The 72,089-nt window shown below is 48.1% G+C and overlaps 2 protein-coding genes across 4 annotated transcripts; one reads left to right on the plus strand and one right to left on the minus strand.

Annotated features, from left to right (window-relative positions):
* Positions 1-18,085: 18,085 nt before the first annotated feature.
* On the minus strand, positions 18,086-46,221 carry LOC135822404 (uncharacterized). The gene is made up of 12 exons (XM_065335162.1): positions 45,827-46,221; positions 38,083-38,136; positions 37,506-37,630; positions 36,850-36,997; positions 36,178-36,260; positions 35,611-35,740; positions 31,117-31,305; positions 30,355-30,462; positions 28,653-28,829; positions 22,948-24,759; positions 19,819-19,941; positions 18,086-18,792 (listed from the first exon to the last, which is right to left on the minus strand). Exons 1-12 carry the CDS (start codon positions 45,857-45,859, stop codon positions 18,643-18,645), a joined length of 3,132 nt encoding a protein of 1,043 aa, XP_065191234.1. The 5' UTR covers positions 45,860-46,221; the 3' UTR covers positions 18,086-18,642.
* Positions 46,222-52,030: 5,809 nt separating this feature from the next.
* LOC135822405 (uncharacterized) lies at positions 52,031-63,014 on the plus strand. Of its 3 annotated transcripts, none has more exons than XM_065335164.1 (10): positions 52,031-52,375; positions 53,075-53,199; positions 54,864-55,010; positions 56,573-56,617; positions 57,403-57,548; positions 58,160-58,690; positions 59,222-59,483; positions 60,054-60,174; positions 60,443-60,511; positions 61,487-63,014. In XM_065335164.1, exons 2-6 carry the CDS (start codon positions 53,183-53,185, stop codon positions 58,228-58,230), a joined length of 426 nt encoding a protein of 141 aa, XP_065191236.1. In that variant the 5' UTR covers positions 52,031-52,375; positions 53,075-53,182; the 3' UTR covers positions 58,231-58,690; positions 59,222-59,483; positions 60,054-60,174; positions 60,443-60,511; positions 61,487-63,014. The 3 variants fall into 3 exon arrangements, with proteins under 3 accessions (XP_065191236.1, XP_065191237.1, XP_065191235.1); XM_065335165.1 differs by lacking the exon at positions 52,031-52,375 and adding an exon at positions 52,388-52,640; XM_065335163.1 differs by lacking the exon at positions 52,031-52,375 and having other exon boundaries at positions 52,654-53,199.
* Positions 63,015-72,089: the final 9,075 nt, after the last annotated feature.

Consider the following 72,089-nt stretch of genomic DNA (forward strand, 5'->3'; position numbering starts at 1 on the left):
TTGATACACGTCCCACAGAGGGTCGATAACGAATGGGGGGGACCAGAGTGCTCCGATATTTGATGGAAATGAAAACTCTTGAACCAGTGTACCTTTTGGAGAAGCTTCTGCTAGGAAGGCAAACGATGTAGACATTGGACTGCATAAATCTAAACAAGGCAAGGAAAGCAAAGACAACTACACATGGTCATGGTCATTTTTGTTCTAGGTGAAGTGTATTGCTGTTAGTATTAGCACTTTGTCTTAGTTGATTTGCAGCATAATTGCTAGTACATGCATGTTGTGCGTTCCCACTTTCATTGTTGCAATTCACAGTTTTATATTTCAGTGCTCAATTCCACCTTCACCACATCCGCTCTCTGGCCAACTTCATCACACCAGCAACATGACTCCAAGGTGTAAGTGCTAACACACGGAAAGGAGGTGCAACGAACATTGTAGAATGTAGATACATTTACAGTGTAGATATTGTAGGTTGTACTCTGTAGATACATTTACATTTACATTAGCACATAGCACGTCTGTCACCGCGCTTCTTTGCGTTCCCAGTTTTTCTCTGTAAATAGTCCTGCTAAATAAGTCCAGCCATTCATTCAGTATTCTCAACCTTCACTGACGACATCCTAGTGGTCGAAACAGCGCTGTATGGAGGAGGTGTGATTTGTCAGTGTCTACAACTTGGAGGTGTGATGAGGTCGGCCAGAGAGCGGATGTGGTGAAGGTGGAATTGCTTTATTGAGTCGTGAAACACAGACCTGGCAGATCTAGTGTCTACATTGAACATACTTTCGTCAGCTAAAAATGCTTCCTAGCAAGAGTTTGCAGAATACAACTTTGAATTATTTGTGTTCAAAATGACATGAAAACCGTTCAACATTTCATGTTACTTCTTACCTGCCTGAGCATGGACTTTGCAAGTTGATGTTAGCAGAAGAAGCAAGGCGCACAGTTGAATAGATGTTGCCATGTTCTCACCTCTTCCCTTTGCCAGATAGATCTGGAGAAGAAACTCAGAGAAAAGAATGGATTTGAAAGATCAACAGTGTTGAAAGCAGATCATAAACTGTCATGTACGTCTTTCTATGAAACAGTTGCATGTATTGTGAGTATGCCTGTCTCTGGCTGTCTAAGCATCATGCTTTGATTTGGACAGAACTAGTACAAAGCAGTTGTGTCTATCATTTTTTAGATTGGAGACATTTTTGTGGAAATGCCTAGTTATCTAAAAAATTGAGGATTATGCACCCTTGCCTCGTCTTGGTTGAGCACGCTTTCTGGGTAGCGTCAAAAGTATTCTGCCCGTGTGCAATGCTTCTTGTAGTTAGAGCAATCTGACTTTGATAATTTGAGCCAATTTAAATGCTTTCTTGTTCACTAGACCTCAATACGATCGGTTTGGCCAGTCACTCTGACCAGTGTCGATGAGACCAAACAAGGTTGAGACAGTTAGCTGTCTGGCTATTTGAGTATGGAAGACATTTCGTATACATAAGGATTTGATGGGTGCCCCCCCCCCCCCCCCCCCTATGAAAAAAACCGATCATCACTAAATTTTAATGATGATCAGTTTTGATACTTTTTATGGAGAACAAGGAAAGATGCAAGTGAGTGTATATGTATGTGTCATGACCCGGACTCGACTCGTCGTGAAAGCGACCACGCAATGAGATTCAGCAGCCAAAAGCTGGGCTCCGAAATATTCTAGAGTTCTGTAAGAACCATGATTAGTCCTACGAAGGATTTGGCACTTTCGTTAGTTGAGCAATCATGGCTTACAACTCGTGGCCTCGAGTCACAAGTGTTGTCGTACGGCGGCTACACCTTCAGTACAAGTCATCAGCATTGTACTCACTACACTGTTGAGCTTGAGGGGACCCTGCTTAGTCCTGCAAGGGAGCTGATACCTTTGTTAGTCGAGCAAGCAAGGCCCCTCTTCTCGCGTCGTACGACGTAAAGGGTCCTGCAAGTGCTTCGCGCACTGCGGACTCCGTTATCCCTTTTTGGGAGAGGTCACGGCTTGACCGTGAAGCACCCTACGGGGTAATGAGAGGGAAGAGCCTACGGGCAGGAGATGAAGGGTGACCAACGACCAAGGCAGCGTATACGCGTACGGAGGCGGCGTGCTCTAGCTGCAGCAACTTCCGACAGCATGTACTCCAGGCCTCGTCGCACGTAGAGCCTCGGAGTCCTTTCATGTAATGTGGGTGAGCGAGCTCCCCGTATTGATTGATCATTCTTTGTACTATATTCTAGTTTGGCTGATTGCACATATTGCACCACTGTTTGTAATATAGAAATAATCCTTACGCATTCTTGCCACTGTATACTTTTGATCACATAATGTAGCATATATAAGGAGCTGTTTTGCTAACATTCATCCTCGATTCTCGGGGAGCTCACTACTCCTCTCGATTCTCGGGGAGCTCACTACTCCTCTCGATTCTGAGAGAGTCACTCCGACTCTCTCCTGCTTTGGTCTTTTGACTCTACACACTTGATCTTTCGATCTAGTACTGCAATGGTTCAAATAAACACTGTTCAAGTGGAATTAGAAACCTGTCGTTCTATGTGAGCTAGCAACTTGGATGGCGACTATATTGGTCGTCTACCTGGGTAGCCACTAGACTGATCTAAGCCAAGTCACAAACCCGCCGAAGCGCGGCCATGACATTTGGTGCTGTGACCAGGATCCAAGTTGCGTCTTGCTGTTGCTCCGGCAGAGTAGTCGTAACTCGGTGTGCACTGGTCCATGCTGAACTCTGAGCTCTTGTTTACTCGAGCACGCAGAGGTGTGAATTTGATGTCGATTTCACGAGGCTGCATGCAGTTCTCAAGTGGATTCGGAAGCGAACTGTTTTGTTCTGTTCTGGCCTTGGTCCGTTCAGTTGAACACTCTGTCTGAGTGCGTGCACATGGAACGTGAACTCGTTCTGTTTTGTAGCTGTTGCTACCTTTACCAGTTGGCGTGCCAACTTGTTCCGGAAGACCTGGCGAAAGTCGGTCATGCCGCTGACGAGAGTTTCGACTCCCGCACCACTTGTTGGTCTGAGATATGTGTCAGCTGCACTCGATTTGCGGTGTAGACGGCGCATTGTTCGAACCCACAGAGGTTCTTGCAAGGACGTGCAATGAGGAAACTCTGCTGTTTTGTCAGCGCTTGCACAGAAACTGCTCGAGAAGCGAAATGCTTTTAGACTTTTTGAGTCGTCTTGCAGTGGCAGGATCGATGACTGCATGAAGCTTAGCTTCTACGTTGCCCTCAGCTGCAGTTGAGGAGTGTTGCTGTTCTTTTGAACTTTGACGGTTCAAAAACAGTCAAGAGGACAATGTCCTTGTCGTGTGACGGAGTCACGAAGCCAGATTTCGAAACTGGGCGCACCAGTTGAGATGCTGGCTGAAACGATGATACAGTAACAAGTTCTGCAGAGAGCTTGAACAACTGCTGATTTGAGTTCGTTGATGCGGATCTCAAATGTTTTGATTGGAGTGTAATCACTAGTGAGCTGATGCCCACCTGAAACCAGCATTTCTGTGTTGGACGATGCCTGTTGGTGTCGGATTTGTCGCGACGTCCGCACCCTGTGGTGTTTCGTCACGTACTGAGTATGATGTTGGTTACTGGTTCTGACATTGGACGCGATGTGCTGTCCCAATTCCTTGCGAGATCATTTCGGGTGATGGAGCATTGCATTTTAAAGCTTCTAAAGCTGATGTCGTTCCGCCAAGCCATGGTGGTGATGGCAAACGAGAGCACGTTCTTCGCTTGCGGAGGCGTGAAGTGATACTCCCTTTTTCGGAGGTGACGGTTAACGCCGTGCTAGACAAGTCGGAAGGGTTGCCGACCTGTGCCTTGACCATACCTGATGGGTGTTTTCAAGGAATGAATGATGTCATGATGGCGCATGCGCTAGTGAGCCCTACGGTGGATGGTGTTCCCGTACGGGTGTTAAATTACTCTGACGAGGCAGTGGCTCTAGAGAGGGCAATGCAGATGGGTCGGATGGAACCAATATCTGAAGTCATGAGTATCATGACCGAAGACACTGGCCGATGGCCAGAGAGAGGAATCAGCTCAAATAGCTGAGACAGAGGACTCCCTCGGGGTCTGGAAGCAGTTGCGCATTGGCGCAGATTGTCCCGCTCTAACTCCCCGCTGTGGAAGGGACGAGCTGGTCTCAGTCCAGGTACCCACTGGTAGTGGAAGGGATGAGCTGGGCTTAGTCCAAGTGCCCACTGTTGGTGGAAGGGATGAGCTGGGCTTAGTCCAAGTACCCACTGTTGGTGGAAGGGATGAGCTGGGCTTAGTCCAAGTACCCACTGCTGGTGGAAGGGATGAGCTGGGCTTAGTCCAAGTACCCACTGCTGGTGGAAGGGATGAGCTGGGCTTAGTCCAAGTACCCACTGCTGGTGGAAGGGATGAGCTGGGCTTAGTCCAAGTGCCCATCACTGTTGGTGGAAGGGATGAGCCGGACTCAATCCAGCCCACAGCGGCGGGTGGAGGAAGAGATGGACAATCTGGTATCTCCTGCGAGGAGATCCACTGCTTGCAAGCCTTAGTGCTTCGGTATCGAGATGCGTTCGCTTTGAACCCATCTGAGCTTGGTCGCACTTCGGTGCTACACCACACCATTGAGACACGTGATCGTGGTCCTGTTGCACAGGCTACTAGGCGTATGCCATTGTGTCTGTCCTTGCTGGCAGCAATGAACCTACCGTGGAAGTCTTGGCGAGGTCGCCAAGGTCTTTTGTAATGGGTGGAGTGTGGGTGGAACCGATTCGTTGGATACCACCAAATCTATGAAATGGCTCCTGGAGCTCTGCAGCAGTTTTTGTACTGAACCGGATACCTACGTGGTAGAAGGGTGTGTCGACCACACGTTATGGCCTATGGTCTACATTCATCTGAGATGACACGAAATGGCGAACTGTCATACGTATACGCTTTGCGTGAGGATTTGCAACGTGCATTTAGTTGTACATGACAAGCTGCGTGTTGTTCATCAGCACCAGGCTCATCTCTACGATGGTGGAGCAGTACCAGTTTCATTTTGAAGTTGGAATTTTTTTTGATGGAAATGTCCCGCCTGTGGAGCCACATTTCGTACTCTATGCCCGTACCTGTTACGGTGCAGAACCAGTTGGCTTGGCCAACGAGAGCTAGGCGGTTACCGTCACGACTCGCCGACTTCCAAGTTGGGTAACATCACGGGGACGTGATTCTTGAGAGGCCGGGGAATTGTCATGACCCGGACTCGACTCGTCGTGAAAGCGACCACGCAATGAGATTCAGCAGCCAAAAGCTGGGCTCCGAAATATTCTAGAGTTCTGTAAGAACCATGATTAGTCCTACGAAGGATTTGGCACTTTCGTTAGTTGAGCAATCATGGCTTACAACTCGTGGCCTCGAGTCACAAGTGTTGTCGTACGGCGGCTACACCTTCAGTACAAGTCATCAGCATTGTACTCACTACACTGTTGAGCTTGAGGGGACCCTGCTTAGTCCTGCAAGGGAGCTGATACCTTTGTTAGTCGAGCAAGCAAGGCCCCTCTTCTCGCGTCGTACGACGTAAAGGGTCCTGCAAGTGCTTCGCGCACTGCGGACTCCGTTATCCCTTTTTGGGAGAGGTCACGGCTTGACCGTGAAGCACCCTACGGGGTAATGAGAGGGAAGAGCCTACGGGCAGGAGATGAAGGGTGACCAACGACCAAGGCAGCGTATACGCGTACGGAGGCGGCGTGCTCTAGCTGCAGCAACTTCCGACAGCATGTACTCCAGGCCTCGTCGCACGTAGAGCCTCGGAGTCCTTTCATGTAATGTGGGTGAGCGAGCTCCCCGTATTGATTGATCATTCTTTGTACTATATTCTAGTTTGGCTGATTGCACATATTGCACCACTGTTTGTAATATAGAAATAATCCTTACGCATTCTTGCCACTGTATACTTTTGATCACATAATGTAGCATATATAAGGAGCTGTTTTGCTAACATTCATCCTCGATTCTCGGGGAGCTCACTACTCCTCTCGATTCTCGGGGAGCTCACTACTCCTCTCGATTCTGAGAGAGTCACTCCGACTCTCTCCTGCTTTGGTCTTTTGACTCTACACACTTGATCTTTCGATCTAGTACTGCAATGGTTCAAATAAACACTGTTCAAGTGGAATTAGAAACCTGTCGTTCTATGTGAGCTAGCAACTTGGATGGCGACTATATTGGTCGTCTACCTGGGTAGCCACTAGACTGATCTAAGCCAAGTCACAAACCCGCCGAAGCGCGGCCATGACATATGCTGATTGTTCACCTCAGTGATTTTCTGCTGTTCCAAAGTTACTACACAGGACAAAACATGAATGAGAGAAGCCCACACGCATTCGGCTTTGTGGCATCCACGGAGTTGAGCGTGGCCTTATTCTCTTGGCAGCGGAAAAAGCGTTTCAAAGAGCCCTAGATTGTCAAAATCAAGCAAACAGAACGTAAGTTATGGTGGAAATGGTGGAGTGAACTGCAATTGCGTATTTTCACGCGTTCAGTGGCACCCCAAAGGGTTAAACTCAATCAACCTAGCTGGGGATCCATGGAACTGATTGTACATGTGGTATTCCAGTTTACCTCCCTCCCTCCCTCCCCTATACTAGGCTATAGTACACACATAATATACCAGGCACACATTGACATACACCCACACACCCACATACCCACACATACACACCTGCTGATTCACACCAATCTGGACATCTCTTAGACCACACGTACAGCATCACATGTACAGCACCACATGTACAGCATCACATGTACAGCATCCAACACACGCTACCAGGGCCGTAGTACCCTGTCCTGTCGGTCAGGCCACGGTCTCACCTTACTTCGAAAAAGGGTTTTCCTTCATCACATTGTGCTTATTTTGCCCGTAAAAAGAGGCTTGTACTCAGACGTACACTTCCTTCGTACAGGCATCGTTAGTGCACTGCATGGCTGAAGTAGTAGTAGTAGTTTTTATTTCTTACTAGGGGAGTCCCAACAGGCTACTGCCTTTTTTACTGGGAACCCTAGGCTGTATTGCCCCGAACTGAAGTATGTCCGGATAAGAACGGGCATTCGGGATACTAAGACTTCAAAAGATCATGGCATTTTTCTGTTCCCCAACGGGGTACGTCTTATCCAAGTTCCACTCCCGAAGCAGATACTACACTGTCTGTAGTGCATGCATAGTGAAAGGCAAGATATGAACTTCAATACCGTCAATTATTCGAGTGGCACCAGGTTGATCACGAACTACCTCCTGTTTTAGTTTGCATCATCTTCTGTACTGGACACTGCCAACCCGGTATGGGCTGAACAGTATCACTATAAAATTGGCTAGCAAAACAATGAGCAGGCAGAGACATGCAGCCACTAAGGCAATTATTTTCTAAAGAAATACCTGCTGGGTTCGCGAAGAACAGTAATACCAGTGCGGTCCGAATCAATGAGCGACTCCTCTCCTTTTCTTAGCGTTTACCGACAATAGCCTTTAGGGCCACTCCTGTTACTGTTCAACTGATTGTGGACAAGAAAAACACGTCCGGGTATACGGGTATCCGGGTATACAGGTAGCTCCGAGCTTGTACTGCTACTTTACTAGTACTAGATCTACGTTCCTTCTTCTTGGGGCCCATTCGCTTGTTTCCATGCGATTCATTTTGGAAACAACTGTTCAGGCGAATACTAGGCGGAAGGTCAACGCAGGGGCCGACATGGTGTATCATTATCTGTTTGACCAGACTCACGAGACCGTCTGGGGAATGCCAAGCAACATGATCTCCGCGATAGCGTCGCTGTGAATTATTTTTAGCACAGCCAACATGTCGTGTGCACGTGTTCCATGGTCAAGGCATGCACGCACTAGCACTTGTCTTTAGAGTTTAGTTGGCCTTCATAATTCACGGCTTGGCATTGCGGTTTTGTGTGAGTGACCCTTCTCGCGCTGCAATGGCCCTAAACAAACATAGTAAACATTGGCGAATGGTGCCATAACCGACACTAACACTAGTATAGTAGTAACAGGTAGATCTACGTCTACAAGCTAGTGCTTCAACCAAATAATTTAAAATTAACCCTTTGGAGTCCATGGTTCGATTTCGAACCATGGGCATTTTGTATGCATGTGGGCGCAGTCAAACTTTCGGTTCTCGGCCAAATCTTGACCAAATTCAACAAACGAAGGGTCTAGATGGTAGAGAAAACTCTCAGCTATCGCCTCGAACAACAGGTCCGAGTGAGCGGCGAGCGATCGAACATTTCGATTTTTCGGCGGTGCGTGCTGCGAGTCAGCAGTGCGTGAAAAAAAAGGGATTTTCCCAGCTTCATGACAAGCGGCACGTGCCAGGACCGGCGCGGCGCGAAGTCACGGCAAAGTAAGCTTCTAACTAAGTCAAAGAGTTGGTGGACAAGCCGTTGATTATTCACTCTCATTGTAATATCAAAAAAGTATTCTTTTTAGACCAAAGAGTGGTATATTTGATAACATTTAATAATAAGAAAGGTTCGCTCCCCACACCGGAGCTCGCGCTATTCATCGCCGAAGTCGCAACCACTACTTCGTAACATTTAATAATGATAGAAATATTACGATACTTCTCCAGACTTCTCCAGGAGAAGTATCGTAATATTTCTATCATTATCAAATGTTATCAAATATACCACTCTTTGGTCTAAAAAGAATACTTTTTTTTGATAAAGTAAGCTTCTACTGGAAAAAATTTGAACAGTTCCGAGCTAGATCCAGTGAAATGGCTACAGGAGACCGATTTCGTCTCAGATCTGGAGCTGGACTCGTGTTTGGGGCGCGTTGTGGCGGACAATGAATAGTGCTCTTGGCAAGTTTTGGCTCATTGTATTTCTCTCATCAAGAGCTTTCCAACGAGCCCAAGATCTTCAAAATCGGTGAGGTAGAACCAAAGTTATGTTGGAAATGGAGTGCGCATTTTCGTGACTGCCACAAATTCTGCGGAAGCAAAAAAGTTACGGACTCCAAAGCAAAGGGTTAATTATCGGTATTCTTGCCAGTTTGAGCGGAATCAGCAGAGAGGTTGCGCACAACGAAAATTCGTAAGATCTTGACCGTCCGGGTTCGGGTAACGAAAGCTTATACGATCCGAAGATTCGTCCAAACCAAGGGCAAGGAGTCGTATCTCTTAATTTGCTGGGCAAAAGTCCTATATATAGGATTTGAAAATGCGTGACCTTTATGCCGTTGTTAGTGGTCATCATGAGTCATTCGTGACCCATAATAAGAGCATAATGGTTTTATTAGAAGCTGTAAATATGTTTGAGGCATGGATGTTTACTTTTTAGGTTCATAGGACATCATGAATACCCATTTTGAGCAAGGATTGGAATTTTGAGCAGCATTGTTCAGCTGGTGTCATGGGAAGGACTGAAGCAGTGAATGTGCAAAAGAACATTACAGGTGTGGCACGGGGTGGTTTCATGACGACATATCGCACATGCCGTCGTGAAACTACCAATTTTAAGGATAAAACAAGGTCCAGTAAAATCTCAAATCCTATATATAGGATTCAAAAATAGGGCACAGGCCTTAGAAATATTGCGCAAGGAGATGAGCCTTAGATGTTAGTATTTGAAAAAAAGATCTTATTCAACTCTCCATATCGACTTAGACCTAACGCGGGAGAATTGGTCACATACGTTTCCCTATGCTCATGCCACACCCATTTTGAGTTGAAAAATATGACCAAAATCCTATATATAGGATTTAGCAAATTAAGAGATAAAACCCTGGTCCAAACCAGGTAAGGGAGCTCCCCCTCCCTGGTTTAGGGAGTCGTACATGTTTAAACGAGTCGTTTATACGATTCCCCGATAAACCGTAAACGCGACCGAAACAGAGTAGATCTACGATGATATTTTTTCGTCACTTGGAGCATGCACCGGTACTAAAAGAATCAACAACTCCCGATCCCTGTCTTGGCTTTTTGGCCATGGTAAAAAATAAAGTTGATTCTCAGGTCATGAGCCTGTGAAAATCGGTGCGAGCGAGCGATTTTTTATTTTAATTCCCACAACTTTTTTATTTCCAAAGATAGGGTCACATATATGTACATGTGTACATCACAGGTTCATAATTAATTTATAATTATTTTATTATTCAGGCCAGGGAGTAGAAAAATACCGGTATTTTACTACTCCCGGATTCATGCCTTTCGCATTGACCGTTTTCATGCACGCATATGCATGCATAGAAATAAAAAAAATCGTCGGTGCGCCACCAAAAATTGATGCGCGCGTACGTACTTAACACGTACTTGAGAATCAAAGATATTTTTTACCATGGCCTTTTTTCGTTCTTTTTTTTCGTTACGGCGCTCCGAATTTTCGTCGGGCGCTCTCTAACGAGTCGATTTTCGCAACAAGCATGCTGCTTTTCGTCACTTGCCTCGAGCGCTGTCTCATCGATCATACAATTATTTTTACTACAATCATGTAGCTGCACGCCGGCGTGCTGCATCCAGGCTACAGTAGGCGTGGGCAACATTCACAGTATCAGTATTCTCAAAGTAATTTCATGCAGTTTTCATGGCAGTTTGACGCTCAACTCTAAGTCACAGTAAGTGAATGTATTAAACCCGGTAGTACTGTTTCACGCCAGCAGACATGGTGTACTAGTACTCAGTAGTTCATTCAGATGTACACTGTAAACTCCAGTATCCCGGTATAGCCCAAAGTCGCAACAGCCTTTTCTTCACACTGCCAATGATGTAAATGAATGAGCAATCAATACCTTTGGGGCTTTCTTGCACTTTGTGTCGCCTCTCCAACATAGGCATTACCCAGGCCAGGGGCCTTTCTCACTCAGTTGGTCATCCCCATCAGCCTGAGTAGGTGTGCCGTGGCATAAAATACTAGTAAAGTCTCCGTAGTTCAGGTCTAATAAATAGAGGCAAGGTTGCTGAGTGTAATCATGCCGGTTGTGCCAGTGATGAAGTCGATGACAATGTCACCTGTTGCTGTATTACTGCTTGCTCTACTGACTAACGCCGGTGATCTCTTGCCTGGTGCAGCACGTAGCACATGTACAGGTGATGATACCGGCGGCAGGGCGGCACTATCATGTGAGCAGCGTGGCTACACGTTGTGCGCGGACGCGTGCTGCGGGGTCAACACCACCAGCGGCGAGGCTCTGTGCTGTCTGGAGACGCTCGGCGCAACATGCTGCAACCGGCCGTCTTTGGGTGGGCAAGGCAATCGGTTCTTCTGCTGTCCTGCCAGCATGCCGGTATGCGACTTCGATGCTGCAACATGTCGCATCAGTCAGGAAGCACGCCAGAGTCAGGCTCGTGTTGCTGCTGCTAATGGTGGAGACGAGTTAGAGGATCTGTTCCGGGCGTACAGAGCCAAGCCCAGGCGCCAGTACCAGGGACATTCATTCAGCAGCAGCAGCAATGTGCTCAACAAACACCTGTATCAGAACATTGCAAGCCATGGGCTTTCGGCCGACAGGATACTGAAGCCGTGCTCAGAGTTCAGTGCAGAGGATCTGTACACACTGCAAACAAAGATCCTGGCCTTGCGGGCATTTCATCTTGAGACCCACTACCAGCAGAAGGAAGACAGGAGGCGATTACGATGCTCATCCCTTGATGACTTCCATCAACACTGGAAAACCATCGGGGACATGGTCACAAAGTTCCCCAACTCCAGTAAGGTTGTGCTCAGTGGATTCTGTCACGAGGCAGTGATGTGGTATATCCATCATCTTCACAGGCAGCAACAGAAGAAGATACTTGAGATGTCTGTGTCCATTCCTTTCTTGCCAGAAACTCGCTTCTTCCAGCCAGACAACACAGATGCTGCACCACCGGATCTCTCTGACCTGCCTGAGCAATCCCTGGAGCATGTTCGGCGGGTGTACGTGCACCAGATCGGCTGTGGTGCGTGTCACATAGCTAATGTCTCTGTCCTTCCACCCAATGCTACCCGCTGTCCAATGCCCATGGGTGAGCCTTGCATGAACCTTGGCCAGCTACACTGCAACAGCAGTGCTGCACAGAGTGCGTACCAGTGCTGCCCAGGGCTGATATGCGAGCCGGTCTACATCCCCGCATCAGAGGTATCGTTTTCGCTCAACACCACCCGGTGCGTTGTATCCACGGACATCCGCAGTGCATTTAGCAGCAGTGCCGAGGGAAAAGCTACTCCCACCGCGGACACACATGTGCGCAGGGATGTGAATACAATCCCGGATACAACTGCACTACCCCCTGCACCCGTGCTGCCGGCATCGTGGATTGCAAACGGCACGTACTATAACGTGACTGCTGATGATCCTAGCCAGCCAGCGGGTACGGTGAACTTCATGTACCAGGAGCATGGCTTCAACAACCAGTCCACCATCCGTTTGGATTTCGGCCCGGTGTGCCCGTTCAAGCAGCTCTGGAAGCGCGGACTGGAGTCGAACTACGTGCCGTGCACTGTGCTGTTTCGCGATAGCACCGTACTGTATGCATACCAGGGGCAACATGCCTGCGTCTACTGCTCTGAAGACTCGGTTACCGCATGGCACAGAGACTTCCTGTGTTCGGCGGGCAGCACCGTGAGATCGAACATATCCATTTCCTTGCACAATGCCGAAAGTGTCACCGTGGATGAATGGCGCTTTGAATGGTGGACGAGCGTATTCCTGGTGCTGCGCAACTACCGCAACTGGTTCTTTTTGCCCGGGACAAACATCCCGGTTCGAGTGTCAGAAGACCTGGATACGGGATACACCGACTTTGATCAGTTCACCGAAGTGCCCGCACCGGGACTCAGTGATGAGGAGCTCACACAGGGTCTCACGGACCTGAACGTGTCCTACATTGCCGGCTTGCACGGCACACGACCATGTCCAGGGCCAGACGAAAGGCAATCTGTCAAGCCGGGCGATCTGCCAGAGTGTACCTTTGTGCAGGCAACACCTCCCAGGAGAGCGTGGCCAATGAAATATTGGCCGGATTGATCCACTCAAGAAGGGTAGATCTACTCAAGTGGACCACTGAAAGGAGAAGCCGTTGTATATCTCGCGCAACATTTTCGGTGGCAAATATGGCACCAGGCGTGTTCTTTATCGTCGTTTCTTCTTCAATCAGTTTTGATTCTCTCACGTGACTACTTGCCGTGCTGTGTTGGAGTGCTAAGTCTGAACTGCCAGGGGCGTCGCACACGGTACGGTCACTACGGTATTGACCGTATCACTATTTGCCCCAAATATCCCGTGATTCGATAAAATGCACTGATCTGGGCTCTAAATTTCCAAAATATTCGGCTCAGCCACCACTCCCCCACGAGTAAATTGTACTTCAGATGGCTGACCGTACCACACTAAATTACCTTCCGACGCCCCTGACTGCCAACCCTATTTATCAGAATGCTACATGATTTATATTATATTCTATATATTTGAGGATTTCCCAAAGACGTAGTCTAAATTGAAGGGAGTTCCATTATATAATGGGAGGCTTGTATTTCTCAGTGCTAGAATCTGTTGCGCAGGTATCAATGATGTCCGCAGTACACTTATGGCGTATAGCAGTGTCATTTTGCACCTTTTCTCCGTACTTCAAGTAGCTCTTAGCACGTACGTTACTTCAGTGCGGGATTCGCGCTTCTTGATTTCATTCCACGTACTCAATCTGCGGAAAGAACTTCATTCTATGTATAAAACCGTGCTTTCAAATATACTCTAGCCATTCATTATTCTCAACCTTCACTGATGAGACCTTAGGACTAGAGGAACTCCGAGTCTCATTGTATTTGTTTTTATTTTACATCGCAAGTCAAACGGGCAATCATGCCCAATGTTATGATGCCGATGGAAAGGGAGAAAAGACATGTGGTGAAGATTTCAGAGTCGCCCAAGACCTTCCTCTCCTCGTTGTATGTTTCAACAACTGCGCGAGGTTCCTCTCTGTGAGGTTTCGGCTGGACAAAGGTGGTCGGCTGGGTACTAATAATGCAGCTAGTACCGAGGACAGGTTGATCTGTCAGTGCCTATTCCCTTTAAGTACTACATCACAGTCCGCACTGGTTCTGATTGCTGCGGTTACTCGTTATCACCTGTGGTTGAACCGAAGGGTCTTAGAAACAAAACCCTCCGCTTTGCTTCCTTCTGTTGAGTCAATGGCTTTGGCTTCCACAGTGATGCTTCTCAATGTTTTCGGCAGACAGTCTCTCCACCCATGGATGGGGGGGGGGGGGGGGAGTCTGTGGTTCTGAGACCGTGAGAGCCACAGCACACTAGCACTTCCAATTTATGGGTCTCAGCCATGCGTGGTGCTCCTGTAGAACATAGACTATTACCTGTTCACTGAAATCCTGGAGCTGGTTTCTCACTCGTTCGATTGCCACATGCACACCTGAATGAAAGGTGTTTGAATTCCTCCCCCCCCCCCCCTTCCTGTTGCCCGGCACTGCACCAGCACGACTGCAGCCCTGTGCCTGTGGCTTGAGACCACGGCTTGTAGATCTACACTGTATCAGTGCCATCCTTGAAGATTCCAGAGGCTTGCAGCTCTCCCTATGGTCTCTCAAAACGACAAACAAACTTCGACGAATACAGTACATGTACCTGCTCTTGCCTGGCCTTGTACACGTACAGGTACGCGTCCACGTACACGTATATCCACTTGGCCGGAAAGGCTTCGTTGACAAGCTGGTGGGGGACGGCTTAGGAATTCAGTGCGACATCGTTTCTCCCGCTTCCTTTTGGCATATCCCTCAAAATGTTACAATATTGTGCAATCCAAGTCTTTATGTAGCAATGACCCTTCAAGTACCCTTTAAAATCACCTACAGTCTACACGTTGTCCCCAAGTCACACAGCCTCTTTTACGGGCGAAATAAAATAGACACAACACAAAATAAAATACTCCCAGAGAGCTTATGAAGTGTTGTACTCTTGACACTGTTTTCGAAGAACAAGTACGGAACTCTTTCAGAACTGTTACATGTACAGTGGTGGCCAAAAGTCTTGTCCGCAGGTGGATTTCTGGGTTATATTCAACAAAATGGCACAACAAGCTGTACACCTGTCATTTTCTAGAGCAGATACAAAGTTTAGAGGAGAATATTCAAAAATATTTTACAAAAGTATATTTTCTGTGTCCCTATCCCTAAGTATGGCAATGTGCGGCCGGACATCACTTTTGGCCAATATTGCACAATCTACAATACGCGGCGTAGAGTCAACTATTTCTCATCTAAACTGTTCTAATCCCTACAGAAACTAAGGCCAGACTCTCTGGAGTCAGCCTGTACCAATTTACTGGGCCTCCTTTGTTCTTGATCATAACCGCCATGCGGCGCGGCATCGATTCGACGAGGCGGCGGCAGATATCCAATGAAATCGAATATCATGCCTGCTTGCACTCAGTGAAGAGCTCACCATCGTTTTTTTTGCCCTCCTGTTGCCCTGGCAGTGCTGGCTGAGCATTTCCCATAGATTCTCGATGGGATTCAAATCTGGTGACTGTGGTGGCCACTCCATCACCGTCAAGTCTTGCGTCGCGCGCCATGCTTTGGTTGCCTTGGCTGTATGTTTGGGGTCATTGCCCTGCTGAAAAATAGCCTGTTCATCAGCAAAAAGGTCAGTCATGGACGGCAGCATGACATTTTGCAGAATGCCCATGTATTGGTTGGCTGTCATGATGCCCTCGACCTTGAAAAGCCGTCCAACGCGCGTCGCCGACAAGCATCCCCATACATGATATCTCCATCTCCATGCTTCACAGTACCACGCAAACAATTCAGGCTGTGTCGTTCTCCAGGCTTCCTGCGAACAAACCTCACTCCATCAGAGGCATGGAAGTTGAATTTTGACTCATCAGTCCACAGCACACGACTCCAATCTGCCACTGTCCAGTTCCTGTGGGCCTGGTCAAACTTTAGTCGTTTTTCAAATTTTTAGCCTACATGAAAGGCTTTTTCACTGCGATGCAGCCCTTTTGGCCTGCGTTCTGCAGCCTCCTGCGCACCGTTCGTCCAGACACCCGTGAATCCGTCTGCTAGGTCGTCTCAGCTCTCAGTTTCGGGCTGGTTTTGAATCTATCTGCCATATGGAGTATCGTTAGACGATGGTCGTATCTGGCCCTGGTCACCCTGGGCCGGCCAGAACACTTCTAGTTTTCAACACGTCCATCGACATTATGTTTGGCAATGACTCTACGGCACGTACGCTCGTTCAGGTCCAAAATCCTGGCAATCTGACTAGATTTTTCACCATTCTGACTCAGCTTTACAATGGCCAGCTTCGTGCTAGCATAGAGCTCTTTCCTGCCAGCCATTGGGGTCAAAACGAAATCTCTCGGTCACAAATTCACGCCAGGACAACTCCTGAAGCTCTGTGTTTGCAAGATTTCAAATTCCCGGCATGCATTGCCAGTCAAAAACTACGGTAGTACGGTACAATGTGCGTACGCATTTTTGGCCAAAAGTCATGTCCGCACGTGGCAGCCATTTGTGTGACGCAATAGGTCACGTGACATATATGACGTCATGCTTTCCCCCGAAAATCCATTGTTGACCGCATTGCAAGTCATTGAAAGAATCACCAGGCCAGAATAACCAATCTCACTCAACATTCACCCATTTTTGGGTGCCGGACATCACTTTTGGCCACCACTGTATGTGGAAGGTGGAGATTTTTGAGATCGAACCTGAGAAGAAACCCTGAGATGGTGCCCGCAGTGATGGCCGCGAAGCAAAAAGATGTAACGACCAAAATCTAAAAGCAATGACTGCTGCGCTGCTGCATGAAGTAATAGTTTTAAAAAAAACTGCGAACGAGATGCAAATAGTGATCACTAGATGTGTGCATTTGGTTTCCATGCCAACTCAATCCGTCCCCCAGAGGATCTAGGAGTAGGAACGGTGTTCCTCGAGTCGTGCAGTCTGACGACCATGAAACTGCACAACTAAATCAACCAGTTTTATTATCATGATGATGATGATGTAGGCACTGGCACTGGGACTACTACTAGTACTAGCACTGGGACTGGGAGTACTACTAGCACTGGGACTACTACTAGCACTGGGACTACTACTAGTACTGAGTACTAGTACTAGCACTGGGTCTAAGGTATGCTGGACTATGACTGTGACATTGTCCACAATGACTCAATGTCTCCCCTCCCCATCCCACTTCAATGATCATAATTATAAAGGCCAGAGAGGTATCATGATGGCTGAAAAAGGCTGCAATACTACTACTAATACACTCAAACGCCTCTTATCCGGACGCCTCAGATACGGGCACGTCTCTCTACCGGGCACCTTCAGCTTGAGTTCCTATGGCAAAAATGCTTCGAATTTGGGGGTGTTGAACTTTTTTCCATAGGTGGAAGTGCCTATTTTTCACTGCCAACCTGTGTAATCCACACGTTTTTATCAATGGGTTCCTTTTGAATCCTGAACATGTGCAATACATTCCAAATAAACTCCTTCAAAAATGATATGATACATGGTAGATGAGTTATCCTGAGATACGGGCAAATCTGAGATACGGGCCGTGCCCGGTCCCAAGTTGCCCGGATAAGAGACGTCCGAGTGTAATAGTTTTATCAATTGTGTGTGTATGCGTGTGCGTGTGTGTGTGTGTGTGTGTGTGTGTGTGTGTGTGTGTGTGTGTGTGTGTGTGTGTGTGCAGTGCATGCCGGAGTATGTGGTGTGATGTGTGTGCGGGAAAAAAATAAAAAAGACCAAAAAGTAGGGATTCACTGGCCAGAAAAAGCCACTTCATAGCTGTGTGGTGTAGACCAGGCTGAATAGTGGCGGTCAATTCTTCAGCCTTGCAAGCTGTTGAATGGTGCAATCCCAGCACAAGTTGCTATGGCTTCCGCTGTAGCATCGCTATCATCGCCTCCGCCGATGGGCGTCCAATGGTCCAATGGTGTGTGTGTAGTAGTAGTAGTAGTAGTAGTAGCAGCAGTAGTAGTAGTAGTAGTAGTAGTAGTAGAATTTATTATTTTACTAGGGAACTCCCAACAGGCGTTGCTTTTTACTGGGGTGTGTGTGTGCGTGTGTGTGAGAGAGTGTGTGTGTGTGTGTGTGTGTGTGTGTGTGTGTGACGTGTGTGTGTACGTGCTCTCTGAGCTCCGTCAGTTTGAAAAACTTCAACAGTGTTGCAGTTTAAGGCTCCGGGGGGGGGGGCATAAAACGCTTGATTGCGAACAAACTGAAGTGAAGCTCACACATGAACATGCATGTGCCATAAGAAGCTAGTGTATGGGATGCTGAAACGAATTCAAGTACAGCGGGGTTCAAGCCAAGCACAATTTCTAAACATTAAAAAACAATTAATATCATCCATAGTTCAAGCCAAGCACAATTTCTAAACATTAAAAAACAATATCATCCATAGTTCAAGCCAAGCACAATTTCTAAACATTAAAAAACAATTAATATCATCCATAGTTCAAGCCAAGCACAATTTCTAAACATTAAAAAACAATTAATATCATCCATAGTTCAAGCCAAGCACAATTTCTAAACATGTTTAAAAGTATTATGCATATTGCATATCCATGCGCTTGACATCGGCTGATGCATGATGCTCAGCATTTCACACACCAAGGCCATTCCGGCATAGCAAGTGTGTCTCGTCGCAGCTAGCGAAGGAAGACAGCCGGTGCATTGTTGATCAGGAACTGCAGAACGGCTGCAACATGTCCAACACGCATGGCCGGAAACACACTTATGCCACAGCACATTGCCAACGAGTGACTGGTCATGTGATTGCGATGGCTTTCCTTGGCAACCTGAGATTGATCAAAAGCAAAACAAGACTCCTTTCACGAAGAGTTCGTTTCTTGTGACAACCCCCCCCCCCCCACACACACACGTGACAGCCCTCCCCTTCCCACCACTAGCACATACACACTAAACTCTATAAACTATACTGATAAACAACAATGCCAGTGAGCAGCACATGGGTCGTCCTAACTGTTTTTCAGATAGTGATAAGGGAAACAGATAAACTAAAGTACAATGCACTACTGGTCACTTCGGAGAGGAATTCGAATTCAGAATTTAATTAAAAGAAGTTAATATCCCAGTTTCAGTGTAATCACCAGCACAATATGAAAATATGTCTACTGTATCACATATTATAACGTGATGTACATCGACTAAAGTCTTCAATTGATGCACTGACGCATGCGCATACACACAATCATATGCACAAACACACACACACACACACACACACACACACACACACACACACACACACTAACACACACACATCGACTTTAACACATGCACATGAACGCACACACGCCGACTATACTTCATTGTCGATAGGCCTGTCGGCTTTCACTGAGAATCATGGAGGGGGGGGGGGGGGGTTCACCTGCAAATTGCCTCCAGGAATTTGCACAAAATTTCGAAAGTCCTCAAAATTCAACCTAAGCGACTTTCCACATGCAGCGGTGATCCAGTAGAGTAGTGTTCGACTGTGTACCATTATCGATTGTGCCATCGGGTTTAGTCTTCAGACCACAGAAATTAAAGCATGTCCGAGTGTGTCTCAAATACCAAGGTGTGGGCGCTGATGAATTTTGGGCCGACCAACTTGTAATAAATAGGGAAGCATCCGAGGTTCAAAGAGAAGGCAGGGTGATGGACTATTACCGTAGTCAACCTGTACCCAGTAAAATATGGTGAGCAGGGTTGCAGTGCTTAAAACCTGCGGTGCCCACACCACACATGTAAATACGCATGGACACTGGCACACAGGCACACACACATGCATACAGACACATGCGACTTGTGTACATATTTACCATGGATAGGAGGTGACAAACAGCTGCCAGAATACTTTGTGACACTGGTTGCAGCTCATCATTAATAATTCCTCGGACTGTCGTTACAGCTGTTTGGTTTGCTTTCTCAGTTGCTAGATCATGCTGGCAATGAACACAGAAAGAAAGAAAGAATTCATGGTTCGCGTGAGACTCGGCTGGAGACCGAATGTTCCGCATCCGCTGGGATGCCACAACCCTCAAAGATCAAGGCGCAGATGCAGCTCCTAAAGCGGTGGGAGGTGAGTTAATCAGACCCACCGCCAAAGTGGTCAAAAAAACCATTCGAAAAAATCCTTCCGCTTCCGCAGCCCACGCCATGCTGGCATGAAACACGACATGCAAAATATTCCCATATGACCTGTGCTTTGCAGCAACGGAGCTAACCAACCGACACTCGGCACATTGCCGCACAGGCTGAGAGTACCGCAGTTCAATTTGACACACACACACACACACACACACGCACACACATACTGTACTGTACTTGTTCACTGCCAAAAGTGGTCACGTGGGTCTCTCCGGGAGAGGGGAGAGAGGAACTCAAAAGGAATCTTGGAAAGAGGACTCAATTGGCTATTGAACCGCCGAACGGCCGACACCCCCTGAAAACCGGCTGGACTTGCAAATGATCTCACTTACGGGCTAATCACACCTCAGTAAGTGGGTGAGGACAAGGTGCAGAAAAAGGATTGACGGCATCAGGGTATCCGTCCAGGGATCCAACTGCAGTTACCCCCGCCCCCAGTGAAGGTAATACTTGGTACTAGTGTAGGTGGCTACATCAGAGTGGATCTGATATAAGCTTCACTAGCACCAGCGATTAAACAAGAGTTAATCTAGCCAGAAGCAGTCCATGGTCAACAGGTATGTATACTTCGAATAGAAAGTATATGAACCCTGAAACCAACAAAGGTGATAGGTACAACATTACACCTTCAAGCAGCCAAGCCCCATTGGCAAAAAACCCAGCACTATCTGGCCCACGTGTACCCACCAACCGAACTAGCTGGCGCATATACACACACACATACACACAAACACACACACACACACACCTCAGACCTCAGACATGCCCATCGCGGAAGCGATGATAGCGAACAGCTATGTTAGACATCGCAACTTGTGCTGGGATTACACCATTCAACAGCTTGCAAGGCTGATGAATTGACCGCCACTATTTTTAGCCTGGTATCCATCACACAGCTGTTTGAAGTGACTTTTTTCTGGCCAGTGAATCCCTATTTTTCATTTTTCCATTTTTTTTTACACACACACTACACCACATACTCCGGCATACACTGGCTGACACACACACACATACACACACGCGCGCACGCGCCGCCCCCACACGCATGTGCACACACCATCACCACCACCACACATACTCACTCACTTACTCCGACACTGGACTTATGATAGGAGTCGGATGATGAAGCACGTGCACTTCACGCGAACCTGCCTCTACGTCCACATCCAATTCGGCAGGACTCAACCAGCCTTGTGTGTGAAGTTGTAGTGGGCACAAGCGCAAAGTGGCAGTGCAGAGCGTAGGAGCCTGAGATAGGCGTAGGTGTATACTACTTGAGATCATCATCGTCCGCTCTTCATTGTCATTCGGTGAAACGATAATGTATGAAGCGGCCTGGTCGGCATGTGACTGGGGAACTGAGAGATTGTGACACGTTCTAGAACGATGCAAAATATCACTGGTGTAAGCAGGCGGAGGTGTTCCCGTCCCTTCAGAGTGTTGGCGACCAGGCAGTATGACGCACACGCTGGCATACGAGGGTGGCGGTGCTGTGGACAGTACACCGTTCAGCTCCAGATGAGTTGGCCGGCAAGCTGGCTCCTCCGGACTGCTAGCGGTGCTCGCTGTGGGTGTTGGTGTTGGTGGTGGCGGTGGTGTTGGTGGTGGTGGTGGCTGTGGTGGTGATAGCGGTGGTGGTGGTGGCGGTGATGGTGGCAATGGAATAGCAGGCATAGCCGGAATCTGAGGTTCAACTGGGTCCTGCCTGGCTGGACAGAGGTGCTTGATCCAGCGTCTCCTGAAGGCCGCCACACCCGAGATAATAAGCAGTAAGAAGATACTGCTTAGTAAAGTGAGCGCGGCGTTCATTTGAGGGAGAAAGAAGTAGAGAGCCATTGACAAACCAAAAGCGGAAATTGCCAGAAGCAACCAGAAGACTGGGTGGTTGAACATGTCATCCGTAACTTGGCCGCATCTGTTGACATGGACCCGCCACCGCATCCGTAGCACATGCCGCGGGAGCCAGCGGTCTTCATAATCGTTTGGTGCCGGGCGAATGTTGGCCCTTCTAGGCCAGGTTGGGTGAAGTCCAGGGATATTGGGTGCTGCGGCAGCATTGCGGTCTGCTGGTCGTGCAGGCCCCGGGACGGCTTCTGGGTCAGGCATACTCATGCAGTGGTTGGCCAAGCCGTACGCTCTCTGTCCTGGTTAACAGCCCGCAGAGATTATCTTTCCCGTGTGCTTTGTGACCGGAAAATCAGAACTAGATCACCCGCACCATACCGAGCGGCATATGCAGGCAAGACGAAAAAACTCGCAAACGGAGAACCCCTTCGTTGTGGTGGTCGTTACCCGCTGTCCTAGCCCTGAAGTTGGCAGTTGCGCTGGCTGACGCTACGTTAGGTTGGTGGTTGCTTGGTCGTCCATGCGTTTTCACTGGCTAGCGATGGTTGCTTGGACTTTCACAGCGGAAATCAAGGCGCTCGGCTCACAGAGTCAAATGTTCTCCGCGGATTTTCGGTACTATTGATGTTGCAAAGAGTGCATGAATGTACTCGGAATGACTTGACGATACATGTTTGGGTTAGGTGGACTAGTAGGCCTGATGTGAAGTTCACAGAAAGCAAGGCATCTTCAACAAATTTTTAAATTAGTCCACTTCGCGCGCACACACACACACACACACACACACACACACACACACACACACACACACACACACACACACACACACACACAGACACATGCATCATACAGAAACCAACGCGCAAAATCAAACAAGCACACGTACATGCACACTCTTGTCATTAACAAAGAAGATGTAATTGTTTTAGACAGCATGCATAAGCAAACCCTCATACCTTGCCAATGGCCGATGCTACAAGCTCTCCGGACCTTATTGACTGGCTCTGGGCGAGTCCGCTGATTGCATGGACCAAGAGCTGACACTTCTTTTCATCAACGTAGTTACTTTCCATGAGATAGGACTTGAGGAGACCAGCAATGGTGTTCGGGTCTCTTTCATTCCTGATTTCCTCTTTCAGGAACGTAGCTAGTAAGCGATCGCTACTCCAGGAGCTCTTCACCATGTCGTGCGTGTTGAGCACTGCTTTGAGCTCACGGACATGGCCAGTATTACCAGGTACTCGAAATAGGCCCTCGGTGTACAGTGCTCGCTCCGAGTGCAGGTACTGGACACAGAGCTGAGTGACAAACGGCAATGCCACCACATACTCATCGCCTTGGTCTTGTAGAGACAAAGAGCGTTCCGCCGCCGGCGTCATAGAAACGGGACTCACCGGCAGCGCATACTCGGACTGTTCCTCCCCAGGAAGTGGCGGGGCACACACGTCCGAGTCGGCACTCGAAGCCTTTGACAGCCTATTTCGATTGGCAGTGTTTGCTTCTCTCGGCACTGTTTGTGGACGAATCACGTCTACGTATGCCGGCGATGACGGTCGCCCCAAGCATGCAGCATCATCGCCTTGGATACTGGGTTGGTGCTCAGACTTGGCGTTCTCGTCATCACTGCTGTACTGCTTATGAGTGTGTCTATACACCATTGCCGCTTGCTTGCTGGACTGTGCAGGTGAGAGACGGGGTGGCTCGGGTGGTAGACTTCGACGACTGTCGGGGCTAGGCCGGTCTGCAGATGTGTCCTGACTCTTGGCTCTGAGCACTGGTCGAGGTGGGACTGGCGCAGGGCTTTGGGGAGGTGGTGGGAAATGAGTTGCTGCTCGGGCGCTTTGATTCCTGTTCGGCGTTGACTGCGGGTCTGAGCCAGTCGTTTCAAGAGTACCAGTACCCAAGGACCTAGCTTGAATGCCGAGTGAGGTTGGTGCACCTGTACTCCGGGCGGGTGGTGAGGAAACCTGTCTGCCTGGGGGTACTGTGTCTGTGTCAGCACTGGATTGGTCCGAGGATTCACTATGACTGCCACCACTGCCGGCTGGAACAGATGGAGCAGAGCGTCGAGGTACCCGTGCAGGTCGCTGTGGGGACGCTTTGGATGCTGACTGCCTGGGAAAGGTAGCATGCAGCTTGGATTCCGCTTCAATTCTCTGTACCAGCTTGTCCGGCATCGCAGGCCTGGCAGGGCGCTCAGGTATCGGTGGGCGTATGATCATCTCGCCATCCAAAGTACTCTTCTCAACCCAGGCGTACGGTGAAATGTTATCGATCGGCTGCGGGCTCTTTGTAGGCTTCTTTACCTCCGCTGAAGACGGGAGATTGTTCTTGAGCGGCTCTGGAGCAGTGTACTCGGCAGGCTCGTACTGCCGGCCATTTCCCTTTGTCGCACCGTCAATAGAGCCAAGGCGTTGTTCATCGGACAACGCTGAAGGCTTTGCCGGTCGCTGGGGCGCTGTGCTTCCTTTAGGGTGACGTGTTGGTATCGCTGATGCTGAAAGAGTCAAAGGTAGAGCTTCGGGCTGCGGGGCACATGGCATATCCTTTGGTATCTTGCCACGTACCAGTGATATGACCGGCTGAGGTGCCAAATCAACTGGCCCTTCTGATACACCAGCGCTAGCTTCTTGCGGTCCTCTGCTCCGCATAATTGCCTTGCGTAAAGCCAGCATGTGCGAGACATTCGTGCGGGCCTTGTGTGATGGAACCATGTCCGTACTTGCCATGATCACAGTTCTGATCTTGTCTTTATCGTGTTCAGGAGCCTAATATCACAGAGCCACGGACGCATGCATGCAGGCACACGCACACACACCCACACAAACACACACACGCACAAACACACACACATGCACACACACCCATACCCCATACACACACACACACACACACAAAGATAAAACTCCTAAAGCAGCCGTGGGAGTTGAGTAGATCAGATCCAAATGGTCAAAAGACCGGAAATCCCATTCGCTGGAACCATGTTACACACAAAACAGATGGAATTTCCCATTTCGCTAGCAATGGTACATTGTGACGGGAAGTGGGAGTTGTGCTAGGAGCTGAGAGCGAGATATAACAGTGTATTGCCTATGACGTCATAAATATCCAACCGGAACTTCACAGAAAGGTTTGCTCCCCACACCGGAGCTCGCGCTATTCCGCCGACTTTACTTGACACTTGACTGACTCACGACTGCCATCCAGAGCACACGAGAAGTCCATCGAACCTTCGACTGGAGAGCACTATATAAGTGGTGCTCTTCAGGCACAATCTTCCTCAGTCTACTCAAGCTCAACTGATGAGGGGTGAATTCCCCGAAACACTGTGTATTGAGCAGGGAGTGGTGCTTTCTTGCAGGTTTGCCGAGTCGAAGGTTCGATGGACTTCTCGTGTGCTCTGGATGGCAGTCGTGAGTCAGTCAAGTGTCAAGTAAAGTCGGCGGAATAGCGTGAGCTCCGGTGCGGGGAGCAAACCTTTCTTACAAATCATCGCCGAAGTCGCAACCACTACTTCGTACTGTTGTGCCCGGCGCGGGCTTGCGAATAGTTGGTTTGGAGGTGACAGCGTTGCGAATGACCGAGGGTCCTCGACGTCTGTCTCACCGTCCAGGAGCGACACTGACTCACGCTACTATCTGGTGTTCACGAGGTGTTTGTCGCGCTGGAAGCGGAGCGTCTCTGTAAGTTTGTATCCCTGGTGATGTTTGTGCCTGGAGAGCACTATATAAGTGGTGCTCTTCAGGCACAATCTTCCTCAGCCTACTCAAGCTCACCTGATGAGGGGTGAATTCCCTGAAACACTGTGTATTGAGCAGGGAGTGGTGCTTTCTTGCAGGTTTGCCGAGTCGAAGGTTCGATGGACTTCTCGTGTGCTCTGGATGGCAGTCGTGAGTCAGTCAAGTGTCAAGTAAAGTCAGCGGAATAGCGCGAGCTCCGGTGTGGGGAGCAAACCTTTCTTACAAATCATCGCCGAAGTCGCAACCACTACTTTGGAACTTCACAGCATGAAAAAATTAAATCACGCAACCACATCACTACAGTTGCCTTTTTTAGTGAAGCGAGACTACGGATATATGACAGGAAAAAATGAATCATTCCCAAAATATCCACCAACCCATAATGGGAGGGCGGGTGGGACACTGTTATATCTCGCTCTCAGCTCCTAGCACAACTCCCACTTCCCGTCACAATGTACCATTGCTAGCGAAATGGGAAATTGCGCATCGGAGCTTCAAGCTTCGATATAACAGTGTATACTTCAAAGCGCACACGACACATAAACACACGTGGGATAAACACATTCATTCCCATGCGTGGGTAACATTCGAGTTACGGGACAGGCACCTAAGTGTCCTGATAGCAGTAGGTCAGGCTATAGCCTAAGCCCCGGAGCTGAGAATGGCTGCACCGTAAGTGGCTGCTGCCGCTGATGCCAGGCCCCCCGGAATGATCCTAAGAGGGACGGCTACGTGCTGACCGCCGTACGCCACGATGCGGAGCGTGAAACCTACGCCAACACACATACTGTACCGAGCAGAGCTCCGGTACTGGAAAAGGCGCGAAACACACCAGCTAGAGAGGCAAAGCCCAGTCTTGAGCCAATACAATGAACAGCATCCGCTAGACCAGACCTCCTCTGGCACTAACATCCACACCGCCGCTATGCTGCGTAGCTAGTGCCCGGTCCTTGACCGTCCTGTTGCTCTGGTGGGAGAAGCATCCGGCTTCGGTTAGCATAGCCACGACCGGCTCGGCTATATTGAGTCTGGTTGTACGGGCTGGTGTAAGGCTCGTACCGGGAGCCACCGCCGTACCTGCTCACCCCAGTACCTCGGAAAAACTGGCGTTCACCCGCTGACGCCCCTCCAGAGCCAGACTTGCTGTCGCTCGACTGCGGAGGAGCTCGAGCGTCCTTGTATTGTTTCACAACCAAGCCCAGGGCCTCCTGGGACTCTGCCTAGGACTGGATGCGCTCCAATAGTTCCGGGCCGAACAGGGCCGTGCCCGCTTTATCAAATGGCTCCTCCGGCATGGGTACCAGGCTCTTATCAAGATGCTCTAGGAACTCCTGGCGCCTCAGCACCGAGAGCTTACTGTTGGCATTGCCCAGCAGAGACAAGCCAGCCGGCACCATGTCCAATACAGCTTGCGTGTCCAGGCCTGCACCAGCGTCCTGCGCTGCCTTGGCCTCCATCATCAGGGCAGAGAGAGGACCCAAACAATCCAATACGCTGCTCTGTAGCGAGTGCAACATGTTGTCTCGCGACCTCTTGAATGACTGCCTTACACCAGGTAAATTCAGCATCTCATGGTCTAGCTTTAGGTGTGATCGCCACGTCCACCTCTGGTCGGGAAAACTGCTCTACTAGGTCCCTGCGCTTCTTGCCCTTCAAGGGCTTCCTGAAGCGAGTCTGAAGGAACTGTTTTATATCTGAGGACACCGGAGCATGCTCCGGGTCGTCCGTGCTCACGTCCACACACGAGGGTACCTGCCCACTCGTGGTGTCGTTCAAATCAGCATCACTCGAGCAGGCATGCCCACTCGAGGAGCTAGGTGGAAGCAACAAACTTCCACCTGACAAACCAGACTTGGGCATGCCCAAGAAACTGGCGATTTCCCGGGGTTGAGTGCCTGCACTCAACCTGGAAAGTTTTTGGCTCCGATCCATTGGACTGCGAGAACTGGCCCCTGGCCAGATCCCTTCTACATTCTGCTGTCGCTTCCAAAGCACGTAGACGATCATTGATCAGAGCAAGGAGATCCACAACGGCTGATGAAACAGCTTGCCGGATTGAGTTTTCATCCATCTCTAATCGCGAGAAGAAGAACTCAGATTTTCTAAATCACTTCGTGTCGAGCGGAAATAAAAAAGGCAACTGTAGTGATGTGGTTGCGTGATTTTATTTTTTCATGCTGTGAAGTTCCGGTTGGATATTTATGACGTCATAGGCAATACACTGTTATATCGAAGCTTGAAGCTCCGATGCGCAACCATGTTCAAGTCCTGCCAGGAAGCAGAAGGATTTTCTAACCGTGCTGCAACCCACAGTGGGAGCTAGTTGCCTGGCACACGGGTACCAACATATTGCAAACTTCAGTAATTAAAAAATTAACGTAATCAAGTGGTGTGCTTCAGTTGCCTGATGATCGTAGTAATGCGTGAAGCTCAGAGTTGCGACACAGCTTCCAATCTCTCTTGAGTAATTAAGAAATTAAGAACTCAAATGGTGAGCCAAGGAAAAAATTTATAACATGGACATTGTGGGCACAATGACTTTCATGCCATGGAATGTCTCAGTACTCCTTGTCAGTTTTGTGCTAGATTGTGCAGGTCTGACTGTAAAAAATCTGGTTTAGTTGGTGGACTCGATCGCATTACTTGTGCCCGCAATTTCCATGTTACAAATTAAGAAATTAATAGGTTTAGTCAAACTCGGAGGGACTTGTGGTTGCTCGTGAGAGCGCTCAATACACCAAGGTGCAGAAGTACGGAGCCTAGTACACACACTTGAGAGGTTAAAACCGTGAAACTGAGAGTTACAGCAGAAATGCTTTCGATTCCTCTCAAGTGTGTGTAGGTTTAGCCAATAGGTAGCATACAGCACACAGTGTTGATGTTAGTACGGTAGACAAGAGACATTGGTGATTTTTCCTCACCTCCGTAAAGTGCTGTGAACCCACAAAGTAGACACCCCTGTCGATCTCCTGCCTGGTAAGATTTTCCAATCTGCTAGGAATGAATATTTCCCGGCATTCCTGTCGGCACTTTTGAGAGAACACCTCTGCTGCAGCCTCATCCATGACTACATCCTCAAACGCATAAAAACGAGGAAGCTGCACAGGACACGGAGGAAACAGGAAGAATAACAGATGTGTATTGTACATATTTATTTAAGGATTTCCCAAAGGTTGTTCGCCTGCCGAGGGGGGGGGGGGGGTTGTTCCTGTGTGGAGAAGAGTGTTTTCAGTTAACGCAGATCACCTACCACCCACGGTGCATTTACGGATCAAGTAAAATATTCCGCTTGAAATTGTCACATCACCGGCAGCCCGGATTCATAAACAATGCTGGCTTTTGGATCATCATCCACCTGGATCCAGTTTTTGTATGAATCCATGCATGTTCGGGTGGTTTTCCATCACAGCAAGGTGACAAAGTCCTCAGGGGATGACTGGACAGGGCCCTCCGGGTCGAGGATCCACATCTAGTACAGAACAGATTCACTGGTGCGTGTGACAGGATGCCGAGGCCTAACCATCACATCCTGCACTGCACTATACATGTAGGTGGAGTGGATCCACTTGGACCCAGAAGTCATTATTTGTCGGTATTTGTTGACTTTTGATGTTGTCACTTTCAAGCCCTATAGTAGGGATCTCAGAACGTGCACTGCGCAGGGTGTTTGCGCATACATTGCGTCATCGAGTTTTTAGTGCAGCTCGCGGACACAGCTGGAAAATGGCGACGGCCGATTTTCGACACTAGCGGAAGCGGTCAACACTGGCGGAATCGTTATGTTCATCGTCGTTCGAACATACTTTGTGATTCCCGCCGAAGGACAGCGTGGCCAAGGCGATATCGCCCCGGTCGATTTTCCTATAATTTGCCACGCGGCAAGAACCCACTTCAGAGAAGATTCAGTGAAAAATTCAGACGTTTTTCCGGTTAGATTGTCCTAACTTCGATTTCCAGTGCATCAGCCATCGTGAACATCGCCGCCATTATCACTCGGAGAGAAGACATCACTCTCAGAAGAAGAGGTGTTCACGTTGCGTCCAAGAGTGAAATATGTGCTCTTTGACCCTCCATAGTTCCTCTGAGAGAGTGTCTGGGAGACAGGTAGCTTGGAGATGGCCGTAGAACGTGTTTTCCTGGACGCAACATTCAGCCATTTCTACTGTCTTCTTCAATTTGGCTTATTTCGAAAAAAAAAAACAAAAAACACGAAATTTGAAGTTGCAATGAACCTTCCACTATCCATGTTTAGTGCTCAATGTAGGCTACAAGTAGGGACCTCAGCGCGTGAACTGCGCAGCTAGTTTGCGCAGGTGAGATTTTCGATCCCAAACGCGTCCAGTGCAGAAACCGTGAAAGAGAGCATTTTTTCGAAATAAGCCAAGTAGTGTGTGTGTGTATTGGGGGGGGGGGGGGGGATCCTTGTAAAATTCACTGGGATTGACAGTATGAGTATGTTGCATGAAGGCTATACACGCACGGGCGCGCGCACGCCCGCCCGCCCGCCCGCGCCCACGCACACGCCCACACACACACACACACACACACACACACACACACACACGCACACACACAAGCTAAGTCTGGGGCCTTCACTTAAGGCAAGCCTGGCTTTGCACTCACTTCCATCTTGCCTGTATTCATGTGACTCAGTATGAAGTCATCCGTGTAGGACTTGAGGTCCAGGGTATGCAATGCCTTCACTGTGGGTGCTATAGCCAGCAGCTTTTCCTGAATACAAGAACCACACACGGTGGACACAAACACGCTATCGCTGTCAAAAAGGATTCACAAGCACTAGTAGAATAGCTTTGAGGAAGTTGATTCCGAAGAAATTGAAGCTTATCAGTCTTTTCTTGAGTGAAATGATAGATGATTTGAGCTTCCCGATCGCTCAAGGCTTGTACCGTAACGTCACCAGAACCTTTTGGGAATGAAAAAAAGATGCGAAAGTACTAGATTACTAGAACTGAGTCTGACCCTAAGTGGTATCAAACCAAATACCAAGCCAAGGAAGATTTCAGAGAATACCAATAAGCAAAATCATTGAAGAACTAACTCCACTGCAATGTAGTAAGACTGGGGCATTTGGTGAGTATGATTCTGAACGCCTGATCAGTATGGAACTACTCCAGTAGGAAGAAATGCTTCACTAGAATTCCGTCTGTGGGAACATATTTTAACAGTTACCATGGTAAGAGGGCAGTACACATACAAACACACACACACACACACACACACACACACACACACACGCACGCACGCACGCACACACGCACGCACGTACGCACGCACGTACGCACACACACACACACACACACACACACACACACACACGCACACACACGCACACACACACATATACACCGGCTGCATTACACTTACAGGTTCGCCAATAGACTGCTGTAACATCTTGACTTCCTCCAGCAGGCGAACAAGGCACTGTCGTGCTACCGACACAGTGTCAGTGCAGGCCTGACTGAAGTGGGTCAGCACCACAGGCCACTCGTCAAAGTGATGCAGGTGCTGGACGTTGTTGGCACGGCGAAGTGCAGACATATACGCCAGCTTAGCCTAAAGCACAAGGGACAGCGAATAAATAATATTTATTCCCGTAGCTATGCAGAAGACGTTACTTCAGTAACGTCTGGCGCTAGCCAGGGTCCACACAGCTTTAATTTGGTATTTGTTTTTTGTTTTTTTTGTTTGTGTCACGCCTGGCGCTATCCCGTATCTGTCCCGCACCGTACCGTACCATCAAACACAGCTGGCCACAAACAGTTGGCCACAATATTCAAATAGGGCTTTCAAATGCAAGATCATAACGTGAAGCAACTTGGAAGAATGAGTATGAATGCGAAGTGTATTGGGTGTTATCGAATCCATGTTGTCAATGCAGTCTAATCTAGGTTGCTAACATAACAAACCAGACCAGACACGGTATGGACTCATGATTGTATGTAGGTGTGAACAAGTTAGTTTCTGGAAATGTTGTGGTGTTTGGTTTCCGCACAACATTGTCGATCTGTATGTTTGCACTGGCGTGCAGCTGAACCAACGTAGCCGAACCAACGTGGCTTGCAATGCTTCAGTAGGCTTTTCTTTCACTGTATCTTTTTGGTCACATATAATACCGTACACTTTTCTTACTCAACAGAATCTTATAACGAAGAAGGAACGGTCGGTTGTTGTCTTTGGCGGTGTGTCAGATCATAGTGCATGTTTCTAGGCGCCATTCGGTTACAGCAGCTTTTGGTGCCGAAACCCGGGACTCAGGAGTTTGTGTTGTAACTCGGATTAGTCCGACGAAAGGGTAGCAGTGCGAGATGGCCAAAGTCGAATGCTTCTTGAGACCGTTCTGTGGGGGTCGGAACGACCTGAGTGAATTCTGGGCGAAGTTCTCAGTTGTCGGGCACTTGCAGAAGTGGGACTCGGACGAAAAGAAGATGGCGAATCTACCGCTCTATCTCGAGGGTGAGGCGTTCACCGTGTGGAACGAGATGGCGGCAGCGGATCAGAAGAAGCCGGCCGATGTGAAAGCGAAGCTGTACCGGAAGCTGTCTTGAAGTGTTGCAGCGACATTGTTCACCGCCTGTGCAATGATGATCCCGTTAACGGAGTGTGGTACGCTGACCCAACGATGGGTACGTGGCGAGCGTATTGTGACGCATCCAACCTGGCAATTGCCATGGTGCTGACGCAGGATGGCAAGGTTGTCGAGGATGGTTCGTGGTTGCAAGACAAAGCAGACAAGTGTCATATCAATGTGGCGGAGCTCGAGTCGTCTCTGAAGGCACTGGATATGGCCATCCGGTGGAACATCAAGAACCTGACCATCGTGACCGACTCGAAGACGGTTGCTGGGTGGTGGAGCGCGGTCTCGCAGAATACTCATCGCGTGAAGGTGGGGGGGGGGGGGTCCACGAGTCTCTCGTCCGTCTCCGCCTGCAGGTGTTTCAGGACACTGTGGCTGCTGCTGGCATGACGGTGTCCGTGGAGTGGGTCCCCTCGGAGTCGAACATTGCAGATCGGCTTACCTGCGTGCCGACCTCATGGCCTCCTTGTCGGGAGGAAGCAGGTGAAATCGCAGCAGCGCTACCAGCAAGTTCTATGAAGGGGCCAACGTCGATGCGGTCTATCCGCGGGTGCCAAGCGGTAGATGCAGACGTGCAGCTGACAGTGACACAGGTACAGGATGGGAAGCAAGTGACGAGCCAGCTGTACAAGAAATCGAAGGGTCAGCTGCGCGTCATTGATGGCGTCCTGTACCTCAGTCGTGTGGACCCTGTTGATGGTGATGTGATCGTACCGGTCCTGCCTACTGCACTGCAAAGTGAAGCCGTCACTGCTGCTCACCGCAACACCGGGCATGGTAACTGGGAGACCATGTGGGGCAGTCTTCGGAAGTGCTGTCATTTCCCACAGATGGCACAACGCTGCCAGGAAGTCGTCCGAGACTGCGGGACGTGCCGTGTAGCGAACCCGTCGCGAGGAGAGCCCAACCCTCCGGCCGCGAGAAGCGACCTACCAACCAGGCCGTGGGAAGCCATCCAGATTGATACGTTAGAGCTGGGGCCCAGCCGCAGTAGTTCCTACCATTGTGTCCTCGTGTGTGTGGACATGCTCACACGGTGGGTGGAAGTCGTACACCTAGCCCGCCATGATGGTGTCAGTGTCGCGGAGGCGTTTGTTGGCATTTGCCCCCGGTTTGGCCCACCAAGCGTAATTCGATGTGACAACGGCACGGAGTTTGTTAACTGTGTGTTGTCGTCTCTGCTATCGATATTCGATAGCAGAGCCAAGGGGGAGCCGAGCGCTTCAATCGCACGCTGCTGGGTCTTATCCGCAAAGTGGTCGAGTACAGCAGCGATTGGCAGACAGAGCTGAGCATGCTGCTCTACTACTACAGGGTGCGGCCGCACAGTGCTACTGGAATCTTGCCATGCGCCGCAATGATGGGATTGGAACCACGCAACCTCCTGGTCGAGCGCGAGGAAGAAGACCTCAGTTTGTCAAGCTGGGTTGAAAGCTTGGCAGAGAAGACGGCACGTGTGCGAGACCTCGTAAACGAAGAGCTCTCCCGGAATGACACAGAGAGCGTGATCGAAGGAGCAGAGTACAGCGTAGGGGATGCGGTGCTGTTACGTCGGCCTTCCCGGAGCCGCAAATGCCTGGCACCGTACGAGCCTGGGTGGCGCATCGTTCGCGTTGTGTCGCCGTCGACAGTTTTCATCACCCGGGCTGCCGATCCACGCTCAGCGGAGAAGATTGTCAACGTGGAGATCATCAAGAGGGATGTCGCCCGTGACTTGGCCCTACCAACAGCGCCGATGGACGACAGTGCAGCGGCAACGGTTGGTGGTTATCTGTACCAGCCAGCATCAGTGCTGCCAGGTCCTGAACCCAACATAGGGGATGGCGGCATCCGCATGTCAATTCGAGACAGATCTGCCATTAAGCCACCACAGCGCTATGGCTCCTGAAACTGTACGTGTGTCGTTTTATCAGTATTTCTTGGCGCGTGCTTAGTTAGGAGCAAGCTAGCAAATGCAAAACCCATTACGCATTTTGCTGTTCTCTTGTTTAGCTGTTGGTGGATTGTTGGTTCTTTTCTTTGGAGAACCTTAGTTATACTCTTTAGTGCAAGTTCCCTGTTTTATTGTGTTACCAGGGGGGAATGTGTGATCGAATCCATGTGGTCAATGCATTCTAATCTAGGTTGCTAACATAACAAACCAGACCAGACACGGTATGGACTCATGATTGTATGTAGGTGTGAACAAGTTAGTTTCTGGAAATGTTGTGGTGTTTGGTTTCCGCACAACATTGTCGATCTGTATGTTTGCACTGGCGTGCAGCTGAACCAACGCAGCCGAACCAACGTGGCTTGCAATGCTTCGGTAGGCTTTTCTTTCACTGTATATTTTTGGTGGTCACATATAATACCGTACACTTTTCTTAATCAACAGAATCTTATAACGAAGAAGGAACGGTCGGTTGTTGTCTTTGGCGGTGTATCGGATCATAGTGCATGCTACTACTAGGCGCCATTCGGTTACATGGGGAATGCATGTAGGGCGATAGCGCGGGTTCGAATCCCAGGTTATGCCTAAAAAAAAGGAGAATTGAAAAATTTATAACATCCATATTCTTTTTTTGCCTAGGTCATCAAGGTGGTAAACGGTGTCATATTACCCTCGACCGTATCTGTCCCGTACCGTACCGTACCGTACCATCAAAGACGGCTGGCCACAAACAGCTGGCGACGACATTCAAATAGGGCTTTCAAATGCAAGATCATAACGTAAAGCAACTTGGAAGAATTAGTATGTATGCGAAGTGTATCGGGTGATGCATGCAGGGCGATAGTGCGGGTTCGAATCCCAGGTTATGTCTTGAAAAAAAAAGGAGAAATGAAAAATTTATAACATCCCTATGCTTTTTTTTGCCTAGGTCATCAAGGCAAAAAAAGCATAGCGTAGGGTCCTGAGCTTCCAAGCTCTCTCGTATCAATTATGTATATGCAGTTCCATAACAATAATAAACGACATTTTTACAGTACTGTATAAGTAAAAAAATTCTTTCACAAAATCTTTTGTTAGATCATCACTCCACCCGCAGGCTTGTTACGTACATGTACTAAATTCGTTTTTGGTCGAGGTCTGTCACCCCGAACGTTCAGAACAAAAACTTTAAAAAACTTGCCGATAATCGTCAGATATGCTTTGACTCAAGTGGCAAACCAGTGCTTGTGATGCCAGTCCATACTGATCACATCAAATGCTGACGTCGTTGCATTAACTTGTACATCAAATGATGACATCATCATATCGCCTCTACACCAAATGATGACATCACTGCATCATCCTTACACCCTACCTCTTCACACTTCTTGCCGAGTGCCGATTCCTTGTCGCGAAGCTTCTGGTTGTGAGTTGACTTCAACTTGTCAGTGCTACTGCCCTCACGATGTATTTGTAGCAGACAAGCTTGCCATTCCTGAGAGCAACTTTAGGTTCAGAAATGGCATACAAGTACAGGAAATATAATTGAAATTGTTGCAGCAGATCGCGAATGATGGTTCATCCTGGCCGGCCATATCAGAAAATGCCAAGAACGAGATTATTAAAATATTTTTTAGTCAAAGTCAAGTCACAAAGGTCATTATCTTGATGAATTGGCTTCCCTGCACACAACGCATATCAACTCAAGCAAATCAACTACTTCCACATAAAGTGGGCAGGGAAAGAAAACTATTTTTTGCTCGGATGACAACTACGAATACACCATAGCATCGCTGGCCATAAGCAAAGTTCCCTGGTTGGAGTTCTGAAGGTCACAGTAAATTTTTCTTCACACTTTTCCATTTTCAACTCTCTCAATCTTATGAATAGACAAAAATTTGCCATCGAAAAAAAATTGTAACTTGTATGATCAGAACATCACCTGGCAAACACCAACTGCGCTTTCAGTAGTCGCTGAGAAGTGTCTTCAACATTCCGCGTACTCTGCCTTCCTTGCTCTGATATCTGTTGACCGTATTTGAGGGCAGGAAGAAAGAAAAAAAAGGAAGAAAGAAAGAAAGAAAGAAAGCTAAGATGAGATGACTGTTACAGGCATGGACAGCTGGACACACAAGTAGATGAACAGAGAGCCAGGGAAAGGGAAGAATACCTCGTTTGGTTTCTTCCAAGTCGATACTGAGAAGAAGAAACTGCCTCTCGACAAAAGAACACGATGAAGTAGATATTATCGTGTTGCTGTCCCGGTACCATGCTGCTGTCACTGTTGAAATGCTGTGTCAGTTGTTCTTCTCCAAAGTAAGCGATGCACCTCCTGGAGCCTTATCTCCATATCCAGACCTAGTCACTAGCTCATTGTTCTCTTTCGGTTGTGCATAAACCTCTGTCTGAACATGGATGTCCAAGCTGCCCCGGCTGGCTCGGCTTCAGCCGGACCAGAGGTCCCATGGATCCCTCTACTATGCCCTTTTGGGCGAAGCCAGATGAATGAAAAAAGCAGAACAGAGGGCAAATTCCTGGGTCTGGATATGCATTTCTTGTGTGGCTTTGCAGCAATTTGAATGCTCTGCCCGTTGCAGAACAATCTCACTCCTACCTCTTTCCTCGTCTTGTACAGTTCACCATCGAAGACGGATGTCAGCGGGGCCATTATGCTCTGCTCCAGACTGGCAGCGGCTGACAGCTTCATTTCAGCACACTCCTTAGTGGAAATCAGCACAGTCTGCCACGCCAGATCAAGTGCACTACAACAGGCAAGCAGAACATCAGAGAACTGCCCATGCTGATACAATGACCATACATGACCACCAAGGATCTCAGTAATCTTTACAATGGTTGCCCATCAAAGTTATGGTGCAGCACCTGCATTTGATTGGTGGTGATAATAGTCTCCGTGCCGTTCATAAATAATCTTCGCTAGAGATGTCTGACAGCCTAAAAGGGTACCCTGAGCACTCTGAACTTCAGCTTTGAGACCGTGGAATGAATTCATATAGTCTATACCCAGCTCACAATACCCCCCCCCCCCCATGGAGCAATAATGGATGGTGGTGGGAGAGAGAGAGAGTGTGTGTGTGTGTGAGAGAGAGAGAGAGAGAGAGAGAGAGAGAGAGAGAGAGAGAGAGAGAGAGGAAGGGAGGGAGAGAGAGTGTGTGTATCTGTTAGTTTGTCTGTCTGTAGGAGCCTAGATGTATGTGTTATTGCTGAGGGGTAGATGTGGGGGAGGGGAGGGAGAGCGGGGAGTTGGCTCACCTTTTGAACGATGCACCTTTATGAGTGTCGGGATCTATGTCCATTGTGGATTGAGTCAGTCTCAATAGACTTCGGGCATAATCTTTCTCTATGGCTGCTCGTTTCTTGACGTAGGTGTGCACACCCTGAGCACATGGAACAGTAACCATGGAACGACAGTAAAATGTGAGGTGTGGCTGAAAACTTGAAAATCCTTATCCAGCCGTACAGTCCATGGAAGTACCGCATTTTAAACTGTTCAGCGGGGTACAGAGCGCATGTGTTACTACCAGTTTGGTAATGATACTGTACGGTAAGCATGTACAGTAAGCATGTACAGTAAGCATGTACAGTAAGCATGTACAGTAAGCATTAACAGTAGGCATACCTTGGCTAGGACTATAATCATTGTTTATAGAGTTGTCGAGGCTCAATAGATTCTACTCGTTTAGGGTTAATAAGTTAGTGTCCTGCACCCGAGTGCGAAGCCCAGTGTTTGTATGTTTAGGGCTGCACAGTGCAGAGCACTAGGTGACTCACTCGATCATATTATTTCATAGAGCAACAATTGACCACAGGAACGCACAGGTAAACATACCTTGCAAGCTTGGGAGAAGTCCTTCAGGAAGTGATAGGCAACGTCAAAGCGCTCCTGGCAAGCATGAAAACACAACCAAGAGAATTATAGTTACGTTCGGATAATGTTATCTGTAAAGAACCTTGTATGTGCACATTCAACTGTCCTTCCAAGTAACAGCTGGTTTGGAGTAAAATAAAATAAAAGCATGTATTGTACTGGATATATACTGATAATTACAACTGATTCAATTCACAAAATTCATGTTCATGAAGTTTTTTCAGGTGAGAACTTTGGCACGACACATGCGGACGCGCTCACATACACACGCACGCACACTTGCACACACACACACACTTGCACACACACACACACGCGCGCACGCACGCTTGCATATGCGCTCCCCCCCCCCCCACACACACACACTTGCACACACACGCGCGCACGCACGCTTGCATATGCGCTCCCCCCCCCCCACACACACACTCACGTATGCCGCGCATGCACACTTGCATGCGCCCCCCCCCCCCCCCCCACACACACACTCACGTATGCGCACGCCCCCCCCCCCATACACTCACATATGCGCAGGAACGCTTGCATGGGCCCCCCCCCCCCCCCCCCCAGACACACACACAAGACCCTGTAGGATCATTGGGCAAGTGCAGTGCTGCTAAATGACTCTGAATCCAATCAGGCGAGTCAATGTCCTGTAAGGCACTATGCAGCCCCAGACCCTCTACACACTCTGCTGTGCAACAGTGCCAGGTGCAAACTAGGCTCACATGACTGGAAAGAGCACAGGCAGCAATGCATTGTCCTTTGTGAACATCTCACACTGTGATCTCAGCATGCATGCATTAGAACCCCTCACTGACACAGCAGGTACTTTATTGAATATTGGTGCGTGTCCCACAACAATCTTCATTAAATTCATTGTCACAATGTGATCTGATTGCAATGCAGTGACTGGAAATGACTCCAGAGTATAATGACATTGAAGTTTGTACAGGCATATACATAATCAAGGGTGTTTCGCAGTGGCCACTCGTCAAGATGGCGGCAAATCCGAGAGTACAAAAATTTCGACTCTGCCTATGTGCGCGGCGGATGCGAATCTCGCACGTGCATGCAAAATCTAGCCTTCTGCAGAGCTGGGTAGAGCAAGTGTGTAGCCAGTATAGGAACGACGACCTTTTCCGAGAGAGAATGTGGCCCTTTTCATCCTAACATTTTACTCGCCACGCTCTCCCTCCCAGCTTATTGATACAAATATGTGCTACCGAGTAGAAGTCTCCATCTTCAGACTCAGAGTAGGCCAGGCAGAATCGCAAGGTTGAAATACTTGCTCACTTGGTTTTTGGTCCTTTGAGGTGTTGATGTGATTGTTGTGTACAACTCGAAGTGACAAACTTGAGACCCCCGCGCCACAAAAAACTAAGGCGCGCCACAAAGTTTCGTTTGGCTGTTCAATGAAAGGACGTATGGAAGCAGGGATAAAAACTATCGTGGCTGCCGGCAAAACTCCTAGTAATGTAATAAACGGGGGTGTTACTTTGGTAATTCCAAGGAGAATGTACGCACGGCCATTCCACAACGAAGACGAAACTACGAGCTCAAAAACACTCCGATTTTCAAACAAACGACGCAGGAAAGAAGACATGGCCGCAGTGTTCCCGTGTGGCCTTCAAAACACCTAATTTTACTTCGATAGCGGCTGGTTCAGGGCAAATTCAGGCCCAATTCGACAGCGTCGTACCGCTGAGATTTGGCCAAAACACGAGGAAATGTACGGTAAATTCAAATGCGTACGCATTTTGCGTACGGGGACGACTGGCCAGAGTTCATGCACTGCAAACACCCGTGTATATGTAGTCCAACACTCAATGTGCATTTACGCCCAGTGTATCTCACTGATTACGCTAGGTTGTATATAAAGTAATAGAAATGTTCATTGCTCCCAGTTTGGCACCATTGTTCTGTGCTGCACCGTGGAGTCTTCAAAGGACACAACAATATTTTGCACAGGTTGTTTATGCGGTTGGTTGGGTGAATGGTCCCGAAATTGCACATAGACTGTTTTAGGTGCGAGAACAATAATTTGGTATCCGTATCAAATAATTATCAGAACAGACCTTTTCGACTTCTTGTTCGATTTACCGTATTTTCCCCATTAAACGTACACGTCTCCACTACTAGTACAGTCGTCCCTCTCTAATCCGGCACTTGTTTATCCGGAACCCTTGCCAACCGGCGCACTTTTTGACGAAACCAATTTTTTTCGTTCAATTCCTACATCTTAATCCGGCACTTGAATTCCGCCTCCGGCAGTGACTTTTTGAAACGAATCGCTCAAACTGCACGTAGTTTGATTTCATAATCCGGCAGTCGTAAATCGCGTACCGTACAGGTGCACTCCTTGCCAGGCCAGGCTACGCCAGTCTGACAACGGCAGTCAACCATACTTTCTTATTTTAGCAAGGAGTAGTGTCCTGCCAATTTTCAGGTGTGTGTGCGTGTGTGTGCAAGAGTACATGTGAACATGTTCTCTGTTTTACTTTATCACTTTATCACTGTGTATATTCCCGGAGAACAATTGAGAATATAAAGCCGTGCACCAAATACTTGGGTCGACACGGAAAAACCCTGCGTTTTGACGTACATATGATACATGCATGCAATTGGGTAGGGCCGGGTCAGAGGGCAGGATTTCTTAATCCAGCACCCTCGTTAATCCAGCAGAAAACGCCGTAGCAAAAGGTGCCGGATTAGAGAGGGACGACTGTACGTCCCCAATTGTAGTACATGTTGGGTGTGGATCGAAAATATAAAAGGACACGTCTCAAATAATAGTACATGCCGGAATGATGTGATGGGCATTACTGGGGTACAGATACCAGGGTCCTCCTTACTTCGTTTTTCTTACCCGTTCATCATCTTTGTGTCTTTGTACACTGATTCTTACCATGGTTGGGTGTATTTACAGCCTTACAGCGTCAGTAGAGAGGGTTAAGTTGCACGTTTTTGCCCTTTTTCAAAACGCGGTGCAAATCTCCCGTTACGTGTAATTTTTAGAGGTTAGGTTACATGTGGGACGTGACGTGAAATTTTGCCTGGCAGGATTCGGGTTTAGTTCGCACAAATATCAAAATTTCCAACAAACTCGATAAAACTTCGGAAACTCACACAAATTCGATCGGGATAACCAAGCGAAACTTCCAAAAACCCACGTCATGAACTTACGTGCGGGACAGTCAACTCACGTAAAACACGTCAAATTTTACGTGAGTTTTTTTCTTTTTGACGTAATAGTGCACGGACGTAAGAATTTTACGTGAAACTTAACCTCTCTATTATCATGAGTTGTTTGCCACGCGTGCAACCCAGGCAATCAGTCTTCCCAGAAATAATAAAAGTACACGTCTCCAATACTAGTACAGTCTCTATAGTAGTACATGTCTGATCACCTTTGAAAAAATAAAAGTACTGTACATTTATTGGGGAAAATACGGGACTTTGTCTGTGCAAAACCCTTCAGTTGCCCATAGTAACCACGTAGTAAGCAGCGAACGCAGGTCGTGAGAAATCGAAAAGAACATTTCGCATTTTTCGAACTGAAATTATAATTATTATTTTACAACCTCCAAATTCTACTCGCGACATCGACAGTTCAGTAGAAGTGTTAGTTACTAAGTTAGTTCGACATGCAGAACCTCATTGTTTATGAATTAATCATGAAGCACGAAGAAGCAAGTCAGTGAGAACGCAATGCGACGCTTACACTCTCCCTCTCAGCACAGTAGATCTACATCGCTAAAATGCAATGGATGACCCCAACACAAATCACAACAAGTAATTATTAGTTGTTTGCGCACTTACCACCGGGGGCCCGGCGGACACCTACCATAATTGATTGCCGCCTTTCCTCAGACGGTTTAGTGCCAATGACTATGTGAGTCGTCCCAACTCCGAGTTCGAGATGATTCGACGACACCCAAACACCTCGCGAACCGGAGAATCCTCACTGCCGGCAGAAGTAACAGTTCGTCGACGTTGCTTTCCTCGGTTTTCAGTTTCTTCCGACGCTTCCGGACGTTTTCTGTATGCACGCGTCACTCTAGAAATGGTAGCTTGGTTCCGAACCACAATTCAATGTCATTCGCGCGCGAGATTCTCGTCTTTCTCATCTCAAACAGCAATACCGGTAGTATTAATAGGTAGCTATAATTATTATTGGAGGAGGCCGCAATGCGCGCAACTGCACTGCCCGTTGTCGAAATGCCTCTCATTTCCGTATACCAGGTATACGCGTAGCGCTCTCAAGCCAAGGTCTGGTAGATCTACACGACTTGAAAGCATGGACTCTAGCCAGTCCAATGATTATGTTCATGATTTCCGAGGAGTGACTGTATCTATGCAGTCGCACATCTCTGCTGAATGTGGTGACTAGACTACGTGCAAGAGCACTTCCGTGGTGTGGTGACCATGTAACACTGTTGATTCCGGACATATGACTGAGAACGAGGGATCGACTTTCTGATCGGACTTTCTTACCCTCTTGGATGTGCAGTAGATCTACGTCTCGCCGAGCAGCGTAGATCTACGACTACGTGGATCAACGTAGGAAGGTTCCCGACTTCCAGTTTTGAGTTTGGGGAACAAGTCGGGTAAACTTCGGCATGGGACGAGATACTTCCACACAACAACAAGCCTATTGATTAAACTTGACAACTAGCAGGTACAGTAGGTCCACGGAAACAGTTATGCGCTAAAGTAAAAGGGAGATGAACTAAACGTGTATCGTAGATCTACACTAAGTGACTTAGTGAATCGTCAAGTAGCCACTCTGCTCGACTTCATGAAGGGTTTGCTGTGTCCAGCGAACTGAGTTTACTTTTTATACATAAAGTAACCCTCCGAATGAATTACTTCGAAGAATGGAGGGAAACCGTGAGGGGCAGACAAAATTGATGTCAGATGTAACACCGCACGACTGTCTGAGTGGCATAGACTTAGTTAAGCCGACATACCGAAGGAACTACGAATTTCAGGAAAAAAAGAAAGGGAGAGAGAGAGAGAGAGAGAGAGAGAGAGAGAGAGAGAGAGAGAGAGAGAGAGAGAGAGAGAGAGAGAGAGGGGGGGGGGAGAGAGAGAGAGAGAGAGAGAGAGAGAGGGGGGGGGGGGAGAGAGAGAGAAAGAGAGAGAGAGGGGGAAACAGAGGGGGAGAGAAGGGGGGGGGGGGAGCGAGCTCCATTGACGGAATCTGACAGGTCCAAACAGCTAGCTGTCTGAAGAGTGATTAGATACTAGGTAGATACATGTAGATAGATGCAGAAACATGCCGATTCAGAGAGCTAACTCCCGGCACGGTGGCCACCAACCTCAGTGGGTGGGAGAATGCCAGATTGCAGTCTGTATTCTTTGTTGCTAAGGGATTTACATGTTTGTTGCGGGAACCATGCATGAACCTTCCAAGTACATGATTGTATATTAATATAATGTCCGACCAGATACATTGTAAATGTGGAAGTTGCTGTTAACATGTTGATTTGGGCTTTGGAGATGTGTTGAAGGTACTAGTATACCTGTAAAACCTTGTTTTTGTTTACATAGTATTCATAGTTTGACAGCAGCATGAAACAAGGTGGAGCACACCGTGTTCGGAAACAGTGACCTTTCTGCAACCATCCACACGGCATACGGTTCAGATGGTCTCAACAGACCGAGGCTCTACCAACCGTGTGGATGGTTGCGGAAAGGTCACTGTTTCCGAACACAGTGTACTCCACCTCGTTTCATGTCGTCAAACTCACAACATACATGTACATGTAGTGTACATGTACATGTACATGTACATATAGCTCTGATTGATGTACATGTACATGTACATGTACATGTAGGTGACTGTTAGGTAGCCCTTGGTGGATAGGGTCCAGCGGATTCTGCCGGCAGAAAAATTGGCAGAATTCGGTACTTTTTCTGGTAAGTTTCATGCATGTTTGGTATGTGGATAAAGAAATGGAGCATAATTCGAGTAATTGCCCGCCATAGGGTTTGTATGGTTCTGCCAATTTCACTGCTTTTCGAGCAGAATCTGCCACATTTTCGAGCAGAATCCGCCGGTCCCTATCAATGGCGGATAGTGCCAGCAGAAATATTGACAGAATTTAGTACCTTTCCTGGTATGTTTCATGTACAATAATATCATTGCATGCTGGGTATGTGGATGAAGAGATGGAGCAGAATTCAAGGACGTGCCTGCCATAAGGTTTCTATGGTTCTGCCAATTTAACTGCTTTTCGACCAGCATCTGCCATGGGCTACGGTAGTGTTAGGTCGTTGAATGTCTCAGCAGGTACGCTTTCCAACGGCCAAAGAGAGTTGGAAAGCTTGTGTCTTTGTGGGTAACTTGAACATTTAGGGCTCATGTAAAATCGCACTGATTTTGGGATTTCCCTGCAATTTTTTGCTTCAGCAAAAATGTTGTGCTTGACCGCATTCCTGTCACTTCGCAGTGGCTTTTCGTTGGTGCAGTTTGTATCCCACCCTCCCACCCCTGACTTCTGGGTGTGTGTTTATCGATATAATCTTATCGGTTTTCTTATTGGCCATGTGGCTGTGGCAGTTACGACTGCTTTTCTTTTTTAGTTTAAAAACGTGGGGGTGGTGTGTGCGTCGCTGGCCTTTGTATGGTTACGTACAGCTTCAGATTGTATAGCTAGTGCCAGGGGAGTTCAATTGAATCTGCATGGGAAGAATACTACTGTATTGTGATTGAACTGAAGCTGGATGATGACCGTGTGGTGAGTGTGTGGGTTTTTTCAAGATACCGTCCTGGGGCAGGGATGTAGGTCATTTAGCTTGGACGGGTGTTGTTACATTCATTGTAACATCTTGTCGTTCCTGTGTGCTTTGCTGTGCGACTAGCAGCAGTATCTTGTGCTTATTTTTCTTATCTCTATGCATCTAATTATGAAGAAAAAAATCAGGAAGAGGATATAATATCAATAAATAAAGCCATTGCCGAGCCACCGTGCTCACAGGAGAGACTTCTGTGTGTGTTATTGTCGTGAAAGTGGACCACAAAGACCGCGGTCTCTTTTGGTGCCTACATGTTTATGTACATGTAGTTGTCGAACTTCTTATCGTATAGTATTATGGTGGTGGATTGCTGTTAATAGCCTGTATCCATGTCACGTGTCCTTTCTCTTTCTGCAGAACCTAAACATTTTTAAATGGATAAGCAAGCTGGGGGTGGGGGGGGGGGGTGGGGGGGGGGGGCGAGTAGTGGGATGCCCATCACATTTTCATTTACAGTATCAGGTCCCCGGTTGGCCAATAGCATTTGCGGTAATGTTCGAAAAATAGATCATGCTCGAAAAGCATTGAAACTGGCAGAACCATACATGTGTAAACCAGAATATGGCAGGCACTTCCTTGAATTCTGCTCCATCTCTTCATCCACATACCCAGCATGCAATGATGCATGAAACATACCAGAAAAGGTACCAAATTCTGTCAATATTTATTATTTATGCCGGCATTATCTGTCAACGGCTACGTGTATATGTATGTCACCATGGTCACTATGTTCACCATGCCTGTAGGCTGTAGCCTGTATACCGATCACTAGCAGAGTAGTAAAATACTGGTATTTTACTACTCCCCGATTTGAACAGTTACATGACATGCTCATCTACTGGTACCGGTTACTAGTACGGGTATTCGTTCGCACCCAAACTAGGCCAAAGCCTGACACACTCACCTTCACCGGCAATGTTCTCTTCGATCTCATCATGGTAACGACTAGCCGATAACACTCCGATAATCACACCGTGCACTGGTCGTTCAGGAGTCGGCAACCTCCAACCCTGGTACGCACGGGGAACTGGACGAATGATTCTGCTTGAAACGCAATGTAGCGGTAGTTCAAAGCGCGCCCATCGAGGGCGGAGCTCCAGACTGTACCGTCGCTGGCATCCTCATTTCACATACATGTAACATCCAGTTTGTTTGGCTATTCTGATACTTCACTGTATGTCTGTGACCCTGCAGTGATGCCAGTGTGTATGAACAAGTCTAGCAGAAAAGATTTTCTTCCAATCTCGTCGAGCTCAAAAGTCAGCAAAGCAGGAGGCGGTGAAGTTCAAGTGACGGTCATTCAACATTTTCTCTCTCTCTCTCTCTCTCTCTCTCTCTCGCTCTCGGTGACACGCTCACACACGACTGACAAACACACATGCCAGTCATACACTGAGACTCATGTCGACGTGACATGAATGTCGGACTTCAAGTTAGTTCAATGCGTCTTCTGACTTGTCCTGCCAGGTTTGTGTAAGCCTATTATGGGAATCGGAAGTTACTGCATGCACAAAGGGAGCCCGGGACTGCACCCAGCAGACTTCTGCCGCACTGCCCTTCGTCTACTCCCTGGCCTGAAGTGATATACCTCTCTGATCTTATCTGGGTCGTGTACTAGACACTGCCCAGCTTGGTATACCCTGTGTCGTCGTAGATCTACGTGTCGAGTGACAAGGCGTCATCGCATGGCCGCCAAAGGCACATAGCATGACCAGACGTCCATAGTATAGGACATCCCCACAAAGCAGGGCCTGCGGAGCCGATACAGTCAGTGATACTACTCTACACGCATCTTGCACCGAAGAGACTGAGCCGGTGGACCGCGCTTTACCAGAAACATGAAGACTTAGTAACCTGCTCAGGAAGGTTCCCTTGCGCCATGCCAGGCTGAGGCCACCAGTGCCCACCACCATGCCTGATGTACCAGGGTGGTAGATCTACATGTCATTGTACTTACATGTACATTGTACAGTCATGTACATGTAGAAGTACTAGCACAATTACATGTACATGTAAATTGTACGTAACATGTACACTCATGTACAATGTACATGTACCTCTCAGTCTCTCTTGTCCGGGGCCGGGCACCGCCTAACTCGGAAATGACCTCTGAACCAGGTACATTTTGAAGGGGAAGTGCCAGGGATCTGGTGTATGCCATCACCATTTCTACGAAAAAATGGCAAAAGAGTAGTAATATTTCCGTTTTCTTGTGGCATGCATTTAGGAATCAATCGCCACAATGGGGTATACATGTACATGACCTTGTTGTATTGTACATGTTACTAGAATGGGATCAGTATATTACTAGTACTTGAATATTATTCAAGTAGAAGAACAGTAATTGTAACAAACACTAAAAACCAAGTTTTCGTTCAACACTCGTCAGGAATCATCGATGAACCAATGAACACTGCAACAAAAATGGACTTTTATAAAACAACCAAAGAGAAGTGACACCTAGTGACTGTGCTGAAGGTTACAAAATTAATGTGATAATTTTGTGAGAACGAAAGTGAGAAATACAGATCATGTGCGTGCTAACAAAGACATTAAGTGCTAACCCACTACAATGTACTCGGATGGAGAGCCAAGGATTGATTTAATTTTATACAAAAGAGAAAGGACCAAAGAACTAAAAGTTACGCTACTAGTATACTGTCCACTAACACCACCAGTTACTAAATTGTCAACAATCAGCTCATGCAATGTGATAATTATAACAGCAATACAGAACCCAGAACACGGTAATGGCCAAGCATGGCCAAACCCAGGAAACGAAACGTAGGTCTACGTAAGTTGCCGTAGGTACGTTTTGGAGGAGAAGGTTTTCAGTTTATAATCATCTTGTAGTTAATAATACAAGGAGGAAATTTTCCTTCTGCCAGCAGAGAGGACTCAACACAATAACGTGGACCACTATAACACACAACAGGCACAAAGGAGGTTTACAGAGTTGTCGCAACTCAGAGTTCAACTCAGAGTTTCTTGGGGAATGCAATAATCAGGCGACTTGTGAAATGTCATCTTGTAGCTACATGTACAGTGTAGTTCTGTGTGTTGCAATTGGTATTGTGATTCTTGTTTCCTTCTTGTGCCGTGGTCGTCACTGTTATTGTCTGCAGTTGAAATTCTTAGAAGCCATATTTCAACGTTTGTATAAGCCCAATTTATACATGTACATGACTGTGGGTATGGTATTTTATAACCCAATACTAGTACAATACTAGTACAATACTAGTACAATAGAAGTATTAGATCAACCTTGTTATACATGTACATGTATATGTAGTTCACACAATCATGTTGTTAGTTTGACAGCATGAAACAAGATGGAGGACACTGTGTTCGGAAACAGTGACCCTACTACAACCATTCACGGTTGGTAGAGCCCCGGTCCGTTGGGACCATCTGAACCATATGGGTGTTGAACCCGGTTCTGACCCTCATTATGCTAGGGGAGTTTTAGACCTCTCCTAACGTCAGTCGTGTATTCCTTGATCGCTGCTGGATGTCGTCCTGATAGTCATGTAGTCTACATGTAGCTACTTTTATAACTGTTGACAGCTGACGAGCTGAGAGAGGGACGCCATGGGCAGAAGGTGAAAGAAAAAAAGATGTAAGAAAAACAATTCAGGTTAAAGTAGCTACATGACTACAGGACGACATACAGGAGCGATCAAAGAATACACGACTGACGTTAGGAGAAGTCTAAAACTCCCCTAGCATAATGAGGGTCAGAACCGGGTTCAACACCCATAATTATGGTTCAGATAGTCCCAACGGACCGGGGCTCTACCAACCGTGGATGGTTGTAGTAATTAGTAAGGTCACTGTTGCCGAACACAGTGTCCTCCACCTTGCTTCATGCTGTCCAACTAACAACATGTACAGTCATGTATAATTATACATACCAATAATTCAACTCGGCAGGAATAGCGCAAGCTCCCACGTAGGGAGCAACACACAATTCTTCACATTGTTGTCCCCGGAGCGGGCTTGCGAATTAGATGGTTTGGAGGCAACAACGTTGTGAATGGCCTACGGTCCTCAGCGTCTGTTCAGCACCTCCATGAGCGACACTGACTCACACTGCTATCTGCTGTTCCCGAGGTGTTTGTCGCGCTGGAAACGGAGCGTCTCTGTAAGTTTGTATTCCTGGTGATGCTTGTGCCTGGGTACATAAGTGGTGCTTTTCAGGCACAATCTTCTTCAGACTACTCAAGCTCAACTGACGAGGGATGAATTCCCCGAAACACTGTGTATTGAGCAGGGAGTGGTGCTTTCTTGCAGGGTTGCCCAGTGGAAGGTTCGATGGACTTCTTGTGTGCTTTCGTGAGTCAGTCAAGTGAAAGTCGGCAGGAATAGCGCAAGCTCCCACGTAGGGAGCAACACACAATTCAAAAGTATCGCCGAAGTCGCACCAACCTCTTCTTCACAGTCATTGTTGTCCCGGGGTGGGCTTGCGAATTAGATGGTTTCGGAACTTTCCCCACCAAGGTTCAACTCAACGGTTCAAAGTCTAAGGTTCAACTCGAGTGACAGGAACGCTGTAAAAGTAACGTTGTAACCTGTAGCCTGCGCTGCAGGCACGCGCGGTGACCAGGTGACTGGTGTACGCATGAGCGCGTGACCGCTTACTCACCCGTGTTCGATTGGGAATAAGGGCCGAACGCTGCATCGCAGCCTTTTCGGACCAAAGCCAGTCGACTCAGCGTCCAAAAGACTACAACATATGGACCAATCGCGGTCATCCGTGCTTTTATAAGAACGAAACGGCGCTTTTAGTGACTTTTTGCATACAAATCCCCTTCTACTAGGGCGCAGTCACCCAGTTTCGGTGGAAGTGCGCAAGTTCGATTGGGAATATAGGAGTTGTTGTTGTTGTTACTTTATTTTACTTCGAGTAACTAAGGCCAGTAAGGGAGCGTCTCAGCTTCCTCGGACCAAGAGTAGACCATTCTACTCAGCACTCCGAAGACTACAACTGGTGAAAAATTGATTGCAGCCTACTTCCCCTTTAATCTTCAGCCAACATCGTAAGGTTATGCCGACCGTCTGGTCTCAGAAGTTCTTTTATGCCGGGCCATATTTGTTAGACAAAAAGATCCGACCAGAAATTATGGAAGCATAATCCATTGTAATCATGGTAATCCGCCAAGAGCTAATGCTAGCTGTGATTTGTGTCAGTAGGTCTAAGTTAGTACTACGTAGATATCTCTCTTCTGCCTTTTTTGGATATCTACATCCTCCCCAATGGTACTGAGAAACCTCCCTAAGGCGATTGAGCGGAGAGTGTCAGATATATCGGCCGATCAGCAGACGTTCGACGAGGCGGCGCCGTTATACCAGAACGCACTGAAATCTAGTGGATTCGCTTCAACGATTGAATACCAGGAGAAGGCGACACGTGCTACAGGAAGGAACAGAAAGAACCGTCGGAGGAAAGTGATATGGTTCAACCCGCCTTTCAGCAAGAATGTGAGCACGAATGTGGCGGCCACATTCTTGCGATTGGTGCAGAAGCACTTCCCTGCGAATTCAAAGCTGCAAAAAATATTCAACAAAAATAACGTCAAGGTCAGCTACAGTTGTATGCCCAACGTAGCCGCAGTGATAAACGGGCACAACAAGATGCTACTTGAGCCGAAACGCATCGAAAAGCCATGCAACTGCCGAGCTCAACCGGAGTGCCCGCTGAACGGCCGATGCCAAGCGCAAGAGGTCGTTTATGAAGCGCACGTGGGGAAAGAAAACGAACAGAAGGTGTACATTGGATCAACTGAGCCACCATTTAAGAAACGACACTATAACCACAAATCGGACATGAACATCGAGTCAAGGAGGAACAACACGGAGCTGTCCAAGCATGTATGGCGGCTAAAAGAGACGAACGCACCGGTCACCATCAAGTGGAGGATTGCTGAGCAAGCTAAAGGGTACAGCAACGTAAGCAAACGCTGCAACCTATGCGTGACGGAGAAATTCGCATCATCATCGCCGACAGGAGCACCCGCCTGAATAAGAGGAGCGAGTTAATCTCCAAATGTCGTCACGCCAACAAGTTTCAACTCAGCAGGGTAACGTGATGAACGACAAAATGCATGAGCCACGCCAGGCCGGGGTGGCTGTTTTGCCCGTCGGGGCCGGGGAGGTGGCGGTCGGGGCTGGGTTCTGCGGGGCGCGGGAATGGTGAGCACTCCCCAGGGCTCATGGCTCACGCGCTTTGGCGGATCTTGGCTTCTGTCGCCGGTTTTCCGATGCCTTGGCGGGTGTGGTAGTCACCCCCTTGCCTGGCGTGAGTGATTCCCACAACACAATTCCCATCAACATTTTTACCACCCTAGGTCACAATTTGATGTGTAACAATGCAGCACAAATCTGTACTGATGTGTTGCCAGAAAATCGCGCTGTTTCTCTACCCTGGCTATGCTCTATACTCTCAACATCTTTTTCCTCTTATAATCATGCTGATTTTGTCATCCCTTTTCCTCGCGCTACTGAAATGTACCTCCATCACCTTTGCCGCCTTCTACCCTTCTCCGTATATATTCTAGTGATTGTTAGTCTTGGTCATATGCTGTCTGATGAAGTGTTCTGACACGAAACTCGGAGTAACAGCGGAATGAGACTTGTTTGATTCACTGCTGTGTAATATTTGTACATCCTCAGTACATGTACCTGTAGATCCACAATAGAGTAGATCGACCAGGGAAGGGGGGCAGGGAAAGGGAGTCGTGATACTGATAGCTTTCATTATTCACGACTTCCTACCGTCATGACACAAGTCTCTTGAGTGGTACATGGTGCAAGTGACTGACTAGATAGAGTCTAGACTCTAGACTGGGGATGTTGCCTTGTTGGCTACTGTCAGTAGTCTCAGTACTGTCACTACTGAGTCTGTAGGTGTAGCGCTAGCGCGCGGAGTATGGTGGGGCGAAATGCATTTTCAAAAAACAAGCATGATTGACGTGCTGTTACACTGTGCCAGCCTGCCACAACTGCCAGGCCAGGCCCACACCAGGACGCTTGATCGGTACAATGACGACTACAAGTACAATGAAGTATATGGTGCACAGTGCACTACAATTATGTAGTGGGTGCCGAAGGGCACTGTCACTGGAAAGCAGTTATCGCTGTGTTGCCACCCAGAGAGAAAAATGCTGTTGTATGGCCATTATCGTTCTTTTTAGATTACATTCTTTGCATTTCAACACATGTAATGGGGCCAGAGCCAGCAGAGGCAGTACGGAGTGGACTTGTGTAACATCGAGTTGAGATCCCAATGATTTCCGTACCGAGTGTTCCACTTCTTCTGTGTAGCGCAACCGTTTTTTTCTTTTAGAGCCACAGTTCCTAGTTTGATACATGTAAAGTTGGAGCTGGCGTCGGCCGAAGGGTTCACGTATTTCGTTGGTGACGTTTGTTGGAACACGATGGACACCTGAAATCGGTAAGAAGGCACTGAGAACGAGCCGTTTCGCGCCCTTGAAAGAAGTTTACCTTGCAACACATGCACAGAGACCGGAAGGCGTACTATTTTCATCTCGCAAACTTGGTGCCCTCGACACGATTCTTTGTGCTTTAGTGAATCTTTCCTGGCGGTATGTCCGGCTGCCGTTCTTTGTTTGCGCTGCAATTACTGAGAGCGCACCGCGATCAACGCCAGAGAGTACAGGCAGCGCTACGCGATTGCCATCAAGTCACTGATCTTCGGTGTGAGTGAGCGTGTCCCGGTGCAGTGTCTGTGCTTGATCGGGCATGCCTGTAGTTTTTCTAATCCTCTTCTGTAGAGGTTTTCCAACAATTCACCCAGAGCCATGGCCAGAGCATGGTGTCTGTGTGTGAGAGGCTTGTTCATGTATTTGCAGAAACCGGCGACCACTTTCGATGGCCGACGGTGCTCGTTCTGAGGTCTAGATGGCTAAGGACAGGGGAAGATCTAGAAAAACGACAGTTGGCAAATAACTTTGCTTACACCTGTATTGAAGCGAGATGTATGTGACAGTTTTCTTCGGCTGTCGCTGATGATATGAGAGGTTCTTGCAGGTGCATCGTAGACCTAGTAGTACCTACGTACTGGTGTGTTAGCAAGCGGTAAAGGATTTCCGTTTCTGTTACTGCTGCTATGTGTACCATGCTTCCTGAACAGCGTCCGCAAAGGTTTGTTGCCGGAGCTGTTGCAGTGCCAGTAATTGTGTCGGAGTCGTCGCTGCCAGCGTTCCATGCGCTGCGGAAAGGAGGCAAGGTTGATGCCGAAATGATGGCAACAGCACGGTAAGACTTCGTGCTGCAATGAAATCATTTCATACCATGGACATGTACATTTCGCAATAATGTGCCTTGCAAAGTAACTCCACTGTTTGTCAGCAGTGTACGTGTACTACTAGTAGTTCCAAATTTAGTGTCAGAAAAAAAAGAAGACCATGACATTGTACTGATCACTTGCATTCTCAATTATTTATTTTGTGATAGGAAGTATGGGCAATCATCTATTTCCTGTTTCCCCCTGCTGATCGCAAATGACCGAAATCTAGTCACTGTCCATTCCGTAGGGAGCACAGAAGAGGTGGACATCTTCATTCATATTGGTCAACAGTGGGGTGGCGGGTAGGATGGGTATTGCTGATTGCTAAGCACTGTTCAAGCCACTTACGATTTGTGTAGGCTGAAGGCTTGCTTGGTCGATGTGCTTTTATCAATAATAATTTGTCAATATCATCTTGGATTTGTTTTTTGTATTTATTCAATATTTCCTGGCTCGTCAAACGACTGCCAATGACAAGATGAATGTGAAATGAAGGGTAGATTGGTATGTACTTAAATGGTACCCCGAGATGGAAAACACTCTCAAAAACTGTACTCTTCACTAAAATGAGCAAAATGGGCAAGACGTTCTCTCCCAGGAAAGGGTTGGAATATTCCGGGAATCAATTCTAGCTAGGATAAAGCCTGGCCTGGAACGTGCAATGGAAATGAGATAGTGTAATTCCCTAATCCCTCGAATAATGTATTTGTACCAATGTTTATCAATGGCCATATTTTGGGACCCACACCTTTCCTTCAGCTACAATACGATCATCATTTTCGGTTGTGTATTCCTAGATACTATTCTATTACTACATCCAACCATGCAGCCTGATCAAGTTTCATGGATGGGGATGGGTTTGTGACAGTAATATTCTCAGTCACAGTTTGTAAAGTAGATGGCGCACTTCCTGGGGAAGTTGCTGAACCATCCTGGAATACACATGTTTTTGGTGCCATCAGCTGACTCTCTTCGACATGAAGTCATTGTCACTAAGCAAGACTAAGTGTGCATGCTGCATGCATGAGATACTAGTAGCGCATGCAAACCAGTCAAGTGCATCATGCCATACTGTTACGGTACACACTGTACATACTCAGTACTCGTACTGCTGCTGCTGCTCTGGCAGGGAAGCTACTGCTGCTAGTACTACTGCTATGACTCGACTAGGACTAGAATGCATCAGAACGTGGATAAACCCTTGGGCCAATGACTGACTGTGGTGTACTGCGTGTACTGCTGTACACAAGGCAGACTCTGTATGCAAAGCTGATATGAACATATGTCTAGTGAATAGAGTGTACACTGGGATAACAATAACATGTTTGTGTGTGACATGGGCATCTAAGATTCTAATGAGTCTTATAACTATGGTAAAAAAGGAGAAGGACACAATGTTATGAGTTATGACTAACTGTCCACCAACGCAACGCCTTCTCCTTTTTTCTCATTATCAAATTGGCTCACGATCCGAAGTCTTATATCTAACAATGTTCGTAGGAAAACGAACCACCTGTACCTGTGCAAGTTTACGAAACACCACAGCCCCGGATATAACAAGGTGTGATGTGCTCATGACATCTTACCAGTTCAAGGTCTGCTGTTGTTGTTTGCTTTCCCTTTGCTGTTTCAGATACGATCCAGGCAGCAGCCATTGGGGCCGTCCGCCGGTCGACAGCATGATCATTGCTGGTGATGATGAGGATGATGACGAGGATGATGATGATAGCGACACTGGTGATTACAAGATGACTGGATCACATCTTGTTGATAGATACATGTACGTACATACTAGTAACATGTACCTTGATGTACTTTCTACAGTGATACCTCAGTATAAGATGCCTCCAAGGCCAGGGACTTTAATCATACTGAGAGAGAGCACAAACCTCAGGCTGTCCGCAAGCAACATTTTCGAAAATATTGCCTCAATTTTTTTCATGGTTTCTCATCAGGTGGAATACAGGAAAGAGAAAAATGATCAAGTAATGTGTATTTAGTACTGCCGAGAGGTGATAGAATAGCCCAAAGAAGAGTATAACACCAATGTGCGTGACCTCATACACATAGAAGGAATGACAAAAAGGTGCAAGGGTGATGAAACCTAACAAGCATCGAACGCATTGCGACAACATAAGGCGAATAGTGGACAAACACTTCACATAGCTGAATAGCTAAATAGCTGCTAGGTAGATTGTGAACAACTTGTTAGTTATGTCCATTGTCTGTCGTTTGTGGGCACACCATGTTACATGATTGTTAGGTTTATTCTCACTTTGTCATTCCTTCTGTATTGTACGGGATTACACCTTTTAGTGTTGTTTCTGGCCACTCCTCTTTGTGCTATTCCTCTCTGCTGTACTGAATTCATTGTTCTAGATTATTTTTCTCTTTCATGTATTCCACGTGCATTGGTGTTGTTAAGCAGCTCAGTTTTCCCCATACACATGAACATCAAGAGTTCAAGACTAAAACTATAAATTATTCCCGTAGCTATGCAGAAGACGTTACTTCAGTAACGTCTGGCGCTAGCCAGGGTCCACACAGCTTTAATTTGGTATTTGTTTGTTTGTGTGTTTGTTTGTTTGTTTGTGTCACGCCTGGCGCTATCCGTATCTGACGGCAAAAAAGCATAGGATGTTATAAATTTTTCAATTCTCCTATTTTTTCAGGCATATCCTGGTATTCGAACCCGCACTATCGCCCTACATGCATTCCCCCATACACTTCGCATTCATACCCATTCTTCCGAATTGCTTCACGTTATTATCTTGCGTTTGAAAGCCCTATTTGAATATTGCGGGCAGCTGTATGTGGCCAGCTGTGTTTGATGGTACGGTACGGTACGGGAGACGGTGTCGTATTACCCTCGATCGTACCTGTCCCGTACCTATCCCCTACCGTACCGTGCCATCAAAGACGGCTGGCCACAATGCATATTCAAATAGGGCTTTCAAATGCAAGATCACAATGTGAAACAACTTGGAAGAATTAGTATGTATGCGAAGTGTATCGGGGGATGCATGCAGGGCACGCGATAGTGCGGGTTCGAATCCCAGGTTATGTCTTAAAAAAAGTATTTTTTTAAAGAATTTATAACATCCCTATGCTTTTTTTTTGTCTAGGTCATCAAGGCAAAAAAGCATAGCGTAGGGCCCTGAGCTTCCAAGCTCTCTCGTTACTGTTACTCGGTGCTGCAAGGTGATCTTCCATTAGTACCAGGCAACTATTTGTATGTTTACTCCCAGCCCAATTGAGCTGCAGCTGCTGGGTAGGAAGCAGAACATTCTAGGTTGTGACGGAAGGTGTTGTGCTGTGCTTGTGTGCCTGCTCCGTGTACAGTAAGACGATGCAAGCTCGGCAAAGTGGAGATGGTGCTCCTGTCAGGTAGGATCCGAGTCCAAGTAGCATTGTGTTTACAACTACTGAGGGTAGAACCATGACTTTCTCGCAAGCAATCCTCAACTATGTGTGGAGCGCAGTGGTGTGTCCCGATATACCCATAGCAGTATGCTTGAATTAGAAACCAAGTACCCGGGCATTCCCAGCCAACCAATAGTGTGTTGTCTTGGGTCAGTTATAGACACATGTCAAGTGTCAACTTCTTTGTATATCTAGAGCTTCTCAGTACTGCTGTAATGGGATATTCGCTGTACTGCTGTGATGGGATATTCTCTGTACTGCTGTGATGGGATATTCTCTGTACTACTGTGATGGGATATTCTCTGTACTGCTGTGATGGGATATTCTCTGTACTGCTGTGATGGGATATTCTCTGTACTGCTGTGATGGGTTATTCTCTGTACTGCTGTGATGGGATATTCTCTGTACTACTGTGATGGGATATTCTCTGTACTGCTGTGATGGGTTATTCTCTGTACTGCTGTGATGGGATATTCTCTGTACTGCTGTGATGGGATATTCTCTGTACTGCTGTGATGGGTTATTCTCTGTACTGCTGTTATGGGATCTTCCTTTCTACACAGTGGATATCAGGCTCTTTGTGGGCTTCTTTGGCATTCTCTTCTAACACTAGCTAAGGTCTTGCTCTTGCTATATACTACGTATTCAGTGGGGAAGGTTTAATGACTTTCAAGTGAAAATCCTGCCAAGAAGACGAATGGCTAATGGCTGTAATTCGTTCTCAACTGTTCTCTTTGTGCTCCCTGAAGACATGAAACACCGGCGGATTTCGATGCTACTCTGCTCAGCGAAACGTTTGAAGATGCCACCTCCACTCTTGGCAGCCACTACTCAATGCGGCGTGAGAGTAGAGACATGGAGAGAGAATTCAGACTCTCTGGTGGTACTCCCAAAGGTATGCACATGCTATGGAACACTGGAACAAGACTGAACTCTGTTATGCAATATTCCCCGCGTTTATGTGTTTTATGGACTGGGGGCCGATAATGGGACATATACGTCATTTTTCCCGCCATCAGGTTTTGCGTTGCAGGTCCACTACAACTGTACCCATGCTGGTGCCCGCCCTGCAGGGAAGGCCATGTGTAACGTCATACTAACTAATGTACAAGAGCAGGTTGTACCTGCCGGGTATTGGACAACTTGCTCTGGAAAAAGGTGACGGCCATCTTGGGTGGACACTTGCAATTGTCCTCTCTACCTCTTGTCACTTCTCGTTACATTGTATTTGTATTAGCATGGTCCTGTCCCTAGTATTCAAAGTAAGATAATAGTGATAGAATGGCATTTGCACTTTCAAATGAATCAGGGAGTGAATAGATAATCCTTCTCCCAGGCCAGCAACTTAAGTATAGTGTCGTAATATCATGGTGCTAATCGGCAAGGCAAGGTGGAAGGTGTACTCAGTGCACATGCATTTGCTTCACAACAGCACAGGGTGATGGTTTCTGTTCTTTGCAATCGTATCTGAAGTATTTGTCTTGCTGTTCCTATGCGTGCATTCAGACCTGAGACTCAGTGTGTTGACTGGAGGAAGCCAAACCAGGGGTCGGTACGGCAGCAATGACAGCATGTGACGTGGCGGCGATGGGGAGAGCACACTGCCACGCCGTGCATCGTCCATTGACCCTATTCCCGAGTTGGAAGCCGACCCTCGCGGCTATGGTGCGGCTGCAGCAGCCAATCCCAGTGTGGGAAAGGACAGCACGATATCACCACTGAGGTCACCGCCGTCCTGGTACAGTGACGAAGCTGCGCTACCTGCCAGTCTCGCCAATCAACACCTCGGCCAGTACAATAGCCTGGCCCGGGGAAATCGGACAGACGATGGCAGCTATCAGAATATTTCAAGCATTCCGTCCCGGTACAATGAACAGCCAGATGGTGCATCAGCGCAACATCAATCGCGGGCCCGACACCCAGTTAAACGGCAGGAATCTCAGGAACAGGAGGTAGCACTGGCGATCAGGGGAATGAACAGCCACTCACGACAGGCCATTGCTGCCCAGGCCATGGACCATTCGGAAACCCCATCAGGTGAGCTGACATGTATATCCAACCCCCCCCCCCCCTCCCCACCATTCCTGTAGGGAATCAACACGTAAACTTGCATTGTAGCGTGTTTGAAATGTTAATCAGAAAGCTGGAGGTCCAACACAGGTAGCCTGAACACAGGGTGGACTAGTGAGGCAAGGAGGGGAAAACAATGTGGGAAGCTCTGCCTTTTACGGGCATTGTACGCCCTACTTGATTATGTTTTACTTTTGTGGGTAGTTTTCCATGCTGTAAAGCTTTCTGTTGCTTGAACAATGTGGGCCTAATCACCTCTTCATGCAAAGGTCTGTGCATTGCTTGTCAATGCAGAACTACTGATGTGGACATTAAAATCCGATGGGATGACTGCGGCCGGCGCCCTTTTCTGCATTTACCTCATACATGCACTGTAGTTCATGTGTACACTGTGAAAAAGGACCAGCAGTGCTCACCGTTGCAAGGCCAGTGTCCCTGGCCGCACCAGGACAATCATGAACATTCATATGCATGATTTTATTCATTCTTGCTTTGTAGAGGACGGACATGACTATCAGACGGCAAGAAACGAGTCAGCGCAGAGTTCTCGGGCAGGTGCGCACTCCCAGTAATCTCAGCAGTCGCAGTCGCACTCATCTAGGCAGCAGCAGCAGCAGCCAGGCCGGTCGCCAGCGTATCAGCTATCACTGCACGACGTGGTGGGGTTCCTCAACAGCCGCGGTACGATGGTGGTTGCCAACGCCGCTGGGTATCTTTAGCATGCATCGTGTACCAACGACCATGTCAAAACTCAACTGAGGTGAGGAGCAAAGCAGACAATCACAGCATAGAATGAAGGCTGACTCCCTCCCATTGGGAGAGCCTATATGGTAGCAATGCAAGTTTTTTTAATTTTGATGTTTACTTGAAACATCAGAGAAGTACCGTATCATTATCAATTAGAGACTGTAAATCTACAAGTAAGCTGGAGGTTTGTTCCAACTTTCAGTTGGCCAAGTAACTATCTAGTCTTCTACTGCTGCTGCTGCTGCTGCTGCTGCTGCTCCCCGTGCTGTTGTTGTTGTTGTTGTTGTTGTTGTTGTTGTTGTTGTTGTTGTTGTTGTTGTTGTTGTTGTTGTTGTTGTTCTTGCTGCTGCTGCTACAATTTCTGCTGCGGCTGCTGTTCCTGCTGCTGCTGCCGCTATTTCTGCTGCTTCCCCTGTTACTGCTTTCGCTAATGCTGATTTTACTGTTACTTCTGCTGTTGCTCCTGTTGTTGCTGCTGCCTCTCCTGTTGCTGTTGCTGCTGCTGCTTCAAATTGAGAATTATCCACCAACGACATGCCAGCAATTGACCATTTTGTGAATGTGTGTGTCTTCTTCCTTGCAGGGATCTTGGTGCCACACCAGCCTTGGTCGGTCTCATTTTGCAGAGAGATGAAATGGTGCAGCACGCTGCCGTGGGTGTGCTAAGAAACATGTCATACCGTCCTCACAGCGTCCCTAATAAGGTATGAGTCACCTAGCTGTGGGGCCGTTCTTTTATAATGTGGTCAATGCTTGTTGAGCAAGTGCAGCGGTAACATGGAATTTAGAACCTTACTGTGGCGGCTAAATTTTGACTGCCATCAGGATCGAATGTCTAGAATATAGTTGGAGTTGTTTACGATTTCCCACAATAGGAATGCGTGTGGATTTGTAAAAGGAGGGGAGGGCATTTTTTACTTCAGGAAAATGTTTAGAGTGTAAATCTGTCTTCTGTCTCCTCTTTGCCCACAGTATGCTGTTTGTGAAGCAGGAGGCGTAGAGGTCCTTGTGCGGCTGTTGCGCAATGCAAGGTCTGAAGATGTGAGTACACCGGTAATACCTGTCACTGTATGTTTAGCAGCACAAGAGCTCTTCGGAAAATGGACACTTGCTATGCTGGCCCCTTGGTGGGGTACGTAAAAATCCACTCACACGACAATCACATTGTACATGGCATATGCGTACGTGGTATACCATCACACTCCGCCCTAGTACACTGTATCCAACTTTCATGCTGAAAAAGAAGATAATGAGCTACTAGGGGACCAGGTGAGTTCTTGGCATTGTTGAATGTGTAGACATAATTTGATCATGTTTTATTTTTTGATCATGACCAAGGAAATCCGAATAACACATACGCTCAACTACAAGATCACCTGATCGCGTGTACACACCAGATCATGACAATACCAACACGTGCCTGTAGTATTCTTTATTTCTTCACCCCAAAACAACAAGAGTCCAGACTCAACTCAAGCACAACAACTAAAAGCCGCTACGTTCATTTCACACGCGCTCACTCGGGAAACGGCACATGCTGCATGCATAACATAACACGATGCACTACTATCATGAATGTCTGAGTGGCCAAGGAATACCACAATGTGTATGTAGACGTAAACACTACAGTGCCTGACATCTACAACATAGGAATGTATTAAATGGAATGCAAGTGTTCATGCTCATGTTATGTGGTAGTCTTCTTTGGTTGAAGTACGCTCGTGGCTGTTACACGTATTATTATGACCAGCTTGGCTCTCGCGCTACTTCACATGGTAAACATGTAGGTCAGAATAAACCAGGGCGTGTGGTCCGAGTCAGAGTAATGTTCAAAGCAGACGTCAGTATTCTAGGCTGACTTTTATGCAAGAAGAGACAGAATTATAAACTGGTTGTTTTCTAAACACAATTGTATAGCCCGTGGTAACGCGGACATGCGAACTTGACTTGTTTAAGGATCGAATTTCATTGGCGTGTTTATTTGCGTTTTGTGTTTGAACTGTGTATCTCCTTCAGCAATTGACATGTATGGTAAATGGCATGGGTATACAGGGCTCCTCTTCACGGAGCAACCACTTGTCTGTGTCATCTGCAAACGGTCCGATGGCCGGTAATACCCAGTCATTGCCGAACAGTCATACTAGTGATACACCTGGCCCGACTCCAACCATCCCAGTCCATCCGGTCGCTACAGATTTCCTGCCCGCATCCACGTCCACTCCGCACCCCAATGTCCGGCAAGAGAACGGCCCAATGCCAGGAGTTACGACGGGCCCACTGCCAGGAATTACGATAGGCTCACTGCCAGGAGTTACGATAGGCCTGCTGCGATATCCGCTGGGCTTGTCCGCGCCAATGTCGTGTCGCCCACTCATTTCGGCTTCAAAGGATCCACTACTCCGTCGCTTCAGGTAAACACCAGTGGATCAGTTTCATCTCTAGGTACGGATGTGTCGGCTAGTACGGCTTTGACTACAACCTCGGGTGCGAGGCAACCAGTGGCGGCTGCGGTGTCTTCTACAGCGCTATCTCAGCCACAGTCGCAGCAGGTTCTTGCTGATCTTTAGCGTGCTATGTGTTGTGCGTGTGTGCGAGCGCGGACACGCAAACACAATGCCATGTGATGTGCGGTGTGTGTTAGGCCTTGACAGATTATGCTAATATTTTCGTGAAATTATGCTTTTCGCATTGCTGAAAAAATTGCAGTATTATGCTATTTTTATGCTAAAAGTCTAATCATATTATGCCGCATTTTGCTCACATATGCTGCTAATGTATAATAGTTCCGTGCAAAATAACAGGGGAATTTTTTTGTAGAGGGCGTTGTACTGTAGTAGCAAAAGTTCAACGGGGTCAACGCACCGTCCGACCTAGCTACGACCGTCACTGATTGTAGTGGACTGGACATGTTCTCGAGGGAGTCGTAAACCTACGACTTCCTGGTGCATCTACTTGTACTTGTATTTGTAGAACATGTACAACTGTATGGAATTTGATGCGAACAGGCGGACTATTCCAATTTTATGCGATTCGTATGCAATTTGCCTCGAATTATGCCATTATTCGATTTTGGTAGGAATCATGCGAAAAATTATGCTAGCATAATCTGTCAAGGCCTAGTGTGTGTGTGCGTGCGTGTGGGGTTTGTGTGTGCGCGCGCACGCGCACAATGCCATGTGTTGTCCGGTGTGTGCGCGCGCATGCGCACAATGCCATGATGAGGGTGAGGGCAGTTTTGACAGTGGATTGAACTGTAAGTCCGATTGTGAATCGGACAGTGAGTCTGAAAGCTAAGGCTGGTGGACCGTACTATTGAAGTTTTTGAATTAATTTTGAATTGATTTGAATTTGAATTGTAATTTTAAACTCTGCAGCAAATGACAAAATAATCTACTTCGCTATTATTTACAACATCTTCCATATCGCTCGTTTGCCAAGATCGGCTTATGATCGCTATCACTCTGCCGTTTTTGGGTATCCTTTGCTTCGCTCGTGCTAGCTCTCTTCCGCTGGTGTTGTCGAGATAGTGTCCCAATAAATGAAATCCTCTCATACGAAAGATCCGTGTTTGGGGTAATGTTCATCAAATTTTACAACAAATCAATCTGTGACATCTCTAATCACCATCAATAGGAAATGAACACTCGGCAAAGGGCAACCATGATCTGCAAATCATCCAAACACAAGAACAAAATCACATCGACGGCACCAATTTTCAATAAAATAATCGTATCACATGCTGACAATTTCAATCAATGAGTCGTAAAATAACGACTTACCTAACGAAATCTAAAATATTGGTTCTCCCCAACCAGGGAGTCGTAAAAGCCCGGGAGAGGACACGGGATGCGCGCACGCGGACGATGTTTGCCTCGGCCAGAAAGTGAAGCACGCTAGGCCGGCGCGGCCGGATCTGCTCGATCCACGGCGCTGTGCTTGTCTTCAGGGCAGGGAGTCCTAAAATACCAATATTTTACAACTCGTTGTTGACACCATTATCCGAAACTGGTGGCGAAGGAAGGATAAACATGATTGTATGTCTGTCAGACTCAGTACAGGGGTGGGGAGTTGAGTGTGTGTGTGTGTGGGGGGGGGGGGGGGGGGAGGCGTGTGTATGTGCACATGTGCTTGTACTTTTGTGTGTGTTTGTACAGTGTTTGTGTGTGTGCTTGTGTGTGTGCGCGCGAACGTGTGTGTGCATTTTTGTGCACAATTCCGTTATGAAGTACAAATGATAGGTTTACCTTTTGAACACTCGCCAAGACTTCCGTTTCCTAAACGGCTCAAGTCACCGCGTACTCAGTATACGAGTAGAAAAGTGTTGAAATTATCAAGATTTATAAATAACGACCTGCAACCATGTACAATGTAGATAGATAGGGAACACACATTGATTGTTTTTAAAAGAATCCAGGCATTATCATGAATCATGGAACGAGTGCGTAATAATGCTCTATGTTGCGTTTTGACGATGCTGAAGGAAGGGAGCCGTCGCGATTTACTCACAACACACGCACAGAAGTCCACTCGACTGCAATTTCTGACACAAATTCATAAATCCACGAGTACGCCGAGGAAGCTCAGCGGATCTCCACAAGAACTTTCGCCCATCACCTGCAATGGAATATGGGCTGTATGATACGACCAGTGGTTAACACGGGAAGTGGCGTCATTTTCCACAAATCTCGTTTCATTCACAACCATTTGACTGCAATTCAGTGCAATTTCTGCCGCAAATTCAACTCCACGAGTACGAGGAAGCTCAGCGGATCTCAACACGAACGTTCGCCCATCACCTGCAATGGAATATGGGCTGTATGCTACGACCAGCGGCTAACACGGGAAGTGGCGTCATTTTCCACAAATCTCGTTTCATTCACAACCATTTGACTGCAATTCAGTGCAATTTCTGCCACAAATTCAACTCCACGAGTACGAGGAAACTCAGCGGATCTCAACACGAACGTTGGCCCATCACCTGCAATGGAATATGGGCTGTATGCTACGACCAGCGGCTAACACGGGAAGTGGCGTCATTTTCCACAAATCTCGTTTCATTCACAACCATTTGACTGCAATTCAGTGCAATTTCTGCCACAAATTCAACTCCACGAGTACGAGGAAACTCAGCGGATCTCAACACGAACGTTGGCCCATCACCTGCAATGGAATATGGGCTGTATGCTACGACCAGCGGCTAACACGGGAAGTGGCGTCATTTTCCACAAATCTCGTTTCATTCACAACCATTTGACTGCAATTCAGTGCAATTTCTGCCACAAATTCAACTCCACGAGTACGAGGAAACTCAGCGGATCTCAACACGAACGTTGGCCCATCACCTGCAATGGAATATGGGCTGTATGCTACGACCAGCGGCTAACACGGGAAGTGGCGTCATTTTCCACAAATCTCGTTTCATTCACAACCATTTGACTGCAATTCAGTGCAATTTCTGCCACAAATTCAACTCCACGAGTACGAGGAAACTCAGCGGATCTCAACACGAACGTTGGCCCATCACCTGCAATGGAATATGGGCTGTATGCTACGACCAGCGGCTAACAAGGGAAGTGGCGTCATTTTCCACAAATCTCGTTTCATTCACAACCATTTGACTGCAATTCAGTGCAATTTCTGCCACAAATTCAACTCCACGAGTACGAGGAAACTCAGCGGATCTCAACACGAACGTTGGCCCATCACCTGCAATGGAATATGGGCTGTATGCTACGACCAGCGGCTAACACGGGAAGTGGCGTCATTTTCCACAAATCTCGTTTCATTCACAACCATTTGACTGCAATTCAGTGCAATTTCTGCCACAAATTCAACTCCACGAGTACGAGGAAACTCAGCGGATCTCAACACGAACGTTGGCCCATCACCTGCAATGGAATATGGGCTGTATGATACGACCAGCGGCTAACACGGGAAGTGGCGTCATTTTCCACAAATCTCATTTCGTTCACCCCAACTCAAATAAAAGTGAAGTACAATTAGGGATTTGTCTTGCATTGACATCGCCTCAGAATAAATTAACTTCGATAAACTGAGAGAGAATGAGTGAGGCAGCTGGAAGATGAGGATGAAAATAGAGATCAGAAGACTCGACGGAGCAATCGTCTCCGTGCTCTAAGAGAAATCGGAGAATGTCCCAATTAGTATTTCAAGAAGACATCACAATTTTCGAAAAATAATTTCCTTGCCTCGCAACACCGTTCCCTGGCAGCGTTCCCCGGCAGCGCGAGGCAAAGATGTTTTCTGGGAATGTGTGCCGTGTCCTCTCCCGGGCTTTTACGACTCCCTGTCCCCAACTAATGCCCTAGTTCTGGACATGCGCGACAAGCCGTTTCGACATCCCTAGGATCTAGGACATGGTCTTTCCACCCATGCAAAGCTCAGGTTGTCTGCTTGAGATTGAAACGGGACTTGCAAAACAGCGTCTTTTACTAGTTTTAGATTTGGGCCGCAGGACTATAGCATTGCTCATGACAAGCAAGGTCCCGGGTTAGAGTCCTGGTGGTTCCGTTGTTTTTTTTCTCTTTTCAGGCAGGTCACTTCCCCGACTGATCCTTTGAATAAAGCATAATAATAATAACTAACTTAGAAGTTGCGACTTCGGCGGTAATGTCATGAAGTTGGTTGCTCCAACGAGGAGCACACGCTTCTTGCCGAACTTGACACTTGACTGACTCACGACTGCCATCCGGAGCACACCAGGATCTAGGAGCACGTCGCACCTTCTGCTCCAACTTCATAATAATAATAATAATAATGATTATGGCAGCACAAGACCAATCCCTCAAAACGAAAAATTACCAATACGCCATAATGAAGTCAATTGCTCGAACTGATGCCAATTGCAGGCTTTGCAAGGGCAGCTTAGAAACAATTGACCACATTGTCAGTGCCTGCCCAGTTCTTGCTCGGACCAGTTACATCGAACGTCATAACCGGATAGTAAAGTATGTGCACTTCGAAATGTGTAGAGCACGAGATCTACCTACTGGTGCTTCACGATTCGACCACCAGCTCAAGGCATTGGTCAAAAGTGATCGGTACCGGCTCTATTGGGAGTATTCGGTCCCAACTGACCTGAAACTATCAGCAAACAGGCCCGATCTGCTCCTTGTTGATGACAAGGAGCGCATCGCCTACATTATAGACATCAGCGTTCCTGGTGAGAACAACATCAATAAGAAAATGGCTGAAAAGCGCTCGAAATATTATGATTTGAAGCGGGAGATTTCGAGGATTTGGTCCCTCACCCAGGTTGACGCACGTGGTCCCTGTGGTTGTCGGTGCCCTGGGAGGCTTGGTGAGGGAGACTCCTCAATGCCTTCGGACTGTGCAGGGAGGAGACCTGGCTATTGTACAACAGGAGGCTATACAAGGTTCGATTAAAATACTAAGAACTATCCTTAACATGTAGATGCACCTCTGCTGCGTTTGCATGTTCAATAGCTAAGAGACTTGAATAAGTATCTATTATTGCACTATTAAAGAGGTCAATATATGAAATATAGAACGAGTAAAAGACCGAGGTCCCCCGAGGTCTTTTACGAGGTCTATATTTCATATATTGACCGATTATGAGGGCAATAATAGATTTATCACGACATAGCATACCTAAAACTGTTTTTGCTTCGCTATAGGAAGAAAGGAATACTATTGTAATAGTATAATAGTATGTACATATGCCGTTTACATTGGACATTACTTCTGTGTAAACCGAAGTTTTCAGTTGTCTCTTGTAGTATGTTCCCCAAGTTCTTTGACTGAGAATCTGACAGTTTGGGTTCAAATCCCAGCATTTGGCTTCAGATTTTTCTTCTTTCAGTTCAGATTTTTTTCTAAGTTGAGGAAAAAGTTCTAAGTCCTCGGGGGGAGGGAGTCGTAGTTTTTGGAGCTCTGCGTCGTCAAGTTTTCTGTACCTCTGCGGGCGACTCTATCGCACAATGCTTTGACGGTATGGCGGACAGCATGGAGGGACCACCAGGGGGTCGTCATCTGGAAACCAAGGGCCAATGTTGCCGGTGCAACGGCAATGGCACCTGCAACAAATGCAAATGTGCTAAAGAGAATCGTAAGTGCACGAGCTGCGCGCCAGGACGGAAGTCGAACTGTAAGAACACCGTAACCGTACGAGAAGAGCCAGCCGTTAGTCCCGTACCCAAGCCAGGGGCAGCCCCACCTGAGCAACTCGGATTTGCGTCGCCCAACCGAAGATCAACAACCAACACAACCACCGCTCAGAGAACGCCTGTGTCCGGTGCAACCACAGCGGATGACATAGCCTCCGCCGCACTCGCCGCTGCTATGTCGAAAGTTTCAAGCTCTCAACAGCTAGCATGGAACTTACTGGAATCCGCGGAGTCTGCGGAGTCAAGCACCAGTTCAGAAGTGTCAACTGGCAAGCAGGCTGACGGTGTCAGACCTACACAGCGGGACACGACAATGAGGCCGGCTACCACAGCTGAGACCCCAGAGTCACTCACTGCTGCTCTGCTTGCGGAGTGCCGACAAGAGGCTGCCTCCGAAAATTCGAATGATTGTACAGTAGCAAACAGAGACATTGGAAACATGCAAGATAGCATCCCGGATATCCCTGCTTGTACCGGTAGTACCTCACGTGCCAGTTTGCCAGCAGACTCAGGCACCCCGACCCAGCCACTCGCACAAACGCACTCATCACGTACGTCACCCACACACGTACACGTCTCTGACTCACAACAGCAAGCGTGGGACATGCTGGACCAGCACCATGAGACCCCCACAGCGGAAGAGGCTGACCTGTTGGCAAACCTGGCCTCCTCGCAGCCACAACTAAGCGGTGACATGGGCACACAGGAGCAGGAGCCGGTTGCAGATCCACAGCCACAGCATCTTCCAGACTATGCCCCTGCCAACAATCAGTTCTCGATGGGTGAGCACGACTTCCAGTCCTCTGCTCAGATCATCAACGCCGCATATGAAGAGGCCGTTCACTTTCGACCCAATCTCTTCATGCCACCATCAGGAACTGTCGGATCCACATTTGTGAAGATCATTGCTGGATTGTACAGGCGTTTTGCAGAAGCGTCCGCTGGGGAGGGCATTGCAATCAAAGCCGCAATGGTCGCCACCCAGCTCCTCCTCCAAAAGCCACATCGCGCCGAAAGGAGACAGGAATTCCTAAACTGCCTGAACCGCAGACTCCCACTATGGACAGGTGGTGACGTCGACCAGCTGGTGAGGGAAGCGCGCACCATCCAGCAGCAACTAGTATCCGCTGCCAAAGCCAAGCACACCGGTAGCAAGCACCCCGATGATGCCCGCCGCTTTGCCAACTTGATAGCAGAGGGCAAAACCACCACAGTAGTCAGAATGCTGTCCGATACCAGCTCTAAGGGTGTCTTGTCCCTTGACGACAAGATCAACGGGCAAACAGTCAGGGACATTCTGACCGCCAAACATCCGCCGGCAGAAGACCTGCAAGATAGTGCAGCAATCACAGGTGTCCCACCCCCACCTCCCCATCCAATCATGTTCTCCGCCATCACCAGGGATGTCGTGAAGCAGGCAGTACTCAACACCACTGGAGCAGCGGGGCCTTCTGGTATGGATGCAGTGGGCTGGCGACAAATCTGCACGTCATTCGGCTCGTCCTCTGACGACCTGTGCGATGCCCTAGCACTATGTGCACGCCGATTAGCATCGTGCCCTGTTGATCCAGCGTCATTGGAGGCCTACAATGCCTGCCGGCTCATTCCCCTAGACAAACAACCAGGTGTGCGCCCTATTGGCGTTGGGGAAGTTGTGCGCCGCGTGCTAGGGAAAACCATCTTGACAGTGGTCGGTCCAGCCATCGAACAAGCAGTCGGCTCTCTCCAACTCTGTGCCGGCCAACAGTGTGGCATCGAAGCTGCAATTCAAGCCATCAAGACCACATTCGCAAATGACGACACGGAAGCCGTTCTACTTGCCGATGCCTCAAATGCCTTCAATTGCATTAACCGTGCTGCATGTCTCGCAAACATCCGCCACCTCTGCCCGGAGTTCTCAACTACCGTCATCAACTCCTACCGCTCCCCATCCAAGCTCTTCGTTGGAGGCGAAACACTTCTGTCTTGCGAAGGTACCACCCAAGGCGATCCTCTCGCCATGGCCATGTATGCACTTGGAACGGTACCCCTCATACAAAGAGCCAAGTCCAGCGGTGCCCTTCAAGCCTGGTTCGCAGACGACTCAACAGCGGGTGGCAAGCTGCGGACGCTGCGCATGTGGTGGTCTATCCTGGAGGAAGAGGGGCAAGCTTTCGGCTACTTCATCAACGCCAAGAAGTCCATTCTTCTAACAAAACCAGACCATGCTGACCTAGCAGCCGAGCTCTTTGGTGACACCAATGTGGACATCCGGGTTGACGGCTGTCGTCATCTGGGCGCAGTTCTGGGCACCCCACAGTACTGTGAGGGTTTTGTTCGATCGAAAGTCCAGGAGTGGTGCGCAGAGGTTGCAGTCTTAGCCCAGTATGCTGTCACCCAGCCCCAAGCAGCATTTGCGGCATTTGGACAGGGCCTGCGGCACAAATGGGCCTTCATAGCCCGCACCGTGCCTGACACCGCGCACTTGCTAGCTCCGTTGGAGGACACGATCCGCATGAAGCTCATTCCCGCCATCACCCACCGACCTCCTCCAGGTGATCTTGAAAGGTCCATCCTAGCTCTACCCTGCAGAGACGGAGGTTTGGGGCTCATCATCCCGGCCTCCCTGTCAGTCCAGCATCGTGACTCCAAAGCTATCACGCGCGCCCTCGTAGAGCGTATCCTGCGTCAGGATGAATCCCTCGACGGCATCCCGCACGAGACAAGAAAAGCGAAGGCAGATGCTTCATCACAAGCCCGCCGTGCACGCATGGACCACGCCAAGTCCATCAAGGATAGCTGCCCACCCGCCACGCTCCGTGTGCTGGAGCTGGCATCAGAGAAGGGAGCCTCTAGTTGGCTTACCTGCCGCCCGCTCCATCGCTATGGTTTTGTCCTCAACAAACAAGCTTTCCGCGACTCGCTTCATTTGCGCTATGGTTGGATCCCGTCTGGACTGCCCTCAACCTGTGCATGCGGGGCTTCTTTCACACCTGAACACGCTTTGTCCTGCCCCATTGGCGGCTACCCCTCCATGCGTCACAACGACCTCCGTGATTTAACAGCATCCCTCCTGAAGGACGTGGCCCATGACGTGAGCACCGAACCTTCACTGCAACCGATCACCGGTGAGACCCTGCGTCATCGCACAGCGATCTCAGCCGACGGCGCTCGCCTGGACGTGGCAGCATCCGGCATATGGGGTGGGCGTTTCGAGAAGACGTTCCTAGACATCCGCGTCTTCAACCCCCATGCACGGTCCAACCGCCAGCAGTCACTTCCAGCTACTTACCGAAAACACGAAGCTGAGAAGAGGCGCTCGTATGAGGAGCGAATCCGTGAAATTGAGCACGCGTCATTTGTGCCGGTCGTCTTGAGTGCATCTGGAGGATTCGGGAAAGCGGCCACTGCGCTCTACAACAGAGTTGCCTGTATGCTTTCGGACAAGAGAAAAGAGCCCTATTCCACCGTACTGGCCTGGATCAGGTCAAGGGTCTCTTTCTCTCTTGTCCGCTCAGCAAATGCTAGCCTCCGTGGACATCGCGCCGCTCAACCGAAATCTAACCGAGCTTTGGCTGACATTCCCGCTGTGCTGGCCGCAGCAGAATGCCACTTCTGATTCTCTGTTCCATTTTTCTTCTTCTTTTACTTGTGTTGCGTGCACGATTGATCTTGGTTTTTCCATTATTATTTGCCATGGCGACCCCCGTAAGTCCAAATAACTGGCAGGGCAGGGTTGGGCCTTTTTCTTTTTTCACGAGTCTCATTATGTTCTGTTGCCCGTGCAGTGGCAGATTTCGCGCGGTAAAAAATAAATAAAAGTCCTCGGGCTAAGTGGTCAATAATAAGTGGTCAATATAAGCGGTCAATATATGCTGTTATCGCACCCCACGTGAGTGTTTCCATGGTTTGAGCCAATCAGCGGCCTTACTGAGCGTGCAATATTCCCCAGTACACCGCCAGCCAATGTGGATGCACTGCAGTGCGATATTGCACCCCGGCGAGTGAGCGTGCAAATAACCTATATTTGCACGACACTTATATTTGCACGCTCACTTCGAAGCGAGCGTGCAAATATAGGTTATTTGCACGCTGGCTTCGAAGTGAGCGTGCAGATATAGGTTATTTGCACGCTCACTCGCCGGGGTGCAATATCGCACTGCAGTGCATCCACATAGTCATTGGCTGGCGGTGTGCTGGGAATATTGCGAGTCGCTCCGCCAGGGAGTCGCTGCTGACTTGCTGCATGCAGCACACCAAAATAATAATTGGTCGAGGACGCTGTCGATGTCGCGGAAGCGAATGTGGACCCGGCTTGCGTCCGCCAAGTCAACTTCACAAGCTCCGTGAGAGTCGAGACAGCGGACGCCCAAGTATTGGAGAAGACTGTCGACAGCCGATTTGAGAAACTGTCCGACGCCGCCATCGAACAGCCTCGTTTCTGAGCAGAAAAACAAAAACACAGAGCAGGCAACTGACAAATGGCTCCGCTT

The sequence above is a fragment of the Sycon ciliatum genome, chromosome 8 (assembly GCF_964019385.1).
Source record: "Sycon ciliatum chromosome 8, ocSycCili1.1, whole genome shotgun sequence".
NCBI classification, from domain to species: domain Eukaryota; kingdom Metazoa; phylum Porifera; class Calcarea; order Leucosolenida; family Sycettidae; genus Sycon; species Sycon ciliatum.

Excerpts from the sequence above, each read along its gene's own strand:
- LOC135822404 (XM_065335162.1), bottom strand. The coding sequence starts at position 45,859 with ATGATGAGATCGAAGAGAACATTGCCGGTGAAG. Across the intron at positions 37,631-38,082 it reads ACTTCTCCCAAGCTTGCAAG|GGTGTGCACACCTACGTCAA; the intron begins GTATGTTTACCT and ends CCATGTGCTCAG. Across the intron at positions 19,942-22,947 it reads TAGCATCGGCCATTGGCAAG|CATGATCTAGCAACTGAGAA; the intron begins GTATGAGGGTTT and ends GTTCATTGCCAG.
- LOC135822405 (XM_065335163.1), top strand. The coding sequence starts at position 53,051 with ATGTGTACCATGCTTCCTGAACAGCGTCCGCAAAGGTTTGTTGCCGGA. Across the intron at positions 56,618-57,402 it reads GGAGATGGTGCTCCTGTCAG|ACATGAAACACCGGCGGATT; the intron begins GTAGGATCCGAG and ends TGCTCCCTGAAG. Across the intron at positions 57,549-58,159 it reads CTCTGGTGGTACTCCCAAAG|ACCTGAGACTCAGTGTGTTG; the intron begins GTATGCACATGC and ends GCGTGCATTCAG.